The sequence below is a fragment of the Schistocerca piceifrons genome, chromosome 2 (genome assembly GCF_021461385.2).
Source record: "Schistocerca piceifrons isolate TAMUIC-IGC-003096 chromosome 2, iqSchPice1.1, whole genome shotgun sequence".
Taxonomy (NCBI): Eukaryota; Metazoa; Arthropoda; class Insecta; order Orthoptera; family Acrididae; genus Schistocerca; species Schistocerca piceifrons.
Window position 1 is genome coordinate 16,574,165 of NC_060139.1, and position 72,089 is coordinate 16,646,253.

Consider the following 72,089-nt stretch of genomic DNA (forward strand, 5'->3'; position numbering starts at 1 on the left):
AACCGATTTCTCATACACAAACATCTGTTGACCGGCGTTGCCTGGTGAAAAGTTGTTGTGATTCCTCGTGTAAGGAGGAGAAATGCGTACCATCACGTTTCCGACTTTGATAAAGGTCAGATTGTAGCCTATCGTGATTGCGGTTTATCGTATCGCGAGACTGCTGCTCGCGTTGGTCGAGATCCAATGACTGTTAGCAGAATATGGAGTCGGTGGGTTCAGGAGGGTAATACGGAACGCCGTGCTGGATCCCAACGGCCTCGTATCACTAGCAGTCGAGATGACAGGCATCTTATCCGCATGGCTGTAACGGATCGTGCAGCCACGTCTCGATCCCTGAGTCAACAGATGGGGACGTTTGCAAGACAACAACCATCTGCAGGAACAGTTCGATGACGTTTGCAGCAGCATGGACTATCACCTCGGAGACCATGGCTACGGTTACCCTTGACGTTGCATCACAGACAGGAGCGCCTGCGATGGTGTACTCAACGACGAACCTGGGTGCACGAATGGCAAAACGTCAAATTTCGGATGAATCCAGGTTCTGTTTACAGCATCATGATGGTCGTATCCGTGTTTGGCGACATCGCGGTGAACGCACATTGGAAGCGTGTATTCGTCATCGCCATACTGCGTATCACCCGGCGTGATGGTATGGGATGCCATTGGTTACGCGTTTCGGTCACCTCTTGTCCACATTGAACAGTGGACGTTACATTTCAGATGTGTTACCACCCGTGGCTCTACCCTTCATTCGATCCCTGCAAAACCCTACATTTCAGCAGGATAATGCACGACCTCATGTTGCAGGTACTGTACGGGCCTTTATGGATACAGAAAATGTTCGACAGCTGCCCTGGCCAGCACATTCTCCAGATCTCTCACCAGTTGAAAACGTCTGGTCAATGGCGACCGAGCAACTGGCTCGTCACAATACGCCAGTCACTACTCTCGATGAACTGTGGTATCGTGTTGAAGCTGCATGGGCAGCTGTACCTGTACACGCCATCCAAGCTCTGTTTGACTCAATGCCCAGGCGTATCAAGGCCGTTATTACGGCCAGAGGTGGTTGTTCTGGGTACTGATTTCTCAGGATCTATGCACCCAAATTACGTGAAAATGTAATCACATGTCAGTTCTCGCATATATTTGTCCAATGAATACCCGTTTATCATCTGCATTTCTTCTTGGTGTAGCAATTTTAATGGTCAGTAGTGTAGAAATGGTTAACTAGCCTGGTGAAAATAAATCGCTGCTTTTGTAAAATTTTCAGCGGAATTCTTTGTAGGTACTAGCCAAAGGAGAAGGGCTCCAATTATTATTTCCAAACCTTGTGATCATAGGCTTCAGTTTAGAAAGGCACTTCCCCTCCAGGGCTTGGCACTTCCCCTACAGCGACTGCACGTAACGCTCACCACTACATCCCTCCCCTGCGTGCCCTGTCGACTGCACATCTTCCGGCCTCATTATTCTGCGCGGACTCTACCACCACCTACAGAGGCTGCCAGACGAGCGGTACTCACGAACTCGTCGAACGAGTGTTCTCTAGATCACTTCTGTCATGAACGAGTTAACTTTTCATAGGAGTCTCCAATGGTCTTATCCTGGCTCCTCCTTCTTCAAAAGCTAGTTTTATTTAGTTCTACTTTTAGTCGTTCGGGATGGTTACTCCCACTTACTGTACGGTTCTACCTGTTTACAGCGGATATGTCGCCAATAGCGCAACCGACCAGAAGTGAGACTCTCAACTTACTATGTGTAACATTTTATGCTCATTTACGTTCAGTGTCTACTGCCAGTCCCTGCATGACGCATCCATACTCTGTAGGTTTTCCTGTATTTTGCTTCAGCCTTCTCGTGTTGCAAATTTCCTACATACAATAGCAGCATCTGCTAACAGCTTCACAGACAATCTGGTTTTCTTCCCTCGGATCACTTAAACATTTTGTGAAGAAAAGCGCTATCATAAAGTCTCTTGGAGTGCTCTTGAAGGTGCATTACATTCCATTAAGTTCAATTTATAGCTCTTTGAGGATGTAGGCTGTAAATGAAGAACTTCGCACAGCAGAGAAAGTTGGCACAGATCATATCAAACCAGTCATAAGATTTATGACACAAAACCAAAAAAAGAAGAGAAAGATAAAAATAAATCCACTTCATGCATTAATGAGTTGGAGCATTACACATATAAAATATTTAATTCGCTTTAACATTAATGACGGTGCACCACATCCATAACAAACAAAAACTGAAATATATCTAAATTAATTGCTTTTTCCAACAAGTGTATAATTTTAGGGCTATCTGAAAGAAAACGATTTTTACGGAAATTGAACTCGCACACTTCACTACAGTTGGTGTATTAATATTACGGCATTTGTCTCTTTGCATGACACACATTCTCTCACGCACTTATTTCGATTATTATGTCATCTCAAGTATCAGGTCATACGCTACATTAAAAACGAACCACCATCTCCTCAGTGGCAAGATAGCTTTATGAATACAGGTAGCTACAAAAGGGATCACGGATGGTTCACCTTGATACGATTTCAAGAATTGAAAACATACACAACTTCCCGTAGCTGCTGTTAAAAATCCTGTGAACCAGTTCTGCATACACTTAAAATTATTTAATTTTTGTTTCCTTTCATACAAGTAAGATCCTATTGGGTACCGGCTGTGTCAATACGAAACATCTTGTAGCGGTCGTCTTCAGGGTTCAGCAATTCTGAACAGAACCTCTGCAAAGATGATCTAAACGTTGGTTTTACAGTATTTCCGAATGTCGCGGCTTAATATCCACGTCATAAATTCAGACTGATACTGTCCATAGAAGCCGAAATCGTATATATTCCATTCGGTTAGACGAGAATCGTTTGGCTCAGGCGTTCCACGGACACCTTGCCAAACTTAATCACGTCAGACAGGTGTATATACATGGTATATATTCTACCTGGCGTGCAGGTGATTACATTACATGTACTCGCTCACCTTTTCAAACGTGCTTGAAATACTCAGCATCCAGCAGCTCCTAAAACTATTTGATGCATCCGCCGTTCTATCAATTGGCGCCATTCTTTCTGTCGAATGCACGGTAACAGTCGTTCTGACGACTAAGAAACTTTCTTTGTGTGTCTTTCTTTGTTTTAACTGTAGCTCTAACACATGTTCGTTTTCCTCTCAACAAATTTTTCCTACCCTAATTCAATAAAAAATTGTATTCATATAGTAAAATCAATACATGTGACGGAATAAATAAAAGAACATTATGTTTTAGATTTTACAAAAATTTAAACTTTGTGAATAAGAGTATCATACTATAGTCAATCAATAAGTCACATTTTTCCCCCAAATCTTGACGATCCATACCCTCAGAGTGAGGTAAGGAAAGGAAATTTAATATGAAAAATATATAGATACGTCATTCACTGTACACTCAAAAATATCGCGATTGATCTATTCAGTGTCTCTCGAGAGCTTAGCATCTCGAATTGTCGATGTAATTGACAACTAGATGTTGCTTATACTTGGTAAGGCAAACGGATCACATCGTATCAGCTCGCCGTTGGATTACGTCATGACGAAACAGAGAATACGAAATCAGATAGTGGATTGTAAAGCGTACCCAGGAACAGATATATATTCAGATCACAATTTGGCGATAATGAAGGAAAGGCTGAATTTTAATACAGTCGTCCGGAAGAACCAGCGTGGCGAGATGTGGAATACTGAACTACTGCGGAATGAATTACTCTAAGGCTGAACGTAGAGCGATAACAAATAACACAGTGGACATTTCAATTGAAGAGGAATGGACACCTCTACGAAAACGGCAAGTTGGACGCACAAATACAGGTACAACGACGGTAACTGCAAAGAAACCTTGCGTGACGGAAGTACTTCGATTGATTGACGAACGAAAGAACTACAAAAAATACTCAGCAATACACATACAAATACAACACTATAAGTCAAGAAGTGTAGAGAAGCTAAAGCGATTGGCTACAGAGAAAAGTCCAGGAAGCAGCGCGTTAGCGCTCTCGGCTAACCTGGTGGGTTAAACCAGTTGCAATATAGAATGAAATTATAAACAAAGGCAACAGTTTTAAGAGGGCAAGAGGAATTCCACTGCTAAGCACAGAAGAAAAAGTGAATAGGTGGAGAGAATGTGCTGAAGTCCTCTATGAAGGGGTGAAACAATCTCATGACATGATAGAAGAAGAAATTTGCGGTGGAGGGGGGGGGGGGAGATGGAAGACGTAGGTAATCGGGTGTCAGGGTTTAACAGAGCTTTGGAAGACTTAAGATCAGATAAGGTGCAAGGCATTGATAAATTTCCTTCCGAATTTCTAATAGCATTTAGGAGACTGGCACCCAAACGACTTCTCAAGCTGGTATGCTAAATCTGCTGCAGGAAAACTATCAGACCTACGGGAAAATATCAACAACACCATCTCGAAGGCTTCAGGGGCCGATAAGCGCGGAAACCATCGTATAATCAACTTAGTATATACATTGAAAATTGTAATGAGAATAGTAAACAGAAATCTGAGGATCTTGTAGATGACGATCGGTTTGGCTGTAGGAAAGGTAAAAACACCTCAAACTCTGTTCTGACATTGCACTTGACAGTGGAAGCAAAATTTAAGAAAAATCGGGACATTTTTATAGGATTTTTTGACAATTTAAAATGGTGCTAGATGTACAAAATTCTTGTAAAAATAGATAAAAGCTACAGAGAAAGAAGTCTAATATACAATATGCACAAGAACCAAGGGGAAACAATAAGAACGGAAGACCACGAATGAAACGCTAGGATTACAAAGGAAGTAAGGCAGGGAGGCATTCTTTGGCTATTCTTTTTCTTCGAAAAAATAATGACAGAAATAAAAGACAGATTGAGGACTGCGATTCAAATTCAAGGTGACCGGATGTCAATAACAAAATTCGTTAATGAAATTGTGTCCTTAGTGAAAATGAGGAAGAATCATAAGAATTGTTGAATGAAATGTATAATCTAATAAATCTGGACTACAACTAAACCGTAGAAAGGCAACAGTACTGGGAAGTAATAGAAATCATATTAATGATAAACCAACATCAGACTTGATGACCATGCAGTAAACGAAGTTCAGCAATTCTGCTTTCTGGGAAGCAAAATAACGCATGACGGACGAAGTAAAGAGGCAATAGAAAGCAGATTAGGATAAAAGAAGAGAGAATTCTTGGACAGCGGACAGCTAGTACTATCAAACGTTGGACTTGATTTAAGGGTGAAATTTCTGAGAATGTGCTTAAGGGCAGAGAACTGTATGTAAGTGAATCAGACTATGAGAAAAGCGGAGGAGTAGAGAAGCGAAATGTTCGAATTGCTCTACTATAGGAGGATGTTGGAAATTAACTGGACTGATAAGACAGGGAACGAAGTATTTCTTCGCAGAATCGTCGAGGGGAAGAACTTGTGGAAGACATTGACAAGAAAAAAGGATAAGCTGGAGGGCACGTGTTACATCAAGGAATAACCTACATGGCACCAAATGGGGCTGTAGAGACTGAGATTCCCCATTTTAGAGGTTGGCATATATTCAACAAATAATTGAGGGTGATGGATGCAAGAGCTATTCTGAGATGAAGGGGTTGGAGCAGAAGATGAAATGGGGGACCGCATCAAACCAGTCACAAGACTCTCTCTTTTTCCAGGCATTTATCCCGACTGGCAGGGTATGCTGTAATGGTTAACCGGATTTGGCGTGTTAATTTTAAGAGGTGGTCAGATGCCCTTCCTGTCGCTACCCCGTACCGCCTGGGACGAAATGTGTGTACCCCAACTGTCTGCATCTAGTGTAATCCATGGAAGAGTGCGAATGTGTTTCAGATGTCTGCGAATCGTTTAATGGAGGCGGAACCTGGGGTCCAGCCCGGTATTCACGTAGTGGGATGTGGAAAACCGCCTAAAAACCACATCCAGGCTGGCCGGCACACCAGCCTGCGTTGTTAGTGCACCAGGCGGATTCGACCCGGGTCGGGCGCGCCTACCCGAGTCCAGGAAGTAGCGCGTTAGCGCTCTCGGCTACCCTGGCGGGTTAAACCAGTTACAAGACTGATGACCCAAAACTAAGAAAGAGAAAGACGTAGACCACTCGTTGAAAAGAAAGTACAGCGTATTTAGCATAGAAGCTCATTAAGAGTGAACAAATATAAACGTGAGGAAGACTAGTAGAAAGTGTAATAACGATGTAGTTAACATCAAAACTGGGAAAGCAACGATAGTCGAAGAAAGCATAATTACAAACGATGACCGAAAACAGATGGATACACGTGAACAAACTTTAAAGAAAGAGCTTTACGAACATTAATTCTTTTTACGTAAACGAGAAAGTAGGTCTGTAAAGTGTTCAGGCGGAGAACGTCATTGTATGGAAGTGAAACTTAACCATCAGAACCAAATTCTCCCACCCCCTGCTTAACTGTCATAGTACTTGCAGTGGATCCTGATGCAGTTTGGAATTCCTGTGTGGTGGTCTGGACAGATGTCTGCCTATTACGCATTACGACCAACTATCGGCGGTCTCTGTCAGTCAACAGACGAGGTCGGCCTGTACGCTTTTATACTGTACGTCTCACTTCACGATTTCACTTCACTGTCACACCGGAAACAGTGGACCCAGGGATGTTTAGGAGTGTGGAAATCTCGCGTACGGACGTATGACACAAGTGACAGCCAATCACCTGTCCACGTTCGAAGTACGTGAGTTCCGCGGAGCGCCCCATTCTGCTGTCTCACGATGTCTAATGGCTACTGATATCGCTGATATGGAGTAGCTGGCAGTAGGTGCTCAGCACAATGCACCTAATATGAAAGACGTATGTTTTTAGGGGTGTCGTGATACTTTTGATCACATAGTGTAATATGTGTTGAAGAAATAAGTGTCTAATTCACAAACTCCTCCCAGGTTCCATTTGCCATCACCACAGTGCACTGGAAGTTTATAACCAGTCGTACTAAATTACAAGCTAGGATCTCGCACAAACTGACAATGAGGTGGTGTCTATCTGCCCAAATGTCTATTTTTAAATGTGTAAGATTTCTATGTATAGAATACTGTGCAATACACATGGTACCCCATAATGTCACTGAACCAGTATGTCATGAGAAATGGGGTGATGATTGCTTGTGGATTCATTATCATGCGAATCAAGTATATTGTTGTAGATTTGTTTTGCAGCTCAGAGGCGTTCACAACAGTCATTTTGGATGTTTCTAGGGGATGTAAATATATGAAGCGAGCGCATCGTGTTTGTGATTTACATATAAATCAACCACAATATTATTGCACCTAAGAGTGAGGACGCTTCGATCGCCCCGTGTGATTACCAGTGCGACTGAAACCAATCAGAATGTGTTCCGCTGTTCTAAGTACAAGACAACTTGGTCTTGAAGTTATTCGGATTACCGTAATGTATATGAATGTCGAAAAATGTATATGGGTTTTGTTTTCCATAACCGCGTGTTTCCGATAATATTTGTTCCCCAGTGGTGAAACTGTGTTCGATGGCGACAGGGAATCTGTGCGCAATGCTCCTTCGTCTACGACTTCTTTTGTGAGCACGAAATTGAATTTTGCCGTCTTCCCTGGCCACCACAATCATCAGACCTCAATATTATTGAGCCTTTGGAGAGAAAGGGGGGGGGGGGGGGGGAAGGAAGGCACAGGAGGCCAGGTGAAGTAACATCGTTACCTTGGTTAGTATTATTTGACCACCATATTACTGTACTCGGTTTCGCCATCGTCATTACCGAAAGCACATGGTGACGTTACAGTAAACAAGTGCACCGGTGACTAACGAAAACAGATTGCAGTGTGAATGATATCAAGACAGTTGTGCATACACTATCCAGCGTTTCAGCATATCCTCGTGAAATATCACAAAAAAGACGATAAGCCGACCGAAGCGTCCTCACTCGCAGGTGCAACAATATTGTAGGCGTCTAACACCATTGTGTAAAGTGTGCAGACAATATTCGCTGCGGAGTGTCGGTATTTCCGTAGAGCACAATTTGTTACGCGGGAAAGTCTACACGGCAGGCGGCAGCTGCAGGCCGGGAGCAACGCGCGGTTTATTTCAAGCCGGTCTGCGGTCTGCGGTTGCGAGGCTCCTGCCACAGAGATATCAGGCCCCAGGGGCTGCGCGCATGTGCATGCAAATGACAGCAGAGTATCGCAGTCAATGGTCTCCATGTGGTGTCCAGTGACTGCAGCCACCAGAAGCGCGAGATTGTTTATCGTGCATACAGCAGACGAACGAGACTCGTAATACAATTTCTATCGTTATGAACAACACATCGTTTGCCCACTGAACTATGTCAGCTGTCCGCCTCGGTAGCTGCGGGGTCAGTGCAGCAGATAGCTTACCGGGTTAGATTCTCGGCAGGGTAGGAAATTTTCTCCTCTCTTGGACTGAGTGTTGCATCAAGCTTATTTTCTCATCACCGTAACTGACATGGAAAGCGCCTGCATGGCGTCACACGACAAGAACCTATGAACCTTCGTCTCAGGGTACTGCTTCCCCGTCATGAATAATCAGAATTGTAGAACGACATTGTCGTATCGTCTTTCCACTGTCGAGATGGAAGTATCGACATGAACCGAAAGCTATCAAAAATTACATCTGTTAATCTTTCCATGCCGTGGTCACCTAATTTAACATTATTAGGGTGGCAGAGGCTTGGCTCTGATCACTATGGGACTTAACTTCTAAGGTCATCAGTCCCCTAGAACTTAGAACTATTTAAACCTAACTAACCTAGGGACATCACACACACCCATGCTGGAGGCAGGATTCGAACCTGCGACCGTAGCGGTCGCGCGGTTCCAGACTGAAGCGCCTAGAACCGCTCGGCCACTTCGGCCGGCGGCAGAGGCTTCTGCGAATATTAAATTGTTTAGTAGAAACTAATGAACTTTGACAACGTACATCAGTTACAAAGGAAATGACGCTGTTTCAGAGACTTTATTGATCTCATACAGATATGATTTTATGTATATAGGCCTAGAGTAGAACCGAGGTCTAACTCGGTTCTCCTGCTTACTAAGCAGTTATGTTATTTCATTTGTATAAGCACCAGCACCTGGGTTTCAGGTTGGATCCCCTATTTACGTTCAACGCTGAGGTGCTATTCCAGAACATGGAGAGCCTCGGCAATTCTGTTCATGTGTGAGGAGGAACTTAAAGTAGTCTGGAGCAGCAGTGAGAATTTGGATCGAGGAGGGAGGCGTGCCAAGGCAAATCGTGCAGTTGTAGGGAGCGGTGTGCTGAGGTGGCTTAGTATGTAGGGTACCTGCGTAGTAAGCAGGAGACCCTGGTTCAGTTTCCGACTAATTTTTCACTCACCGCTTGAGTCTGTACACATAAAATTAATTACGAAGGGTTTTCATTTTTGCCGGCTGCTGTGGCCGAGCGGTTAAGTTCTAGGGGACTGATGACCTCAGATGTTAAGTCCCATAGTGCTCAGAGCCATTTCAACCATTTGAGCCATTTCATTTTTCCATAATAGCATTACTTTCTTAAAGTTTTGAAAGGTTTTGTAATTTTTCAAACATACTGCTCACACTGTAAAAAATAAGAGAAGTTGGTAATATATTTATATTGTCCTAACTTTAATTGTAATGTACAGTTCACTTACGTGTAATATATGGAGCAAACAGTGTTCGTTCAGCGTCTTCTTCATTACTGAAACACTTTTTACACTTTAGGACAATGTGTTCTAAGCACAAAAGTTTACTGCAGACATGGAACCCACGTTTAGTTTTCCTATGTTTGAATCTGAGGCATATCATGCACCTCCCTTCTGATGATGCTTTTTAAGGGGCATCCTCAGCTGAAAGCTTAGATGGAAATTCCTCGCAGCAGAGAAATTGCCTACGTCGAATGCTTCTCACTTGTTAATGGTTGAAAACTATTAATAAGAGAACCCAGCGCCTTACAGCTGAATGCACTTCGTGCCTCGAACTATGAGGTGGTGGCAGAATGCAGGCGTCTAAAGGCCTGAGTAGTCAGACAGCAAGTGGAGTTTGGGAGCCCAGTGACCGCAGTGGCGAAAGCGTCATCAGAGCAGCGTCGGCTGATACAGGCTGAGCGTCACACCTGTACCGACTATGGCTCGTCAGCAGATCTTGTGGCGGCGACTGGTACACGGCGGCCATCACATGAGAGCCCCGCCATGTTGACGATCTGCTCGTCGCCCCTGGGGATTTAAATACTATTGGAGATGATCACGTGGAAGAAGATATTCTACCGCATTCCTCTCTGTCGAACCCTCTGGCTAACATGGGTGCTTCCCGAAGCGTGCGCTAGTTGCTTTCGGGCGCGAACGGCGCGGAACTCGGCTTAAAATCGTCCCAATGATAGACGAAGCTGATGCCGACGAATACGATTTTCGCTAGCGGTGGATGGGTAGTAGAGAGAATACATGGGAAAAAATGTTCAACATTTCATCAGTTAGAGAGTTATTAACCTTAGATTTTGGTCTAATTCTGAATAATTATAAATGTGTGCTTGGGGTCTGAAACCAGTTGTTGGATAACAAAGTTTAACAGCGCAAATGAGTCTGTATATTACATTCTTTTACGATCCAGTATTCGTTGTTAACACGATTTTTTAACCCCACTGGTGGTGTATTTTCATCTGTATATCTTCAGATACCTCGACGTTGTTCAAATCACAGTCTGTATAAAAATTTACAATAAGAGATTGTAGCGCGCTTCTTCTTGGAAAAGCACATTGTTCGGTAAAATTCGTCATGCCCTCATTGGAACCACATCATTACTGTTTCTCTCTGCAGCCTGTAGTACTGTAAATGGAAACGCTTCCCAACGAACTGGAAGCCAAGTATTGCTGCTTTTCTTCTTCTGGTTGTACTCATAGCTGCGACAGAAATCAGAGTTACGGTATACCACCAAAAACTACTGAAAGCTTTATTTTACTGCGAATATAAGTGCAACTTGTGAGGTTTCATATGCAGCTATGCAGCTGTCGTTTCAGATCAAGCCACATTGTTCTTTGGGGCAGTTGAAGTTCCTGAACTGCCCGTCTTGTGGGTACCCGCGAGTTCCGCTTGAAGCCATCTCGGATTTGTTCGACATTTTCATCAGACGTGCGTAGCCGAACACTTCTCCGCTTTGCATATGCTGCCACCTTCCAACAATTTTGTATGCCAGTCATAAATGTGCCCCTACAGTGGCGGCGTGTTTCTGAATTTACGGCGGAATGCACGTTGCATTTAAACAATGGGTTGACTTGGCAAGTTCCAATATACAAAATAATTTCTCTTAAGTTGTCGCCATTTTGGTGCAAACAAACAACAGCACTGCTGCGCCAAAAACTGTGAACCTTCTATATTTTGTGCGTTATAAAGAACTGAAATCTGTTCTTTATTTTTGCATCGCGCTGCACATTAAGTTTTATTTATACTAGAAAACAAAATGAAGTAAAAGCAATGAAGTATGTAGATATTATTCACAATTATTGTCACATGTGTAGTTAAACAATGAAAATGCGTTATATTGTTTAGTGACAGAGGAATATGCCTACAGTTCCATTTTGTGTGGTTTAAGAGTAGACTCTAAAGATGTGGAATGATTGTCCAACTGCAGCTGTGTACTGATGCAATGCTGATTATTTATTCGCCTGCTTTGCTGGGCGGTAACGTGCTCGCCTCCCATTCAACCAGACCTGGGTTCGATTCCCGGCCGATTTGGAGGTTTACTCCGCTCGGGGAGCGGGTGTTGTGTTGTCCTCATCATCATTTCATCCTCATCGCCGGCGCGCAAGTCGCTCAATGTGGCGTCGACTGAAATAAGACTTGCACTGGGCGACCGAACTTCCATGGACGAGGCCTCCCGTCCTACGATGCCATACGCTCATTTCCATTTCCATTCGACGAAGTGGATGGAAAACAGCCGAATTGCTTTCAAGATCAACAAGCTTAATCTATTCAACGTGGTAGCCTTTGGCATGTGGGAGTCTTATATGTCTAAATGGGTATGACACATGACAGCACTAATTTTTAAGTAACTTTGTATAACCATAGGATTATCTGGCACTTAGGTGTTGCCCCAGGGACGAAGGACTCTGGATGTGCAATCCAAGGAGGTTCTTATCATTGGGTATTGTCTGGAAAACTTCTGAAACTCAGTGGTTGTCTATGCATCTTAAAATAACAGGAATCTCACTGCAGGCAGCTCATGCGAATGTGACATAGAACATATGGTGAAACATCTCGCCAGCTTTTAGAAAACGGACTCCCTCATGTGCAGAGGTCGAAACATTGACGGGAGCACTAAGCATGGAGAAATTATGAGTACAATGTTATGTAACCGTGATTTCCTTATCTTTGTTCTGATTTTTCCGTTTTTCATGTTGCACAAAACTTTTTCTAATGCATGTTTATTTTTGTATACGTGTTTGTACATTTGACAAATAACGTCGTATGGAAATGGGAAGAGGTGATCTCAGTACATTTTTTAACAATGAAACGTCCTACTCTCGAGCAGCTGAACACTTTGCAAGTACCTGAATTTAACGAAACAGCTCTGCGCTTGTAGCGAATGTAGAAGGTATCTACTCCTTCCAGGCACTATATGACGCCAAAGTGATTATAGCACTCTTTTCTGTTGGGCAACAGACACTTTAGGGAAACATAGCATTACTTGGAAACTATTTTGACACTACGAAGTTGCCACAGAAAAACATCAACAACAGGAAATGAGACAGCAAAAATTTGGATCAGTGTTAATGGAAATATTCGATAAATTGGATTAAGCGACACATCGCTGGCTGATTGGGTAACATATAAACCATAAATCATATTATTAGAAGGTCGATCCCCTGTCGATAGGGCGATATGCATCTCGGTTGAAACATCACGTCAAATAGTTTTTCTCCCTGTAATTTATTGATTACTTAGTTAAAAGATCGGAGGAAAACAAGGCCATTCCACATACAGCAGGTTCATTCTTGGGATAGCGCCGTAGCCTTGACTGTAATGTTATTAATGAAAACATCTTTTTTTGTTTGTTCCGTGTGATGCCTAAGTGCTGTGTGTATTGTTTGGATGACTTCTATGCAGACCACTATTTTGAATGAAAGAAATTCCTTACTCACAAAAATGTGTATGAACAAATACACATTTCGTAAATTTTCGCGCAGTTTTGTCAGTTACTGTTTTGGAAATTTCGTTCTATCTCACTTTTGACTCACTACTTCGCCGTGCTAATTTTATAGTTTGGCGGCTTACTTAGTAGTATAACATCTCTTGTATCATATTTAGTCCTTTGTCAAAGTTTACAAATAAGGTACAACAACAAAACTGTGACGTACTGCTATTTCTTCACTGTGTACGAGAAGAAGCAAAATGTTTCAAGGATATATGTAGGCGGCAGAGAAAGGCTGTCACTCTGCAGTATTTACGATCCACTTCCATGAAAGGAATGAAGGCTGGATATTGCCAGTGTTTATGGTTCTCATAGCTCAGTCTAGTTTATGAAGCGGTTGATTATTCAAGCTTAGCTCACGGAGTAAGTTTATCATCAACCTTCGGACTTGGTAATTTTCAGTCAGAAACAGTCTACATTTTTAACATAATACAAAGACAAGAAATATTTTCATTTTCTACTCTAATTATCTGTGCTTCGGACAAAAGTAACGACACAGCTCGAATAGAAGACCTGTTTAAGGATGGTAAAGATTTCATTCAGTTTTTTTCCAACACTACTGAATATTTCTTCATAGGTAAATTTATTTGAAAATAAATTTTTTCCAGAATTATCACTGCATTTTGGCATTCAGCAGGAAGCTGTACAACATGGCATTTCAGAAAGAAATTGTGCTGTGTAATGATGACTGTTTACGTAACGTACACCCGATATGTCGATCCTGATAAATAGACTGCACCCAACAACGTTTGTCTGAAGCACCGAAATTCGTTTGTCATTTTCCGTTCACACATCTACAAGTCTAGATTCACAACAGTCGTCGGTGAGAACGTTAAAAACTTCTATTAGTTGCCAAAATCTCTGGTTTAATGATACCCTGTCCAAAAGAATTAGGGGAACACGTGAACCAACGTTCGGTACGTTAAATCTGTTTTGATACAGGTGATAACTGTCGTGCTATTGCAGGGTTTAAGATCTTTGCTTTCAATGTATGGAACAATTAAAGTCATTTGGCATCTATTCGCTGAACCGTGCATTCCAGGGTCCGGTGACCCCTCAGAAAGAAGTGAGTACCTGTGTGCCAGGATTTTTCAGTGAGGTACAGTTGTCGTTTTTGGACATTGTATTCAACCAAGCACATCCAATGAGATATCTTAGTGGAATGTGAGTTGCAAGGGCGGTCTGTTTGATCCGAAGAGGATGGCCTTTCCGTCGTATCGCTGCAGGTGCAAATTTCTCTCCATTTGTTATCCACAGGTTGTGGACACGCTGCAGGAAGACAGATCAGTACACAAGGCTAGTTGGACAAGGTCGTCAACGCATCACAGGCCTACGTGAAGACCGATATCCGGCCATATCTGCGTAGCGGCGTCGCACGGATACCGCCAGAGCACTGCAACGTGTTAACCGCTCAATGTCATTCAATACGATCACGACGACACCCCACGATCGACGTTAACACTCGTGGTGTCACTCGCCTTCATACATGGCAGTGGACGTTTGAAAATTCGTGACGCTAGCTCAATGGTCGTCAATTGATTTAAATGTCATTCCCGGCTGACTCTTAATTAAATTACTGCCACGGGGGTGAGAAGAAAGAACACATCCTGGTGGTACCAGCATTATGCGTATTTAGATGTTCGATTAATCTGAATGGTTTGCAATGTTCCAGCGATTCTATTCGAACTCTATGCTGATGTACCGACAAGGACTATTTTCGTAGATAAACATGGAAGTACTTAATGCATGTTCAGTTTCTCAATATAGTTCGTCGCACTCTCACATTATACATCCGCTGTGAGAAGAATTTCGTGCATTTCCATTTTTTGTGTCGCACAATATTGGTTGGCTAAATATTATGAGGATACGTTGCATACAACTTTCACAGATATTGTTTATTGTGGTGTCACCGCCAGACACCACACTTGCTAGGTGGTAGCTTAAATCGGCCGCGGTCCATTTAGTACATGTCGGACCCGCGTGTCGCCACTGTGTGATCGCAGACCGAGCGCCACCACAAGGCAGGTCTCGAGATACGATATAGCACTCGGCCCAGTTGTACGACGACTTTGCTAGCGACTACACTGACGAAGCCTTTCTCTCATTTGCCGAGAGACAGTTAGAATAGCCTTCAGCTAAGTCCATGGCTACGACCTAGCAAGGCGCCATTAACCGTATCTGAAGAGAGTCTTATTTGTATTATCAACAGCGATGTACCACAACATGGAATAAAGTTAAGTATTTGAGGAGCTGCATACTTTTCTTATTAGCTTTCACTACTTATCCTGTTCCAGAATTCACGCCAGTCGGCGCGTGTGTACGCGTGCCTTTCTTTCGGCTACCCGTCACTGTGGACTGGCTGCCTTGTCAGTCCATTACATTTATCATATAGTCAAGACTACGTAATGAAGCCAAAATCTTGGATAAAATTGAAATGTAGTTTGTTTATTAACACTTCTCTTTTCACTAATTAAATATGAAATATGAATCGGGATTGGAGGTGATGATCCTATCCTTCTTTTTTAGTATTTTAGGTCCCGGTTAATTAATATCTGGTAGTTAATAAGCGAACTATTTTTTATGCTGGCGCGTTGTTTGTATCAGTTACCCCCGCAACCGTCCAAGGATAAGATTCTATTAATGTTCCGCGCACACGCGTTTCACCATTTTATAAAATGCAGAATTACGTACACTATGGCTTTCCGTTGCGCACAACTTTCGTGGGTTCCACAACCATAATAGTTTCCCAAGAGTATTTTTCCCAGCTAACACAAAGTTCGAATTATGTTGTCGGATTAATTTTCACTTCACCCGACAATAAACGTCTCTGATCACTTCGTCACACGTAATGTATTTTAAACGTGCTTGAAGAGTCTTTAAATAATCTCCTTAACGAATTTCGCAGTCGCGTACCACTCTTTCATCGACTAGCCCGATCGCGATAACTGAAGGTAGAGAGTTCATAATGCGTTACATGTTCTTTTATAGGTATTAAAAAACAAACGAGCCCCTATATCTTTCTGTCCCGCTTGGTCTTTGCTACTTTGCGTTTTATTACCTTTCATTACTTTTCATTATATTGCTTCTTAGTAATACTGTGAAGTTATTAAAGTTTCGTATTACTTTCCCCTTTTTAATTCTTCCCCGATTTTAATTAATATGATGACACGCCTGCCCGCAAAGTACCGTTATAAACGCTATCCCAGAGGGGTCAGTGGAACCGCTGTGTGCGATCAGTCTGTAATGAACAGATTACGAGAAAGGACCGTACGACGTAGACGTCCTGTTCGAGTACCTAGCTTGATACAATATCTTGCAGTTCGCTTTCAGTTCAGCCGCTCCCATGTCATCTGGCAACTTAATTACTGGCGAAATGTGTTATTCTCAGACAGATATCCCCTGATGCAAAGTGATGACCGTGTTCGTGTATAGTGAACCATGGTGAACGGTATCTGCTGAAAGCAGTCCAGGAAATCTACAGATTTCCAAGGTTCTGTGATGTGGGCGGGCTTCAGTGCTGGCAGCCATACGGATCTTGTCGTTGTCCATGGTCACCTTACCGCCATGAAGTCCATCGAACAGATTCTGTTGGACCGTGTGGTGGATCCATCATACTGTGGTGGCCCTGAATTCCTTCTAACAGTGGTCTTATGTGGCTGGCATCTCCAGGGATGTCGTGTGGAGCCTGGAAATTGATGTAATGGATGACTGACAGCGAGTCCCGACCTAAATCCCATCGTCCAATATGTGGGACAGATGGACAGACGTGCTCGTGTTCATCTGGTTTCACTACAGATTCTCAAACAACTCTCATGGGCTCTCACTGAACAATGGGAGCGGATACCACAGGATGAAATCCGTAGACTTATACAGAGCATGACACGTGGCTGTCAAGCAGCGATAAACGCTCACGGAGGGCATACAGGTTATTGAGGCTCTCGGAGTCCAGTGAAAGGTACAAAAGTGCTTAGTTACAAAATAGCTACAATAACTAATATTTAAAATGTTATAAAATTCTTGTAAAGCAACATTTTGAAGAAAAATATGGCGGAATATTTGGTTTTGTTAGAAGAATAAATCGTAGAAACTGGAACAACTATGAAGTCTGAATGAAAAGGTTTTGTGTATCATCGAGACCCTGGCATTTCTTGCATGCACAAAATGTAGTGCATGTTCGTGCCGTACGTGTGGAACAAATTACGTACTGATTATGGCCTAGTCTTTTGCTTCCACAGTTTTCTGTCAAACAACAACATTAAGAAGTAAAAACAAAACAATACAGGGTGCCAGAAAATTCATTCTGGAAACATCCCCCAGGCTATGGCTAAGCCATGTCTCCGCAATATCCTTTCTTTCAGGAGTGCTAGTTCTGCAAGGTTCGCAGGAGAGCTTCTGTAAAGTTTGGAAGGTAGGAGACGAGATACTGGCAGAAGTAAAGCTGTGAGTACCGGGCGTGAATCGTGCTTCGGCAGCTCAGTTGGTAGAGCACTTGCCCGCGAAAGGCAAAAGTCCCGAGTTCGAGTCTCAGTCGGGCACACAGTTTTAATCTGCCAGGAAGTTTAATACAGGGTGGCCCAGATTAAAGTAGCTCGTGAACATATAAAGAAAATGCAGTGAAATTCCAGAAACGAAGAGCTAAAATGGACTTACCATTTATTTACAATGAAAAACACAGTGGAAGTTCACGGCTGATTATTATTTATTTCTAATTTCAGCTACCTAGGCACTTTTTTATTTTATGTTTAATGTAACATAATACAACGCATTTTGAACATGTTCTGCTCAGCTTCAGGCATTTATACATACATACAGAAAAATTTAACTTAAAAATAAACAGTCTTAAACTAGATTAATCTAGAACTCTTTGTCGATTGCTTTTTCTGCAGCGGTTGGTGTAGCATTTGGGGGTCGGGGGGTGGGGGGAGGAGGGGGACAGTGTATGGCTAGAAATCGTAATCAGTGGTGTCTTCTGTGGTTGACTATGTATATCACAGCCTGTATAGGATGCAGATAGATTTGCATCAGTTATGTGTTACGTAAATGGTGTGAAAGGCATTTATATGACAGTTGATCACTTACGATTTCATCATCTTGCTGCTTCACTTGCATCACTGGTGTAATGGTGGAAAATAATTCAGGGCTGATGTTACCTTTCAGGTCTTCCAGTTCCTATATTGCGTGCGGATTTGTTTCATAGACACTACTCTTCAAGTGTCCCCACAGGAAAACATCACAAGTTGTTCCATCCTGCTAATGTGGTGATAGTAAATATTTGTTGACAGTTCGTTCCTCAGTGAAGGCATCATGGACTCATTTCAGGGAAACTTCAGATGTGTGGTATGTTGCCCCATCTTGCTGGAACAAGCAGTAGTCCTTCATATTCACTGATCTGAGAACAAAATGTATCAAAATTTCCGTATATGCAACTTGCTGGGGGTAGTGTTAAAAATATCGATCCAATGAAGCTCGTTCTTCTTACACCACACAAAACGCCGATTTTTTGATCATGAAGTGGTTGCTAACACTCAATCTTAGGTTCTTTGTTGCCTAGTACCTCGTGTTCTGTGAATTCACATGACCGGAAAGGTGAAACCATGCTTCATCACTCATGCCGTAATGGAAAGGGTCTAAAAAACCATCACTGATGTTGTTCAAAAGCCACTTGCAGTAATCTACACGTTTCTGTCATCTTCTCGTATCTGCTGCACAATCGTCACACGATATGGCTTCAAATTAAGTCTTCTCAATATCTGCTGGGAACTCCTCCTATTAACGTTCCCCTGTTGGGCCAATATACTCGTAGACTTCTTTGCACTCTGAATAATTCTTCGGCGAATGTCTGCAATAGCTTCTGGTGAGCGAACTGGAGAAATTCTGTCGTTTTACATTTTGCGCTGATCCGTATCTGCGCCACTTTTTATGCAGTCTCTGTATTGCTGGCAGTGCTCTGTCCGGATACTTGACCCCGAAAATTTCGCGAGTTTCCTTAATAACACCTGTTTTCACATCAGCTTCCACGACTTCAATTCTTTTTTCTGTCGAGAAAGTCGTTCTGCAGACCGCAAAGAGAAACGTCTAACTTCAATGATAAATTAAATTGAAATACTGGCACAATAATGCTAACAATCAGTCATAGCATAAAACTGCACATTGTTGTAAGTGTCTAGCTCAGAAGTTGAAATGTTACATTCGCATTCAAAGGGGAGCCGGACTACTTTTAAATGCACTACCTTGTACATTAGTGTTGCAATCAAAAGGTCAGAAATGGTAAATATGGTGTCGTCCGAAGAAAGAGGTCCCAAGGCAAAGTTGGTACCTCGTCAGAAATTAAGCACAGTTGTTGCCAGACACAAATGCTGCCAGCCGCAACGACGAATGAAACGCTTCGACGTAGACACGCCCTCAATGGTTCCTAATGCCACCGCTGTTGAAGACCTACGTCAGAACGGAAGCTGCTCAGCGCTAATCTGCAGCCATCACTGAAGACAACAGCATCGTCTCGCTATAGTCAGCAGTGCGAGAGTTCTATTACACAGAAAAATATAGTAACGATTACATTCAATTGTACATTCATCTACATCTACATGGATACACTGCAAGTCACATTTAAGTTCCCGACAGATGGTTCATCGAACCGCCTTCACAATTATTATTCCAATCTCGTATAGCGCGATGGAAGAATGAACGCCTATATCTTTCCGTACGAGCTCTGATTTCCCTCATTTTATCGTGGTGATCGTTCTTCCCTATGCAGGTCGGTGTCCACAAAATATTTTCGCATTCGGAGGAAAAAGTTGGTGATTGGAATTTCGTGAGAAGATTCCGTCACAACGAAAAACTCCTTTCTTTTAATGATGTACAGCCCAAATCCTGTATCATTTCTGTGACACTCTCTCCCACATTTCGCGATAATACAAAACGTGCTGCCTTCCTTTGAACTTTTTCGATGTACTCCGTCAGTCCTACCTCGTAAGGATCCCACACCGCGCAGCAGTATTCTAAAAGAGAACGGACAAGTGTAGTGTAGGCAGTCTCCTTAGTAGGTCTGTTGCATTTTATAAGTGTCCTGCCAATAAAACTCAGCCTTTGGTTAGCCTTCCTCACAACATTTTCTATGTGTTCCTTCCAATTTAAGTTGTTCGTAATTGTAATACCTAGGTATTTAGTTGAATTTACGACTCTTAGATTAGACATTTATCGTGTAATCGAAGTTTAATGAGTTCCTTTTAGCACTCATGTGGATGACCTCACACTTTTCGTTATTTAGGGTGAAGTGCCACTTTTCACACCATTCAGATATCTTTTCTAAATCTTTTTGCAGTTTGTTTTGATATTCTGATGACTTTATTAGTCGATAAACGACAGAGTCATCTGCAAACAACCTAAGACTGCTGCTCAGATTTTCTCCAAAATCGTTTATACAGATAAGGAGCAGCAAAGGGCTTATAACACTACCTTGGGGAACTCCAGAAATCACTTCTGTTTTACTCGATGACTTTCCGTTAATTACTACGAACTGTGACCTCTGTAACAGGAAATCACAAATCCAGTCGCATAACTGAGACGATATTCCACAAGCACGTAATTTCACTAGGAACCGATTATATGGTACGATATCAAAAGCCTTCAGGAAATCCAGAAATACGGAATCTATCTCAAATCCATTGTCAATAGCACTCAGCACTTCACGTGAATAAAGAGCTAGTTGTGTTTCACAGGAGCGGTGTTTTCTAAACCCATGTTGACTGTGTGTCAATAGACCGTTTTCTTCGAGGTAATTCATAATGTTCGAACACAACATATGTTCCAAAATCCTCTTGCATATCGACGTTAACTATATGGGCCTGTAATTTATTGGATTAATCCTACTACCTTTCTTGAATATTAGTGTGACCTGTGCAACTTTCCAGTCTTTGGGTACGGATCTTTCGTCGAGCGAACGGTTGCATATGATTGTTAAGTATGGAGCTAATGCTTCAGCATACTCCGAAAGGAACGTAATTGGTATACAGTATGGACTAGAAGACTTGCTTTTATTAAGTGATTTAAGTTGCTTCACTACTCCGAGGATATTTACTTCTACGTTACTCATACTGACAGCTGTTCTCGATTCGAATTCTGGAAAACATTGAGAGAAGAGACTATTTATTAGCTTATACTATATCAAGTTATCAGTGACGGTAACAAACAGGCATAACATTCCTGTGGCCACAGATAGTTTCATAGTTAAGTACTTCAACTTTTTCATGTTATGAGAAAGCGATCAAATATTTTGTGTCTGCAGTAGTATCCAGTCGGCCTCCTCCACCGTGCCGACGAGTATCATTTCGTCTGGCGCAGTAGTAAAGTCATACCATCAATTGATGCAGTAAATGAGCTGGAGTCAGTAAACAGAGTAGAATGCTCCAAATTTTTGGGTGTACGTATTGATGGAAACTCGAACTGGAATAAGCATATTAATAAGCTTCTCAAACAATTAAGTTCAGCTACTTTTGCTCTTCGTACGATTGCTAATCTTGGAAAAATATTTTACATGTTTCCACTCAATAATGTCATACAGAATAATTTTCTGGGGTAACTTCTCACTTAGAAAGAAAGTGTTGATTGCACAAAAGAGAGCAGCAAGAACCAAATATGGTGTTGACCCGCGCTCGTCAATGTGGGAGCAGAAGACATTCTGTTTGTCCGAATTAGCATTCGACCGACGAGGCATCAGCATTTGAATGTTGTGCAGTGGCCTTAAACCACACGGTTTTATTGTAAGCACTCAGCCCCGAATAAGGCAGCCAAGTGCTGGTGATCTGTAATAAGAGATAATCTCGCCCAAAAACGGTAGAAACGAAATCTTTTAAAGGCAAATACTGTCGCCAATGATTGGTTTTCGATCTGCGTGTAGTTTGGTTGTGCAGTAGACAACGTCTTGGACGCATCAGCTGTTGACTGTTTGGAGCCGTCCTCATTCCTGTGCACCAGAACTGCTCTGATGCCATAGGCAAGTGCATTGGCTGCCACAACCAATGGACGTCCGGGAGAAAAAGGTGTGATACAAGGGGCGGATTTCAGCATGGTTTTATTTGGTTAGAAGCCCGACAACAGGGAAGGGTCCATTTTTAGGGCACTCCTTTCTTATGCAAATGACGGGGGTTGCAAAACGTGGGCTGCCTGGGTGAGAAACTTCGAGTAATAGTTAAATCTGCATTTCAATAGGTTCTTCGAGCGGGGAAGAGAATCGATGGCGGCGACGTTTAGAACCGCCGGCCCGATTCCGTCTTTCATGTGCCCACACCCCAAATTACTTCCAGCTGAAAATATTCGACACTTTTTCGAACAACAACTCAGACCGGCGTCCTGCAGAGTGGTAAAGATGGTGCGGAGATTTTGCAAATGCTCCTAACGAGAGGGTCCAGTGACAATGAGATCAGATTATTCACACCAGCTGGAGTGCGCTGCATCAGTTGTGCGAGATACCTCTGTAAAACGACAAGGCAACGACAAATGGCAGTTCCTTGTGGTTATATAGTCCAAAGGGCGTGTCCTGAGATTCTTTACCTTCAAAGGTAACTGAGGGTAAGCATCAGGAAGGTCGATTTTTGAGTAGTATTACCCACCAGTAAGTTTGGTAAGGAGTCTCCTGTAAGGATTATATGATAAGTTTCAACCAGTGACTGAATTTTGATGATAACATTTAAATTCGAAAATAATAGAAGAGAATCATTGGACTTCATGAATATGAAGGGAAGATGGGGGGGGGGGGGGGGGGGGGAGGTGGAGGGCGGGTGTCCATGCGCTAGATTTCATAGGTAAGATAACTACTGTGGTAATCTGGAGATGATCCAGCTTCTGCCTCACAGCAGTATATAAGGCCACTGGAATGGGACTGTACAAGAAATCAAGTCACTCGAAGAATCCTCACATCCCACATCTGGGCAACTACGATCACAAACATAGATTGAATCAGAAGCGCCCAAAGACACTCCTTGGAGACTAACCATCAATGGTAACTTTGTAACCACGCAAACGACACAATGATGCGAGCCCCTGCACATCAGCCACTGACTAGCTTGCTAGCTGAGCCTCTGCCACGAGAACTGGCAATCGCAGGGAAGCCATACACGTCTATTACGTGTCAAAGGTCAAGCGCTCAGAGAGCTTACGTAACATGCTGTTGCATACTCTATGTCGAAAGATTCGAGATGTACGCGCCCCGGTTCTCAGCTACGCTACAGAATTCAGGGCTACGCTACAATTCAATTTATTTGTGAAAATACAATGTACAATCTCCTACAAATTTAACATATTCACAAGTACCTTTACCTTTAATCCATATAAAAACAGTTTCATTAACAGCGCTTGACCTTTGACACGTAATAGACGTAAATTATCTGTTAATGAAACTGTTTTTATATCACACTGCCAGTTCCTTCGGGGACCATCGAACTGACAAACCTACAACGACACGGCTGTGTTACAGGAGCAGCAGCAGCAGCAGCTGGCCCAGGAGACATCGTCGGCCCAGCAGCAGCAGCGCTCGACAGAACTGATCATTCCATGACTATCTGCCATTGCTTCTATGGTACTGATGCATGATACCCAACCGCTAACATAACCTTACCTTGCACGATCTGTCGCAGATAGCAAGAAACCGCTACTGCCCTTACTACCCAACCTGACACTGTCGCAGACGTTTTTTCCCTTAGCACTTGCCTTGGTACTTTTTTCCCTCTGCCCTTCAAACAGCTCTTCTTTCAAGTTTGATTCTGTCGAGAATTTTCGACCACTCCTACCACCCAGATGTGCCCTTATTAATGGGTAACCCTACCCAGACGTACGGATAACATCGCAGTTCCTCGCTCCTGCGACCTCCTCGATTCTAAATACTAACATTGCAGTGGTGACAGTAGACCTTTTGAGTTGGTCACCATGCTTGTGCGAGCGGAGGGGCTCACACCTATAAAAAAGCCTGTCACAGTAAGAACGAGGCGTGACGTCAGGTCAAAGAGTGCTGTGTGCTTGAAAACCCATGGCGCACCCCAGATGCGGCTTAAATAGCGATGTAAAGGCCGAGCAAAGCTCGCCCATTTCGTGAAAAGAGACTGCCCAGTTCCTGGAAAGAGACTGAAGTGGGTACCACCCTGACTTCGTCGGAGATGGGACATCCAGAGTAAAGGGATCGAGGCCAAAAATGTTAGTAGCCGATGGGTGGTGGGCAACGAACAGCGTAATGGACCGTGGAACATGTTTGTAGGACGGTGTGAACAAGAACTACCCGTGAAGGGGGATAGAACTACCCCTGTACTCTACCAAATGCCGTCAGGGAGGAGAATAAGGACGGCACAACTTGGGCGCGCCCAGTCGTGCATACATTGCCAGAGTGTTCAGAGTCGGTGGTCCCGATTCCACCTGCAAACTGACATCCTTGTCATAAATGCTAAATATGAGAAGCAACTTCCGCATGAAAGGGTCGTCCCGTGCAACTAGAGATTCCTAGGAATGCACAGTGTCCTGATCTATCGGGCAGGACGAGAGCGGGTCGTACGGCTTCGATGCACCTATCGTAAAACTTTGCTACAAAGAGCGCAGGACCGCCATCGATCTGGCCAGTCCGCTCGTTAGTAAGTGCACGAGCACTGTGGGCACGAGGGAAGCGGCCCTCGTGAACTGCGACGAGGCCTGACCGGAGGCTCAGATGCCGTAGAGACGTCAGACACGGACGAATCACGGCCATGCTGCCCGGGAGCTGTACCGCGCCCGTGGCACGAGAGTGGTGCCCGCGGAGGTGCGTTGACTGTCGCAACTCGTGACCTCGCCAATAGTCGTTCATTAGCCGCCCATGCAATTTCGAACGGGTGTGCCATGCGTGAAATGTCATCCAAAGAATAGTTATTTAATCCATTAAATTTTGAGCACGCAGTCGCTCATATGCTGCTTTTTCAACTGATCTTTCGGCCACCCGCGGCCTTATACAGGGTGGTCCATTGATCGTGACCGGGCCAAATATCTCACGAAATAAGCTCAAACGAAAAAACTAAAAAGAACGAAACTCGTTTAGCTTGAAGGGGAAAACCAGATGGCGCTATGGTTGGCCCGCTAGATGGCGCTGCCACAGGTCAAACAGATATCAACTGCGCTTTTTTAAAATAAGAACCCCCTTTTTTATTCCATATTCGTGTAGTACGTAAAGAAATATGAATGTTTTAGTTGGACCACTTTTGTCACTTCCTGATAGATGGCGCTGTAATAGTCACAAACGTTTAAGTACGTGGTATCACGTAAGATTCCGCCAGTGAGGACGGTATTTGCTTCGTGACACACTACCCGTGTTAAAATGGACCGTTTGCCAATTGCGGAAAAGGTTCAAATGGTTCAAATGGCTCTGAGCATTATGGAACTTAACTTCTGAGGTCATCAGTCCCTTAGAACTTAGAACTACTTAAACCTAACTACCCTAAGGACATCACACACATCCATGCCCGAGGCAGGATTCGAACCTGCGACCGTAGCGGTCGCGCGGTTCCAGACTGTAGCACCTAGAACCGCTCGGCTTCCCTGGCCAGCTGCGAAAAAGGTCGATATCGTGTTGATGTATGGCTATTGGGATCAAAATTCCCAACGAGCGTGTACTATGTATGCTGCTCGGTATCCTGGACGACATCATACAGCTGTCCGGACAGTTCGCCGGATAGTTACGTTATTTAAGGAAACAGGAAGTTTTCAGCTACGTGTGAAACGTCACCCACAACCTGCAACAAATGATGATGCCCAAGTAGGTGTTTTAGCTTCTGTCGCAGCTAATCCGCACATCAGTAGCAGACAAATTGTGCGAGAATCGGGAATCTCAAAAACGTCGGTGTTGAGAATACTACAGCAACATCGATTGCACCCGTGCCATATTTATATGCACCAGGAATTGCATGGCGACGACTTTGAAAGTCGTGTACAGCTTGCCATTGGGCACAAGAGAAGTTACGAGACGGTGACAGATTTTTTGCACCCGTTCTATTTAGCGACGAAGCGTCATTCACGAACAACGGTAACGTAAACCGGAATAATATGCACTGTTGGACAACGGAAAATCCACGATGGCTACCACATGTGGAACGTCAGTGACCTTGTCGGGTTAATGTATGGTGCGGCATTATGGGAGGAGGGATAATTGGCCCCCATTTTATCGATGGCAATCTAAATGCTGCAATGTATGCTGGTTTACTGCGTTATGTTTTACCGGTGTTACTACAAGATGTTTCACTGAATGACAGAATGGCGATGTACTTCCAACATGATGGATGTGCGGCACATAGCTCGCGTGCGGTTGAAGCGGTATTGAATAGCATATTTCATGACAGGTGGATTGGTCGTCGAAGCACCATACCATGGCCCACACATTCACCGGATCCGACGTCCCCGGATTTCTTTCTATGGGGAAAGTTGAAGGATATTTGCTATCGAGACCCACAGACAACGCCTGACAACTTGCGTCAGTGCATTGTCAATGCATGTGCCAACATTACGGGGGGGCGAACTACTCGCAGTTGAGAGGAATGTCGTTACACGTATTGCCAAATGCATTGAGGTTGACGGACATGACTTTGAGCATTTATTGCATTAATGTGGTATTTACAGGTAATCACGCTATAACAGCATGCGTTCTCAGAAATGATTAATTCACAAAGGTACATGTATCACATTGGAACAACCGAAATAAAATATTCAAACGTACCTACCTTCCGTATTTTAATTTAAAAAACCTTCCTCGTACCAACTGTTGCTCTAAAATTGTGAGCGATGTGTTTGTGACTACTACAGCGCCATCTATCACGAAGCGAAACAAGTGGTCCAACTAAAACATTCATATTTCTTTACGTACTACACGAATATGTAATAAAAAATGGGGGTTCCTATTTTAAAAAACGCAGGTGATATCCGTTTGACCTATGGCAGCGCCATCCAGCGGGCCAACCATAGCGCCATCTTTGATGTGTCGACAGAAGTGCCGACACAGTGTTATTTTGAGGGGGCCGATAGGCACGCTATCTAACGCAGACGGGCGTGAAGTCTGGAATATACTTAACTTTATTCACTCCTTGTGATACATCTCTCTTGACTATACAAATGAGACTCGTAAGATACATGCACTGTTACAATTGGCGCCTTGCTAGGTCGTAGCCATGGACTTAACAGAAGGCTATTCTAACTGACTCTCGGCAAATGAGAGGAAGGCTTCGTCCGTATTGTCACTAGCAATGTCGTCCGTACAACTGGGGCGAGTGCTCTATCGTATCTCGAGACCTGCCTTGTGGTGGCGCTAGGTCTGCGATCTCACAGTGGCGACACGCGGGTCCGACATGTACTAATTGGACCGCGGCCGATTTAAGCTACCACCTAGCAAGTGTGGTGTCTGGCGGTGACACCACAATCTTGTTTCCCCCTTCCAGCTGGACAAGTTTCGTTCTTTGTAATTTTTTCGTTTGACGCTTATTTCGTGAGATATTTGGCCCGGTCGCGATCAATGGACCAACCACCGCAATGGTACTCTTCATGCGGGTCACTGACGCTGGTCGACGGCGAAGGTGTACACTTAGACACGCCCCATCTTCGGTGAAAGCGTTCAGACATTCGATTCGCTTATCGGTGTCTATTTCGCTGCGGTAGCACCTTGACGACTTCTCTGCAATTTAATTAAGACAAAAACATCACAGTCTTATTTGTATTCCTGTCATATTATTTTCATTTTCATGGTGAATCTTATGAGCAGATTGATGGAGTTATTATGGGAAGCCCCTTCTCCCCTCTAGTAGCTAATTTATTTATGGAAGACTTCGAGAACAAGGCATTTGTCTCGGCAAATGTCAAATGGACGATCGTATGGAGGTACGTGGCATACACACTTGTATTTTGGCATCACGGGAAGGATGAATTACTTTGTTTCCCTGAGCATCTGAATTCTGTCCACGGTAGTAATAAATTTGCTATGGAAGTACAAATAGATAGCTGTCTCCCTTTTTCCGACGATCTCGATCATCGTAATAGAACATGCTGTGTATCATAAATCAGTGCATTCTATTTACATGCATGCCAGTAGCTGCAACCACCCTTAACAAACCGTCGATGTTAGTGCGTAGGGGAGAATGTATATCCGATGATGATAACTTGCAAGAAGAGCCTGTACGATTCAAGACCATTTTTAAGACGAACGGATATTCCCAACAACGAACTGGCAGAATCCTAAATCTGTGAATTCTAGAACGCAAATATGTGATCTGGAAGAAAAAAGTAATACCTTCAGATGAAAGGCAGTGTGTTTGTTCTTTTCTCGAAGATAAGCGTCATTATCGACAGACACCGTGTTAAGGCGGTCAACCGGCCTCCTACGAAGATTGAAACCTTACTCGATTTTGTGAAGGATGATTTATTGCAACGTGAGGTGGGCTGTGTCAGATTCCTCGCGGAAATTGTGATAAATGATATACAGGTCAGAAAATAAGCATCGTTCGTGAGAGGTTTGTAGAGCACCGAAGGTACACACGTTTACTACAGCCAGCCATGTCAGCTGTGGGAGAACATTGTATAAATATCGGTCATTCGGTGAACTACAGTGATGTTTAAATTTTAAGATCCACCTCATCCTTTTGGGATTCTATTTTCAAAGAAGCCATAGAAGACAGATTACCCGACAACTTAATAAGTACAGATAATGATTTTAATTTGAATGAAGCATGGAATCCGGCGCCGGCCGAAGTGGCCGTGCGGTTAAAGGCGCTGCAGTCTGGAACCGCAAGACCGCTACGGTCGCAGGTTCGAATCCTGCCTCCGGCATGGATGTTTGTGATGTCCTTAGGTTAGTTAGGTTTAACTCGTTCTAAGTTCTAGGTTGCTAATGACCTCAGCAGTTGAGTCCCGTAGTGCTCAGAGCCATTTGAACCATGGAATCCGGCTCTTGGTGTAATTAAATTGCAGAGAAGTCGTCAAAGCGTTACCGCCGCCGAATATACATTGATAAGCGAATCGGATATGTGAACGCCTTCACCACAAGTGGCACGCTTCTAAGTGTACCTCTTCGCCGTCGATCAGCATCTGTGATCCGCATGCCCAGTATCGCCGTGGTGGAGTATGTAACGTAGCGTTTGGCGCCTTGTCGTCTTTATCTCCTTTACACTGCTGATATGCTTAAGCCACCACCACCAGCCTACCTCCTTCAGTATGCTTATGACACCGCTTTCCTCGTCCTCTAGTCTACACTCCAGAAATCACAACGATCCTTCAAAACTCACATCAGTCAGTATACCTCTTGGTGTAAGCAAAGGCTTCCCAAAATCAACTCCCCCAGGCGGTAATTGTATGACGAACCACCCACAGCTCACTTTCTGACAGTCTTTTTATTATGCTTATATGCGACACGACATCTCCGCTATACATGAGTAGCAACCATCCTTTTCATAATACTGTTACTCTTTTCTGTGGGAGAGATGGCCGATACATTCAGCTATTTAACAAAAACTGAATGTGTGAATCAGGCTATTGCTTTTGCATTATTGGAACTTCATAAAATTACGTAAAAAGCCGTTCAAAGCTACATTTTATATACAGCGTTGTCAGAAACAAATGGCTCTGAGCACTATGGGACTTAACTTCTGAGGTCATCAGCCCCCTAGAACTTAGAACTACTTAAACCTAACTAACCTAAGGACATCACACACATCCATGCCCGAGGCAGGATTCGAACCTGCGACCGCAGACTGTAGTGCCTAGAACCGCTCGGCCACCCCGGCCGGCTTGTCAGAAACAATATGGAAAACCTGTAACGGAGTTGCAGGGAGGTTGTGCTGTGAAATAACTGTTAAGAAAACAGTTTGATACGTTGCACCGTTCCTAAGTTAATTAGTATTGAAGTCAGCCAATCAGGCCTTTGCGAGTGCAAATGCAAGCGGCCCCCAGAGACGATATCGTCAAATATGTTCTTCGTTTGGGTTCCTAAAACAGAAAATGACAGAGACACAAAGATTTCGTTAGGGGTCGCACCCGAGCCAAAGGTTGAGCAGTATGTAACGCCGGAAATGCATATCCTCCTATTTCCATCTATTGTACTATAATTTGTTTTCTTTATTTTTGCTACCTGAATATATGATATTTCTGTGTCTTTACAAATTGTAATTGTTTTACTATTTGTATGTATATATTTATGCATTTATGTCGATGTATAATTGGTTTGTTGTGTAAAGATTATTTGTATTTTTACGCTGGGTCTTGCCTAGGGAAAACTGCTATCGAACGATTACATCGATAGGTCGTGTGAAGAATCAAAGTGTGTAGGATCTTTGGTAGTGTTAACTCTGCCGCGTGGAGCGCGGGCAGAGCAGAGAGAGTCTGGCTGGAGTAGCGAGTGGAGCAGGTGTGTTGTGTGACGCTCCCGCGAGTTGCCGCGCTTTCGGGGTTTGGCAGCATGTAATTGCGCTCGACTCGCGATGATAGTTTCTGACATGGTGTCGCGGACGGGAAGCATTAGCTGGCGCACATCAAGAGCCCGTTTCGCCTGGTGACCGTGTCGAGAAGAAGGCGCGCCAACATCCAGCTTCTGCAACAGCGACGGCCGACAATGAGTGACTGTCGCCACCTCCTCGATCGACGGCTTCAAACCTTCAATCAACCAACAAGGAAGACTAAAAGCACGTAAAGTTTCAGAACTGTATGGCAGACCTCAGCTTTTCAAATTGTTCCATTTGCCTCGCAAAATTACAGCAACTTAGCATGAACCTTTGTTGCTCATTGTCCCAATTGCATTGCCAAGCAGGGTCCCTTCCTTTTCCGAAATGAGCCCGAGGGTCGTTGAAATTCAAATGCCAGCATCATTCGATTTCACTGCTTTAATTTCAAAGTTCAGCTGGCTACAATATTTAGATTGCACAAGCACAAATTAAGAGTGCGAGTTTTGTTACCGTATTTTAGTTACCTGTGACTGCAGCTCAGCTTGGTACGTACTAAATTTTACTATTGTTAATTGTTCAGAATCATTTAATTCAAGTTCAAAGTTAATTCTCTTATTTCTAAATTGCGTAGGTTCAAGTAGCTTTTGAAATGATTGTTGAGGTAGTCCAAGACTAACCTTATTTTACTGAATGTCGATGTGCTTCAGAAAGAAAGCTCACTATTATCTTCAGCCACTAAATTAACTATTAATTCTTTTGCTAAATTAATTCAGAGTGTAGCGAAATTTATTACTTCTGACAAACTTTCAGTTTTCACACTACACGTGTCAACCTTCAGTTGCCACGCTTCTAGTGCTAATTATATGTGTAATTACCTTTCTTTTTCAGTTACTATAGTAATTGTCCTTAGGACTGGCGACCATAATTTCCCCCAAATCTCAAATATCTAATTACCGCTAGTTAATTGTTAACGTAACGGCCGCACATTTACTTTCTTCATTAACTTTACCCCTTTTCAAAATTAATTTCCACCAGTTTCACTTGCATTTTTCCTTCCATTTAGATGTAACCCTTTCCTCCCTCTTTACCGACAGGTTAACTTCGGTGACGATTGCTTTTCCCAAATTTCCATTAGGTACACGCGGTTTAATTTTTCACTGTCATTAAGGTCGATAAGTGAGGGGGAGGTTACACGTGGCGACCGTGACAGGACAATCTTCAGATTTGAGGTTGTTCTGGACACGAATTTTGCATTGTGCAAATCTCGTAACAAAGTACTGGTTACGAAATGGTCGATACGTCGGCGAGAATATTAGTGTGAGGAATCCTAATTAGATTTGAGATTTGGCATTTATATTGAAAAATATTAAAATGAGTGAAGGCAACAATTGCCAAAATTTGGTAGACTTGGATAAGGAACAATCGGTCGAACAGTGGGGAACGCGCACCGCGGTACCCATTGTTCAGGGACAGGCGGCTAGCATGAAAGACGCGACCGCCGAAACGCAACAAAGAGCAGAAATGGAATTCCACACTTTAGAAAATGTTTCAGAGTCGGAAGTGAAAATCAAATGCGAATCCCTTGATGACGAATACGGGGGGGACAATTAAAGAGGAAGCCGCTACGGAAGTAAAACCGGTAGTTTCCGGGAATTTAACTGATTTATTGAATGTTTTGATTAACGAAATCAAGAGTCAATCGGCCAAGCAAGAAGCTCAGGCTGCCAAGCAAGTAGCTCAGTCTGAAAAAATTGAACTAATGCTAGACAATCAGAACAAAGCTATTAATGTTGTTAACAACAATGTTGAAGTTGTTAACACAAAAGTTGATAAAATCAAAGACGATATTGTCGTGATTAATACCGAAATCGGTAATCTTAAACAGGAAATGATAGGCGTTCAGGCGGAAATTGCGAGCATAAATACTCGTTTTGATTCCGAAATTAGCAGAATCGAGAAAAGTGTAGGAGACGCAGTTGCTCCGATCATCGAGAATAAGGTGACGGAACAAATTCAATTAGTGAGAAAAGAGGATCAACAGAAGGTGGAAACTTTAAAGGCTTTAGTATCCGAAGTAGATACCAAAGTGACGAAGCAGGCTAATACCTGCGAAGAGAAAAAGAGGGAAGTGGAAACGCTTGCGACAACCACTTGCCAAGTGATTACGAGGGTGTCGGAATTAGAAAGGAAACTTGACGAAAAACGGAGCTATGTGTCAATCTGTGCACATAGTTCGGAGTTGTTGACGAAAGAGGAGCGGTTCGACCTCTTGAAAAAAGGCGGTATACACCCGACGGATTTCATTAAAAATTGTGAAAGAGTTTTACCCAGATCATGGACTAATGAGAGAAAAATTAATGCGATTATTGATGTGTTGGCTGGTGATGCCAAGCGTTGGGGCTTAAACCTCAACATTACGAACCTGACTTTTGACGAATTTAAAAATTTGTTTCTGGCTGAATACTCGTCAGAGCAAAAACAGCAAAGTGTCTGGCGCGAATTTGTCGTATCGAGGCCTTTCGATGCGAATTCGCGCGGTTCGATGAAGGAGTTTTCTGAGGGCTGGATCCGCAAGTTGGAATATTTGCGTGACCGCCGCTCGGAATCCGAAATAGTCTGGGAACTCTACAAGAAGCTTCCAGATGATACAAAACGATACGTAGGAAGCAATTACAGGACAATCAATGATTTCCTGGAAAGAGTGGAGGACGAGGACAATTGGCGCAATAATCGCGACAGTGGCAGAGGCCGTGGTAACAACAACGGGTACCACAGCAACCACAACAACGATAACCACGGGAATAATGCATACCGCAACCATGGCAGCAATAACAATAATGGTTCGGACCGTAATAACAATCGGTACAATGCAAATAATAACAGGAATGACGGAAACCAGTATCATACTAACGTGATACGGGCTTCACAGAATAGTAATAACGCCAGAGGGTGTGATCAGCCGCCTCAGCAGCATCCGGGGAGCGTATCTGCTGGGACGAGACAGGGAAACCATTAGCCGCGCCAGTGAGGGGCCGACCAGGCGTGGAGAAATTTTGGCGGCCCAATAACAGGAGAAAACCCAGGTGTCGTCGTTATGAAAATTCCGTGTGGAATAATCAACGGCGGGAGAGTGTGCCAGTGTTAGGAGAAAGGAGTGCGCCCACAAGTAGTAGATCAACTGTATACACGGCAGTAGAAAATACATTCACTGTCAGTGAGAACAATTTAAGTAGTGTTCCGGAAATCGATTATAAAGGGGCAGCTGTAATACACACAGCGGAACTGGAGATTGAGTTTAAGAATGATTCGCAATTGTTGAGAGAAGATCAGATGTCGGATAACACGTCCGTCATTGAGCGAGGGGATGCAGAGAGGGATGAGGTCTGGTTAAGGCAGTTCGGTCGCTTATACGACGAACTAGGAGATTATAGGGGCCTGTACGGGGGAAGTGTTTATGGGGAGCGCGGGCAGGATTTGCCGCGTCTCCTCCCGCAGGAAGGTGGTGTTTGTGAAGTGATAGAAAGTTCTGGCCCTAACCGGCAGACTTTACCAGAAATAGTTGATGTTAATGGGCAGCACGAGTCAGATTCGTCGTGTTTCGTCCCGCAAGAGTTGGATGTTGAAGTAGTAACGGAGAGTTCTGGCCCTAACCGGCAGACTTTACCGAAAGTTATAGTGGTAGAAGTACCCGACCCATCCGACGCAAACCTCCAGTTTAAACGTTGCGAGAGTATTAAGGAGAAAGATTACGAAAATTTTAGTGATAGCCGGACACGATTGGTAGAAAAGCACATAGATTACAGCGTGCATGAGGTTAGAGCTGACATTATACAGTCAGACGATAACAGTGTGGGTTGCGCAGATCTAGAGGAAGTAATTGCAGATACTACTGGGCATATTTCTCCAGGTAGATTGGCAGATGAGATCAATCTGACTAAAGAGGAATCAACGAAGGTGACAATTAGTGAATTGGTAGCAAAGCAACACTCGCTAGTTGACGAGTTACAGGGAAAGGTTTCGGTATTGGAGGCGAAGCTACAGACTAAGCCTCAGGACAGACGTGTTGAAATTAAAACTGTATGTGAACAGAGGCTGAAAAAGCCGCCAGATAAACCGGATTTAGGATCAAAGCAGGATGGTTTTTTCTGGAATGACCTGGATATAGACGAGGATTTACTGTGGGTAAATAAAGAAACCGTCGAGGATAAGTGTAGACAGATAGTGGTGTCTGTTAATATGCACGAACTACAACTAAACGTGTTGATTGACACCGGTGCAGAATTGAGTGCTGTATCTGGGAAAATATTTGAGTTACTGAAAGACAGACCTGGCATCGTAGCTATGCCAGTAACAGGAGTGAAAATTATCGGTGCTACTGGGAAGGCCAGTAAACCGGTCACAAAACAGATTTTTGTCAACTTCGAGATATGTGGGGCACGATTTGAGCAAGAGTTTGTCGTCGTGCCAGACTTAACTACGGATGTAATTATCGGGTGAGATTGGCTATTAAAGTACCGTGCAGTGATTAATTGCGAAAGCAAAACTTTGGCATGTACGTCACAAGATAAAACAATAGTAGTTAGTTTTGACGAGGCAGGAGACGGTGTGCATAGGCAATACCAGCCTATACACATTGTTAACTGGCCGGATGCTATTGACGTAGGTATGAATTTGAACTACTGTAATGTGAGGAATCTCGGCATTGACAATAGTGTAGAAAGTGAATTGGAAAGTATTGTGGACGGTGTGTCAAACGTAACATACGAACAAAGACGAGGCCTGTATGAAGTAATAATGAAGAATAAGAGTATGTTTTCAGACAAACCGGGACTTGTGGAAGGATATAAATGCAAGTTGCATGTGATTCCGCACGAACCATTCTTCGTGAGACCGTATGCTATACCGCTGTCCAAAAAGGAAGCAGTGCAACGGGAGATAGATAAGATGATCGAATGGGGAGTGATTGAAAGAAGTACGAGTCCATATAATAACGGTTTGGTCATTGTAGCAAAACGGGATGGTAGTGTGCGTATTGTGATTGACGCACGCACGTTGAATAGGGTCGTTCAACGCGAAACAGACAGGCCAGAGAGTATGGAGGAGATTTTGCAACGTTTTCATGACGTTAAGTTCATGACTAGCCTCGATCTGACGGCTAGTTACTGGCAAATAGAACTCGAAGAAGAATCTAGGCCATACACCGCCTTCTTGTTTGCGGGCAGGTGTTATCAGTATAGAGTACTGCCGTTTGTACTTAATATGTCTGTGTCCGTATTCATCAGGGCCCTAGATAAAGTGCTAGGACCGGCTTTGAGTTCAAGATTAACTGTATATGTTGACGACCTATTGTTGGCCAATGCCACTTGGCATGACCATTGTGACCTGTTAGATGAAGTTTTTAGAGCATTGCGCCGTGACGGAATGACTCTAAAGCTAAAGAAATGCGAATTTGTGAAGCAGGAACTGAAATTTTTAGGGCATGTAATTACCACTGCTGGTATTACGAAAGACCCAGAGAAACTAGAGGCAATAAGGAATTGTCCTCCACCCAAGTCTAGGAAACAGTTAAAAAGTTTTCTGGGGCTCACAGGATTTTACCGTAAATTTGTAAAAGGACAAGTGTTTAATGATGAAAATTTGAATAACCTCTTACGCAAAAATGTTCCGTTTGTGTGGACTGACGGGTGTCAGACCGCTTTCGAGAGATTAAAAGACGAGTTGTTAAGATCTAACATACTATTTCATCCTGATTTATCGCTACCCTTCCATCTGGGAACGGATTCGTCGAATTACGGGGTGGGGGTAGAACTGTTCCAAGAAGTTGGTAAAGGAGAGGATAAGGAACACCGGACGATAGCGTTCGCGAGTCGACCTTTATCAAAAAGTGAGCGAAACTACACGATTTCTGAGAAAGAGTGTCTCGCTATCGTGTGGGGATTCAAGAAGTTCAAGGGTTACCTATGGGACCGTAAGGTGATTGTTCATACGGACCATAAGGCGCTCACTTATCTGAAGGATTGTAAACTACTTCACGAAAGACTGACTAGGTGGTCGTTGTATTTACAGCAATTTAACTATGACATCTGTTACGTAAAAGGGACCGACAATTGCGTAGCGGATGCGCTGTCGCGGTTGCCCGAGTCTAATCAAGGTCTATTGAAAGATGAGGCAGATGGAGTGGTCAAATTGTACTATTTTAAAGAAGTTGAGGGACGTAAATTAATAATGAACATCTGTAAGAATTTACGTCGTCATCAGAACGAGGATGGTTGTTTAAATATGGTGAAAACCCGATATGATGAAAAAAGTCCAGAAGGAGAGAAATTAAGGAAGTATTACAAGATATACGATCATATCTTGTACATACGTAAGGGTGAAGATAGTAATATTTGGCGGGTATGCTGGCCCACCAAATACGTCACGGAAATAATAGACTACTACCATTTGGCGTATGGTCTCTGTGGACCAAAGAAATGTACGGAAAAGCTGAGTGAAGTAGTGCATTTTAACAACATGTTAAAACGAGTTACTGACAGAGTGAAAACTTGCGATTTATGTCAGAAGGTGAAGGTTACCAACTGTACGAGTCGTGGTCCTATGCAAAGTATAAGGCCTAACGACACCTTTGAGTTACTGTGCGTGGACTTGTACGGACCTTTGCCCAAGTCATCAGGAAACTTTGCCTACATTTTAGTAGTGCTAGAAGCTTTTTCCAAGTTCATCAAACTATACCCGATTAGGAAAGCTACAGCCAAAGCGGTCTATAGCAAGCTTGTGAACGATTATTTTGTTCACATTGGTAAGCCCAAGGCGATTCTATCAGACAATGGGGCACAATTTACTTCTAAGTTGTGGAATGAAGGCATGGAAAGTAATGGGGTCGAGGTGATACATATTTCAGCTTATTGCCCGGCTGGGAATCCCGCTGAGAGGTATACGCGCGAGCTAGGCCGACTGTGCCGTACCTATTGCCATCACAACCATAGGGCATGGGGCAAATATGTAGCAGTATTTGAGAGAATTATGAACACCTTGAGACATGAATCTACGGGATTTTCTCCAGAGGAAATCCTGTTGGATGACAGAAGTAAAAGTTTAGTGGAAGAGGTAATCAAATTCCCTCCACGGATTGACATTAGTATTGGTGTGAAAAAAGATCGTTTGCGAGAAGTAATGAAGCTAAAACCTGATGCTCGCATACGTCGTCATGACGCTAAAGCGCGTTTTGCTAAGTTTGCAATCGGAGACTTAGTACTTGTAAAAGCTCATGAGAAATCGAGCGAGATAGACAATGAAATCTCTAAATTTAAGTTTGTTTATAATGGACCATATAAAGTCATTGGTATACCTCACACAAATGCTTATTGCTTAGAGTATCCAAGCTCTGGAAAGCTATTAGGTATACGAAACATTGTAGACCTGAAATTGTACCAACCAAGGATTGATTAATACCACAGAATGGGTAATTTGTACAGTATGTAAAATAGAGTATAAGATTTAACGATTTGCTAGATTGCCATGCTTTTGACTGACCAAGGTCATTAAAGAAGTTGTAATTAATAATTAATTAATTTTGATTAATCAATTTAATTTTAATCAATTTAATCATGATCTAATCAACTGAAAAATCCAAGCTGCTAGTTTAAGTTTTCAGCTGAGTCACAGTAGATTAAGGAATGTAAATATTATTTTGTAAATAGCTGTAAGATTCCATAAATGTGTGATTTACTAGTCATTGCCGATGTACTTAAACGCTGTTTTAAGTTTCAGGCTAGTACATGCGTGTGATGATGGACAGTGTTGAGTTATCCACTGTGATAGTCTTTATGGACTCCTTGCGATTACTCGGGAGTGAGTTTTACCGAAAGAATTCAGTGAAACGGACGTACTGGAAATGCCGTTACAAGGGCGAGAGAGATCAAGCGTGCCGCACAGGCGGGCGCAACAATACTGGCAAGGCAGAGCCGCTGTCGGCTCTTGTGTCGTTGTCTGCTCTTGTGCCACAGTCGGCATTCTTTGTACTTGCGAGTACGGAATGTGGAGTTGCTTTTCTTCCCGGACAGCTGAAGTGAAGGACCTCTGCTGTCAATATTTATGTTTTTTTCGATCTGCTGTATATTATTTTCTTGTTTAGCGTTAATTGGACATGACGAGAAAATTAATTATGAAAAGGTTACATAAAAATGTGTATTCTATGTAATTAATCATTAATTTGCATATTTTGATATACCTGTTTTTTATGACCATGTACTCTGATTAATTTTGCAAATAGTATTCCATTTCTTATAGTGTTACGAATTTTAATGATTTTGGAATAGCTAAACCATTTTCTATGTTTCCTATGAATTTTGATATGTTGTCAACCTGTTTTATTTTGTACAAGATGACAGAGTGGAATAAGATTAGGAGTGTCTCCACTCAATTATTATTGTCTAAAAATTGGTTTATGGTTAATGAGACGAATGCTAAATTTTTTTTTATGTTTTGAGCATATGCATTTCCGCTGTTTCTTTTTTGGGACATTTTCTGAGTCTGTTTACGTTACACGAACATCCTCAGACAATGTGGGGCACGTGTAACGCCGGAAATGCATATCCTCCTATTTCCATCTATTGTACTATAATTTGTTTTCCTTATTTTTGCTACCTGAATATATGATATTTCTGTGTCTTTACAAATTGTAATTGTTTTACTATTTGTATGTATATATTTATGCATTTATGTCGATGTATAATTGGTTTGTTGTGTAAAGATTATTTGTATTTTTACGCTGGGTCTTGCCTAGGGAAAACTGCTATCGAACGATTACATCGATAGGTCGTGTGAAGAATCAAAGTGTGTAGGATCTTTGGTAGTGTTAACTCTGCCGCGTGGAGCGCGGGCAGAGCAGAGAGAGTCTGGCTGGAGTAGCGAGTGGAGCAGGTGTGTTGTGTGACGCTCCCGCGAGTTGCCGCGCTTTCGGGGTTTGGCAGCATGTAATTGCGCTCGACTCGCGATGATAGTTTCTGACATGGTGTCGCGGACGGGAAGCATTAGCTGGCGCACATCAAGAGCCCGTTTCGCCTGGTGACCGTGTCGAGAAGAAGGCGCGCCAACATCCAGCTTCTGCAACAGCGACGGCCGACAATGAGTGACTGTCGCCACCTCCTCGATCGACGGCTTCAAACCTTCAATCAACCAACAAGGAAGACTAAAAGCACGTAAAGTTTCAGAACTGTATGGCAGACCTCAGCTTTTCAAATTGTTCCATTTGCCTCGCAAAATTACAGCAACTTAGCATGAACCTTTGTTGCTCATTGTCCCAATTGCATTGCCAAGCAGGGTCCCTTCCTTTTCCGAAATGAGCCCGAGGGTCGTTGAAATTCAAATGCCAGCATCATTCGATTTCACTGCTTTAATTTCAAAGTTCAGCTGGCTACAATATTTAGATTGCACAAGCACAAATTAAGAGTGCGAGTTTTGTTACCGTATTTTAGTTACCTGTGACTGCAGCTCAGCTTGGTACGTACTAAATTTTACTATTGTTAATTGTTCAGAATCATTTAATTCAAGTTCAAAGTTAATTCTCTTATTTCTAAATTGCGTAGGTTCAAGTAGCTTTTGAAATGATTGTTGAGGTAGTCCAAGACTAACCTTATTTTACTGAATGTCGATGTGCTTCAGAAAGAAAGCTCACTATTATCTTCAGTCACTAAATTAACTATTAATTCTTTTGCTAAATTAATTCAGAGTGTAGCGAAATTTATTACTTCTGACAAACTTTCAGTTTTCACACTACACGTGTCAACCTTCAGTTGCCACGCTTCTAGTGCTAATTATATGTGTAATTACCTTTCTTTTTCAGTTACTATAGTAATTGTCCTTAGGACTGGCGACCATAATTTCCCCCAAATCTCAAATATCTAATTACCGCTAGTTAATTGTTAACGTAACGGCCGCACATTTACTTTCTTCATTAACTTTACCCCTTTTCAAAATTAATTTCCACCAGTTTCACTTGCATTTTTCCTTCCATTTAGATGTAACCCTTTCCTCCCTCTTTACCGACAGGTTAACTTCGGTGACGATTGCTTTTCCCAAATTTCCATTAGGTACACGCGGTTTAATTTTTCACTGTCATTAAGGTCGATAAGTGAGGGGGAGGTTACAAGTATCGTTCGCTATCGTCTACACTATGAGAACAACTGACTCCAGCTATATCCGACGGGCTGCTTGAATCTGCACACGCAACGGTCTCATTGGCTAAACTCAATGCTAATGAATTCGGAAACGGTGCAACGTATCGATTTTTTTCTTAACAATTATTTCTCAGCAAAACATGCCCTGAAACACCGTCACAAGCTCTGCAGACTATTTCTGACCACTCTGTATAGCATGTGGGAAACAGATATTTGCATTCGAGTGCCGAAAAATCAATTTCAGTCTGACTGGTGTTCTTTTCAGTTGAGAGTTTTAGGTCCACTTTACATTTTGACCTTAACTGACGTGTGGAAAGAGACTATAGAATTATCGTGGATTAACCTTGCGTCGTAGAAGTTCCTGGTTCGCCTGTGTGACAAGTAGTATCTACTGTATACTCGGACTACGCTCTAGCGAGTGTGTATGCTACGGTGGCCTTCGGACCAGTGCGAGCCCTGGTTTCTGCCAGACACAAGATTTACAGCGGCGTGTGGGCGGGCGGGGCCTGTGAATCCTTACAAACAGCCTCTGAGATCAGCGGCGGTAACAAGCGCTGCAGGTAATTTTGGGCATCCATCAGCGCGAGATTGGAACTGCGCCGGAACATCTGCTCCCCCCTGCGTCTTTCTGCTGCGCCTGCAGTCCGGACCTCCCAGCAGTCCCAGATACAGGTGCCGCGCGATTTGTTCCTGCCCCCTGCTCGGAAAACGTTGTGGCAGTCCTTGCAGGGTCGCCGTTTTCTGTGAAACTCAGAAAAACCTGAAAAGGAGAATATTGTCGTTTGTAATTTTTTACGGGCGATCCATGGAGAAATCGCAATGAATGAAGTACTACGAGTGAATGGTTAAAAATAAGTAAAAAAAATAATGTCGTTCCACATTTTGTTGAAGAGAACACCATAACATATTCTAGGGCTCACATGCAAATGAAATGATAGAAATAAACCGGGATTAATCACGCAAATATCAAAAACAGAGGTTAGGCGTTGATAAACTATGTTTAACGGTCCTAGAGGATGATTTTAGGGTCTTAAATTGAGAAAACGAAACATAAAAACGTGTTAAAGGACCCTTTATCAACCCCCTTTATCTTTTTCTTGATGCTGTACTGTTTCCTTCTTGCGCAGAGAGGTCAAGCAAATACTGAAAAAAGTTAGTACACCTCGTTTCCAAGTAGGACCGATAATCAGTTTCAGTAAGACTAAAATAATGTCAAGTACATCAAATATCAGGTCCATCAATGGTCGATGCATCAGGTAAGCTCTTTTCAGAATTCCAGATATAGGAAAAGACTGGGAACTCTACTCTATTGTATTTGAATAGATGACTTTCCGAAACAAGCAGAAATAAAATGTATGTGTGTTGCTCATGGAAACCAAAGTCTTGCAGCAGTGTGAGAGATGTGTAAACTAGCAGTAGACATGAAATATCTGTTGACCTTAAAAGTAAGCGAAAGGAACACTTTTGTATCGGATTTTCACTTCCGACAGTGATAACGAATTTACTGGCAGTAACTACATTTGCCGCATGGAATTTTGTGTAAACCGTAAAGTCGATAACACAAATTTCTTATTACGCGGATTGTTACCACGCTAATGAAATACGATGACGGTGTTTCAGTGCTTCATTGTATAAGTAATCCAAAACATAATTCAATAATCGTTCGGTAAGTGACGTGTAGCAAAAATTACTTTATTAACCCATAAAATTGACAAGAATAACGAAAATGTAACGTCTCCACTTTATGATCAAATCATAATTAATGACTTGTGTCCTTAACTCGCCCTCAAAATCTTTTTTTCCAGTTAGTAATAGCTACACTAAGCGGATATGTGTTTACTGGTCCGGGAAGTCAACAGAAGATATAGACCTATGTTGTGAAGGAATTTTAACTATTTCAAATGGCAGAAGATAGCAAAAAATTCACACTTATTTTCAGAATGCCAGAAGTAATAGTTGACATTTAAATTTTTTAGAGGACCTTCACCTTCAACAATAATGCAACATCATTTTGCCGCCATTGCAGCAGCATTTTCGTCTTCATCCTCTGAAGAATAAGTATGGTTTTGGAACACCTCGAAGAAAACGATCTACTGAGAAATAGCCAATACGGATTCAGAAAATATCGTTCTTGCGAGAAACAACTAGCTCTTTGTTCTCACGAGGTAATGAGTGCTATAGAAAGATTTCTAGAAGGCTTTTGAAATCTCTCAAGCGATTTCTAATCAAATTGTATGACTGTGGATCATCACATCGTGCGACTGCATTCGTGATTTCCTGCCAGAAAGGTAACCTACGGAAAGCCATCAAATGAAACAACAGTAATATCTGGCATTCCCTAAGGAAGTGTTATAGGCCCTTTGGTGTTCCTGATCTACATAAACGACATAGGAGATAATCTGCGCAGCCCTCTTAGATTCTATGCAGATGGTGCTGTCATTTACCGTCTTGTAAAGTCATAAGATGATCAAAATAAATTGCAAAATGATTTAGACATCTGTACGGTACAATAAGTGGCAGTTGACTCTAAGTAATGAAAAGTATGAAGTCATTCGCATTAGCACTAAAAGAATTCCACTAAATTTCTGTTGCACGACAGATCACACAACTCTAAGGGCTGTAAATTCAGCTAAATACTTACGCATTGCGATTATGAACAACTTAAATTGGAACGATGACATAGATAATATTGTGAGGAAAGGAAAGGAAAGACTGCGGTTTGTTGGCAAAACACTCAGAAACTGCAACAGATGTACTAGAGACTGCCTACAGCATTCCTGTCTGCCCTCTTCTGGAGTACTGCTGTCTGGTAGGGAATTCTCATTATATGGGACTGACGAAGGGCACCGAAGAAATCCAAATAAGGAGAGCTCGTTTTGTATTATTGCGAAATATAGAGTCCCACGGTTATGATATGCGAATTTCGATGGCAATAATTAAAACAAAGGCGTTTTTCGTTGCGGTTGGATCTTCCTATGAAATATCAATCACTAACTTTCTCCTGCGATTGTGAAAATATTTTGTTGACGTCCATGTACATAGGGAGAAATGATCGTGATAATAAAGTTACAGAACTTAGAGCTCGCAAGGAAAGATTTAAGGGCTCTTTTTTCCCAGGCGCCCTTCGAATGTGTGAGGCGAAACTAGCGCTCTATCATTGTAAGAGGAACAGAAATAAGTGAGTGTACCAGGGCTTCCTACCGTTTGCTACTGGGCGCCACGTCATCGTAACGCGCCTGTGTTTAACGTACAAAGGATTGCACTGTAGTCAAATCAAAGATTAAAATAACTTTTCCAAACTTCGTCAGTGTATGTTTAAGTACATTAATGTTAACATCGTAAACTCTCACAATGATCAAGTGAATACGTTAGGCCAAATATACGGAATTAAGAAAAAAGTAAGTGGAGCTAAATAATAAAACTAGAGAGCTAAAACTTTTCACAATTAAAAGTTACAAATATCGTCTTGCTGAGAGCAATATTTTGATAAAAATCGGAATTTTTACGTAAAATGGAAACCGCTAAATATTATAAACTCGAAAATTTATATGTAGCGTCAGTGTCATGCAGAAACGTTAAATATTTGACACCAATAATCTACCTATATTAGTTTTCAAGTTATTTATTAAAAACCAATTGCAACTAAAAGTCCTTATTTATGGTAGATTAAATATCATTTGTATCTGTAATAGAAAGTTCTAATTACAGCACTCGATTTCATTCATGAAATAATTCAGCAATACCTAGTTTCAAGACTGTATTGTAAATACATTCGCCATGCAGATCTCTGGGCGGGGACACTCAAGAGGACGTCGTTATCAGGAGAAAGAAAACTGACATTCTACGGATCGGAGCGTGGAATGTCAGATCCCTTAACCGGGCAGGTAGGTTAGAAAATTTAAAAAGGGAAATGGATAGGTTAAAGTTAGATATAGTGGGAATTAGTGAAGTTCGGTGGCAGGAGGAACAAGACTTTTGGTCAGGTGAATACAGGGTTATAAATATAAAATGAAATAGGGGTAATGCAGCAGTAGGTTCAATAATGAATAAAAAAATAGGAGTGCGGGTAAGCTACTGCAAACAGTATAGTGAACGCCTTACTGTGGCCAAGATAGACACGAAGCCCACGCCTACTACAGCGTCAAGCTGTATGAAAGTAAGAGATATGTAAATAGCGTGGATTTTGTCAGGTCTTTAAATTATTCGTGTATTCTATGACATAAGCGCCGCACGTGCCCGCTTCACATTTCTGCTAGCTATCGGATTTACGTTGGTGGGCGTATTTTTGTTTGACGCTTCTGTCGGATGAGTAAAGTTCAAAACTGTAACCTCATCAAATAAAAAGTGAAATATTTCGCAGTCATCACAAACGAACCTTTAATAATTAAGTTAAGGCTGCGAACCCGTCATACATAAAATTAACAAAGTATATGTACTGAAAAATGTTAATATTATCCGAAGCTTTCCATTCTCAAAAATGCAAAGGTGGTCAAGAAAGCATTAATGTATGACATGCTGGTCCTCAAACGAACTTATGAGAATTTATCATACTGAAAGGACTTGTTACAATTTCTACAGCATAATGGTCGATTCAGTTACCACCTTATCTGTTTCCTGTAACTTCACGTTATACACAATGGCCTCGGAACGTCAGCTTCTTAAAATAGTAGATATGGAGTTAAAAAGCTACAACCTTGCCTTACACCCTTCTTAACAGGAACTGTTTTTTCTTGAACCTTCGCTTTTATTTCTATATCTATGGTTTTGATCATTTCGCAGGCTTTTTCATTATCCCTGGGCTTCATCCCGTATCATTTTATAATTGTGAGCATCTTATTCCACCTTACATTGTCGGATGCTTTGTCTAGGGCTACAAATTCTACCAAGATGTCCTCATTTTTCTTCATCTCGTGAAAGCCTACATAGTGTTGTAGAAACGTGTGTAGGTAAATGGATAGAATTTATTCGTTAATTCTGTATTGAGAAGCAGGAAGGGCAACACTGTGCTTTCTTTTTTTTTCAATTCGAGTGCAGTGTAAAGGAAACACTAGCAAAAACTTTCATATATTTGCTAACATCCTCTTTCTTCGAGGTGGAATATAAATATACATGGGACGAAGTTGTCTTGGTGCCACTGTTATATCTAAACACTCCACATCTTCTCCCAGGGCGATTTTAGAAGCCTCTGTCTCCCAGGCTCCACAGACTGTAATCTTCTTGTAAAAAATGAAACAGGAAAGACAGCCATAAATATGTAGAAATATCTTTAAGGCTAAATACTTATTTGAAGAAAGAAAGCACCCAAATAACAGACTAACGTTTTTCCTGTCATTTGCAGATTGTTTAGCTCTGAATATTTCATTGATGGATAATTAACGGATTCCAAAAACAGCATTCCAAAACAAATTTGATAAAATTCAAGTATATTTTATATAAACAAAGAAAATTATCAATATGTTAACTCTTTTAGAAATAAATCTTCACGAATTGTGATAAAATGGATATTAAAATAATAAAATGTAGCTCATCATAGTGTAATATATTAAGTTATTTATACCATTACACTTTTGCTGGGGATCTTTCGTGATACTGACCGAAACATGCTGTTTTCAAGTCACTCATCTAAACAAAGATATAAAATATTACCAAGGAATCACGGCTCGATCTTACTGACAGCATTTTAGAGACGATACTGTTCACTGTATTTTTAAACACTTGCTACAGAAAAACATTCATTGTTGTGTCTGGTGTATACATCACGTATCGCTTGCCTTAGCGGCGATGTTACCGTACAGAGTGGTCTAATCTTTCCGGCGGCATTCCATTCTAACGGGCACAACAGTGAAACTAAAATTCCCACATTCAGTATCTTTCTACGCTGTAATTTCTTGTCAGATCTGCAGAAGAGTTATGTGTCTTAAATTTCTCTCATACATATTTGATACACTGGCGCAGAAAGTACTATTTTTTAAAATTACGAATTACCACTGTATTTTTTTATAATATGATATTCAAATGATCCACGGTGGCTTATGCAGACAGAATTTTCGTATTGGAACCACGTGTGCACCCTAATAGCAAAATAAAATCTTTTATTCTTTAAGTAACTTTGTTGGATGTAGCGTCTTAATTCCTCTGCACACCACGTACATTGACAAAAAATTTTTGTTAGAAATGTACTATATAGTCACCTTGCAAATCATGTAAATTGAGTAGTTTTTAAGTTTCACGTGCTGTAGCTGTCCAAGTCTGATCAATATGTAAAATGTCTGTCACAAAATTTCGTCCTGCACATAATTCGGGGATTGAATGGACGTTAAAAATTGGCAATCTGGCAACACTGTTATCACGTGTAAGGTAACTATATCTGTCAGGACATAACACTCGGTGCACATAACATTTGATGCAGTGGACAGCGTTCTGGGTTACCATGCAGGAGGTTGGGGGTTGGGTGCTGGTTAAAGGCTTAATGGTTTGGAACATGAATGTGAAGTTCAACATGGAAGACACCAAAATATATATAATGGTTGCGTGGGTTATGCCTGTCATGCAGCACGAAGTAGCATACTTGAGCAGCAGGCTCATGACCATGTCTGCTTCCAAAGACATGTAGTAAACATGTCTAATAACCTGAGATGTACAGGGTGATTAAAAAAGAATACCACAACTTTAGGAATTTAAAACTCTGCAACGACAAAAGGCAGAGCTAAGCACTATCTGTCGGCGAATTAAGGGAGCTATAAAGTTTCATTTAGTTGTACATTTGTTCGCTTGAGGCGCTGTTGACTAGGCGTCAGCGTCAGTTGATGCTAAGATGGCGACCGCTCAACAGAAAGCTTTTTGTGTTATTGAGTACGGCAGAAGTGAATCGACGACAGTTGTTCAGAGTGCATTTCGAACGAAGTATGGTGTTAAACATCCTGATAGGTGGTGTATTAAACGTTGGAATAAATAGTTTACAGAGAATGGGTGTTTGTCCAAAGGGAAAAGTTCTGGACGGCCGAGAACGAGTGATGAATATGTAGCACGCATCCTGCAAGCATTTGTTCGCAGCCCAGGAAAATCGACTCGCAGAGCTAGCAGAGAGCTGCAAATTCCACAATCAACTGTGTGGAGAGTCCTACGAAAAAGGTTAGTTATGAAACCTGAACGTCAACTACCCGAGGCGATGGATCGGCCGCCAGGCAGCCCGTGACAGAGCACTTCATCACTGGCCTCCAAGAAGCCCTGATCTTACACCCTGCGATTTTTTCTTATGGGGGTATGTTAAGGATATGGTGTTTCGGCCACCTTTCCCAGCCACCATTGATGATTTGAAACGAGAAATAACAGCTGCTATCCAAACTGTTACGCCTGATATGCTACAGAGAGTGTGGAACGAGTTGGAGTATCGGGTTGATATTGCTCGTGTGTCTGGAGGGGGCCATATTGAACATCTCTGAACTTGTTTTTGAGTGAAAAAAAAACCTTTTTAAATACTCTTTGTAATGATGTATAACAGAAGGCTATATTATGTTTCTTTCATTAAATACACATTTTTAAAGTAGTGGTATTCTTTTTGAATCACCCTGTATTATCGGGGGAAAGCTGTATACTATCAAAGTGGGAGCAGGGTGAAAAGAAATCATACACAGATTGTTTTTCCATACAACTTAAAAGTAATTTTACATCATTATAAGCAGACACAACACTATGTCGATGGAGAGCAGGACACCCGTAAAATTCCATGCCTTGAATAGCAGCTAACTTGAAGATTAGACACATCCGTGTTATCTTCTCCTCCCCTTAGACGTAGATGACGATATCCGTGCTTAAATAATTGAAGTGACATCACATATCTTTATAGTGTATACCAAGCACATCCCAGTGAATTCCATGGTAGAAATGTGCTAACTGCTTTGCACTCCTCCATATTTTAGTACACTTCACATGCTTGAAAGGTCTTGGCGATGCAATGTTTGCTGATAATGTCTGTAGTATACTGGCATCTTCTGTATCTTCTCTATGAATGCAACAACTTTACATACGAACGGTCTACACTCATAATAACTTACGTAGAGGACAAGGGGTTATTTTTAGGAAATACGGTGCGAAATTGTGATTTTGTGTGTTTCAGTGCGCGATGCGACAGCCTCACGGCGGACGGAGGCCGGCCAACACATTATGCAGGTGACACAGTTTTGCAACGAGCATCGGTATGTGTGTACGTGCGCAGCAGCCATCAGAGCGCAGCATTAGCAGAATTACGCAGGCGCGGGCCGCTTGTGACGCGGTTGCGTTAGCCAACTCATCGAGAACCTTCTAATAAACACGGCGCCTCGTAACCGGCGGATTCAGCAGCGGCCTGCACTATTTAAGGGCATCAGAGGTGAGCGTCGGCATTCGGTTCGGCCGATTGGGCGTTTGGTCGCTGTCACGTCGTCGTCATCAGTGACGCTGTCCCCGAGGACTGGCCGGCGGGGGGCGTACCCGCTGCTGCACCGGCGACTCCCGGCGTCGTCACGAGCCGCCACGTCTGCAGGAGGGAGGCACACTGGGCCGCGCTTCGTGCCGCTAACCTGCTACCGCCTGCGCAGCTGCTGAACAAGCACGGCGTCGCGTTCCCTGGACTGCGTGCATCAGCTCGTCTCCACCACGACACGAGCGGTGGGGCTGAGCTACCGGAAAATGTATTGGGAGAACCAACAATAAAGAGTAAGACTGCCATAAACAGCCACCTTCTTCTACAAAGCCATGCCCTACAACCCCGACCACATCACCTGCTCCAGTCATCCTATTACAAGTGGTGTCAGTCAGGTAACCCGCGCATCACACACTCCTGTTAAAATGGGTGACAGTAGTGGTCTTCTCCCTGGATTTGGAGGAAATTGTGGCTGGTAATCGACGAGGATATGTGGCACCTGAGAAGGGCAACAATGGATCAGCAACACCATCAACATGACAAGTAAGTGCCAATTTTTCGTTTGGTGGTTTGTCTGAACCTGTAGCATAGTCCGTATTCCCTTCCTGTTCTTCTTACTGGGCTTACTGTAGTCTTGATTCGGTAACTGGTAGTGATGGAGCAGCCACCTCAGCTGAGGTGGCTATTCAGCAGCTAATTGAGTGAGTGTTGGAATTAGAGATAGAGTTTGCTCGGTCTAAAGAAGCGAGCAAGGAACGTTTTCCTGTTAATGCAGTAATTCTTGACACTAACGCAGCGTCTTTGGTCACCCCTTCCTCGGGAGAAGCTGGGGACGATGTTATGATTTTTTTGAGAACATTAGCACGGCCGCTGAATTGGGAAATTGGGGTGCAGAAACACTTTTGCATGTGGCTAAGCTGAAAGTAACTAGGGATGTGAGAGCGCACGTTACATGCCATGAAGAATTAAGGGATGCTCAGACATTTGAAATATTCAAAAAAGGGTTGCTGTAAAGGTATCGGAGGAAAAATACATCTAGATATTCTCGGGAACAATTGAATAGAATGTATCAGAGGAATGGCGAATCAATACAAGCTTTTGTACATCGAATTCGAAAAATTAATGTTAATACCTATGAGCTAACGTATTCCGATAGGGTTAATGAAGCTATTCTGCAGGAAGCTGAGTAGAGGGCACTAGACGCATTTTTGCGGGGAATACAACCCGAAACCTCCCACAAGATTAGGATGGAATTCCCTAAGACTCTCAATGAGGCAGTAGGAATCGCTGTGGCATTAGACGAAGTTGAAATGGCTCTGAGCACTATGGGACTTAACATCTGAGGTCATCAGTCCCCTAGAACCTAACTAACCTAAGGACATCACACACATCCATGCCCTAGGCTGGTTTCGAACCTGCGACCATAGCAGTCGCGCGGTTCCGGACTGAAGTGCCAAGAACCGCTTGGCCACCGTGAGAGGAAGTTGAAGCACTAACAAAGACGCGGGACAGGAAAACAGTATTTAATGCAGAAATAAAATGTTTCAGATGTGGTCGGATGGGACACATTAGCCACGATTGCAAGGAAGTGCAGTGCAGGAAATACAGACGTTGGGGTCATATAGAGCTTAATTGCAATGGGTCGTGGCAGAAACATGATAGGAAACCGCAAGGTAGGCCTCACCCCTCCCCCCCCCTTCTCAGTTAAACGGGGCAGGGGGTGGTGTGTCCACTGTGCAACACCTGTGGTAAGGATTAATGCTACTGCAAAATCAGTGCAGACTTTTTTCTGATCAGCTTGGTGAGGGGCAGACCGTCCAAATTTTTATTGCATACCGGGTCTCAGGTAGCTGTGGCGAGTAGAAATCTACTCTGTAAAGTAGAATTAAAACCACCACGCTGGGCGTTAAGTGGCGTGGGTGGGGGACAGGTGAAGTTACTCGGATCAGCCATGTTAAACATCCGAGTGGAAATGAGGAACCTCCAGGTGAAGGTAGAAGTTCTTCCAGCTGTTGGCAGCAGCTATGATGCCGTACTCGGATTGGATTTCCTGGTTGTGCATCACGCAAAAGTTAACCTGGAACGGAGTACAGTAGAACTGGACTGAATATAATTTCGACTAGGTTCTGCGGTCGAAAAACCATTACTGTTGCAAGGAACCGCCCAGACGTCGGGTGGGCCACTTAAACTGCGTACAAGTTCCCTTAGGGTTAACTCGCAGGATAATATACTGAAGGGTACAGGGAAAATAATCTGATCAGGTGTTGGAGGTAGTGTGCCGGTAAATTCGTTGTGTGTCGTTGAACCTTTGTCTGAGAATGAGCCGCTGGATAAAATGAAGTGTTTTACGCGCCGTGGAGTGTCCTTCGTGCGGGAGATAGAAGGGAAAAGGTTGTGCCAGTCGGCGTTGAGAATTTTGGCCTTGAAGAGGTGCAGTTAGCATGGGGTACCGTAATAGCGAATCTGGAGATAACAGGGGAAGATGAACTGGATAAGGATTTCGCAGCAGATTTGACAATGCCGGGACAGTCTGTCAGCTGATCCGCACTGAGGAGTAAAGTAGCACATTTAGAAGGGCAAGACAGTGAAGTCATGGAGAACCTTTTGACGGAATATAAAGAGTTATTTAATTCTCATGGTCCACTGCCCGCTACACCGTTAGTTCAGCTTTACATCGCCACTGGGAATGAAGCCCCGATGTATAAACGTCCATATCGTGTTCCAAAATGTTTGCAGCCTGTCATTGAAGAATTTATTAATCAACAGCTTAGGGATGGGGTAATAGAAACCAGTAGTAGTCCCTGGTCCGCTCCTGTCGTAATAGTGGGTAAAAATCAGCTGATGGGGGCAAGGCATATCGTTTTTGTTGTGATTATCGTTTCCTGAATCAAAAAACTGTATCGGATACATACCCAATGCCTAATATTACTGAAACTCTGGATAATTTGGGTCAGTGTCGGTACTTCACGACCTTGGATCTTCGAAACGGGTACCACCTCTTGGAGGTCGCCCTGGAAGACCGACTGAAGACAGCTTTTTCAACACCTACAGGTCATTTTCAATAACGGCGAATGCCTTTCGGACTCAAAAATGCTCTGGCAACCTTCCAACAGTTACTAGATAGCGTGTTACGAGGGCTGAAACCTAATCAGTGTATGGTATATTTGGTCGACATAATTGGTTTCTCAAAGGACGTGCAAGAACATGTGCGCCATTTGTGCGAAGTTTTCGATCGTCTGAAAGCAGTGCGGTTAACTCTTCATATGGAAAAATGTCATTTTTTGTTGCAAGAAGTCCGTTATTTAGGGTCATATTATAGGACAGAAGGGTGTCCGCACGGATCCAAAACTTGTAGAGGCGGTAATAAATTTTCCAACACCTACAAAAGTAACAGAGTTGCAGTCTTGTTTAGGTCTTGCCAATTTTAACAGGAGGTATATTCCAGAACTTGCAGAAACTGCAAGGCCCCTCACGCAGTTGTTGAAGAAGGGAGCAAAATTTCACTGGTCAGCAGAATGTGAAGAGGCTTTTCAAAAATTAAAAAAATTGTTAACATCTAGTCCTGTTTTGGCTTTTCCAGATTTTAGTGAACAGTTTATATTATCTTGTGACTCTAGCAAATTTGCTTTGGGTATTGTATTATCGCAGGAAACATATGGGCAGGGACTTCCGATAGCATATGTTTCCAGACAGCTAAACAATGCAGAAAAAATTACTCAACAACTGAGAAGGAGTTATTGGCATTAATTTTTGGCATAACATATTTCCGGTGTTCTTTGTATGGACGACATTTCAAGGTGGTTACTGGCCAGGCAGCACTTGAGTGGTTGTTAGGGCTTAAAGACCCAACGAGTAGATTAACTAAGTGGGCTTTGCGTCTTAGTGAGTACGATTTCGAAGTGATTCATCGACCGGGTAAATCTCACAGAAACGCGGATGGTCTGAGTCGTAAAGCATGCGCCAGGGAATGCACAGGAATAAATGAGAACGAATGGAAGGAGGCACAAACCGCCGTCACAGATTGTCAACGATTCACCTCGCAGCGACAGCTCGTCGTTGAAAACGGGATATTGTACTGTAAAACCATGTACGGTCCATGCATAGTCGTACCAGAAAAATTTCGAAGTGAAATTTTAAGGCAAGCGTACAATTCAATGTTTTCTGGTCATTCGGGTTGAACATCAACGGAAAGGAGGGTAGCACAGAGTTATTGGTGGTCAATGCGTAGGCAAGATGTCGATCAGTATGTAAAGAATAGCATTCCGTGTGCTCAACGGGCGGAATTGAGTTATCAGAAAATTGTGTTACAACGACTACCGGAAGCAGATAGACCTCTCCAGTTACTTGGCGTAGACGTCTTAGGACCGTTCGTGCAAACACCAGCGGGTAATCGCTATGTTTTAACAATAATAGACCATTTTTCGCGCTTTGTGTCTATGACAGCTATTCCGGACCAGCGAGCCGAAACAGTGGCTCACGTCATGGTACATCAATGGATATTGAAATTCGGAACACCTGAAACTGTAATTACAGGTCAAGGGTCAAACTTTATGTCCGATTTAATGAAACAGTTATGCAAGTTGTTGCAGGCTAATGGTCAGACCGAGAGAGTTCATTGTACAATAGCTAAGGTGTTAAATTATTATGTAAATTGGCTACACAACAATTGGGATACCCTATTGGCGTTTGTAACCGTGGCGTATAACTCAAAAGATCATAAAAGTACAGGATTGTCTCCGTATGAAGTACTTTTCAGTCGGAAGATGCCATCTCCGTTAGAGTTGCTCAAGACCCCACCAGGAACCAATATTTTGGCTGTTAAGGATTTATCCACAAAGTGGAAAACAATATGGCGGCAGGTGAAAAAATGAACACTAAAGCGTTAGAGAGACAGGACAAAGTTCACAATAGAAAGGCGGCTTTACCCAAATATCATGTACGACAATGGGTGATGATGACTAATCCGCATGTGCCAAAAGGCAAAACGAAAATATTTGTATCCTATTATCAAGGACCTTTCCAGGTGATCGAGATGACATAGGCGGTGACTGTGCAATTACAGCTTCCAACTCGCCCTACTGTTGTGCATGTGAGCCGAATTAGGCCTTTGAATGGGAATTTTGAGGAACTTACTTCTTTTTCTGCAGTAACTTCTAGTGGAGAGAAAGATGAATCTAAGAAAAAGAATAAGGAAGGGGTAGATAAACAAGAGAACCAAGTTAACTGTGGAAGCGATCAGACATGCTATTATGCTCTTAGGCCACACGTAAAAAGGAAGAGCTAATGTGAGCTGTTTTTCTTTTGTGACATTCTGGTAAGACCAGCAGTTCCAGTGTCACGGGTTGCACTGAAGAGAGAAGAGGGAAGGTGTGCACTACCTCTCAGCATAGTTATTCTGTTTTTCTGTTGAAACTTAGCTGAAGCCTTGGAGGTACATCCTATATCAAATGGTGTTCTGTTCTCACAACAAGGGGACGTAATTATGTCCGGACATCAATGGACCTTAAGGGTGAACTGTAATACTTTGGCAGTTGAAGACGAAATCTGTAAATTAGGGGATACATTTAATGAACTTCATTCCACGGTGGCTAATCAGTCAAGGTTTAATGACACACAGGGGGAATATCAGCTACTACGATCAGCTTTTGCACGCAATGTGCGGGCACCTAACCCTGGTACTGTTACCTTCCGAACAACTTCGGGAAGGATTACGGAAAGTTCAATCGGAACTGCCCACATCCCTGGAGCTACTGACGACATTAACAGACGAACACTTATCTCTGTACTACAAAAGGCCACTGTTACCAGTACACGGATGGGTACCCTGCTGAGAATTCATATCATGATACCACTAACATGTAAGGATTGTAAATTGGAATGTAACGCCTTGCATACATATCCAGTGAAGTGGGAAATTTTGCAGAAATTCGTACAATTAACGGTACGGGAAATGCTATTAGTGGCATGTAACAGACAAGCTCATGCGTTCCTCACCGTACAAGACTTGCTGCGTTGTCGAACAGGTCCAGTTACCATCTGCCCCGCGATATTGTTACACACTGTTCCCAAATCTTGTGAGTATTCTCTATTCTGCTGTCAAGAACCAGTCGCGGAGTGCCCTAAGGAAATTATAGAAGGCACAGTGCAGTTCCTTCAGCAAGCGGGTCCACATTGGGTATTTTCAGTAATGGAAAACAGAGTCCTTATATGCGTTTGTTACGAGCAGGGTAAGCAAGGGAGTACGCAAAGAATAGAATTGTAGGGGCAGGGACTGTTAATTAACGGCGCACAGTGTGACATTCCAGGGCCAACTTTCCGTTTACCAGCCATGATTACTGGAGCTACAATCATGAACATAACATGCACATTGATCTATGTAACCGACCAACCGGTGCAATTCGTCACGAAAGAAAATCTCACTCTTTCGAATAGCGCATTAGACCCGACTTTGCTCGCCTCTTTGGACCGGATGCTAGCAGCTCAGGATGGACGTATAACTATGGAACATCTTTTTCAACGAGTGCATGAGTACCGTGTTGAGCATAAGCAATGCTTACTAGTTATTGGATCATCAACCACCGCCACCTGTATTTTTATCTTTGTCGTAGGATTAGTGTACTATCGGCTCAAGAGGAAGGTAGCCCAAATCCCGCCCCTTCCAATCTTTAACCTAAGGGTCCAGACAAAATCACTGAACAGTTGTGAGGCACTGCAGCAGAACACTGAGTAATGTTAATGGACAAAGATTACACTGAGGATAGAAGTGAATGAACACAGTGGAAATAGTGAATCAAACGCATTTTGTGGTGTTTGTGAAGTGAACTGTAGTTGTTTTGACTTTTTGGTTGAATTAGGGGACGAATTATTTTCGTACGAGGGAGGAATTGTAGAGGACAAGGGGTTATTTTTAGGAAATATGGTGCGAAATTGTGATTTAGTGTATTTCAATGCCTGATGCGATAGCCTCACGGCAAACGGCAGACGAAGGCCGGCCAGCACGTTATGCAGGTGACACAGTTTTGCAACGAGCATCGGTATGTGAGTACGTGCGCAGCAGCCATCAGAACGCAGCATTAGCAGAATTACGCAGGCGCGGGCCGCGTGTGGCGCGGTTGCGTTAGCCAACTCATCGAGAACCTTGTAATAAACACGCCGCCTCGTAACCGGCGGATTCAGCAGCGGTCTGCACTATTTAAGGGCATCAGAGGTGAGCGTCGGCATTCGGTTCGGCCGATTGGGCGTTCGGTCGCTGTCACGTCGTCGTCATCAGTGACGCTGTCCCCGATGACTGGCCGGCGGGGGGCGTTACCCGCTGCTGCACCGGCGACTCCCGCCGTCGTCACGAGCGCAGCGTCTGCAGGAGGCAGGCGCGCTGGGTCGGGCCTCCTGCCGCTAACCTCCTACCGCCTGCGCGGCTGCTGAACAAGCACGGCGTCGCGTTCCCCGGACTGCGTGCATCAGCTCGTCTCCACCACGACCCGAGCGGTGGGGCTGAGCTACCGGAAAATATATTGGGAGAACCAACAATAAAGAGGAAGAGTGCTAAAAACAGCCACCTCCTTCTACCCAGCCATGCCCTACAACCCCGACCATGTCACCCGCTCCGGTCATCCTATTACACTGAAAACGTGAGCGTCTGCGATGATTTTCACACCTTGAGATGCCATTTTGAAATGCTGTGGGTCTGGCTCATCATCTGTTCATTTATACACCTCATTGCACACCAGTTAGTGGGCAATAGTTAATCACAAGGTCATGGAGAACTGGAGAATATGCTGCAGTGTGTTCTGCGAAATTTGACAAAGATTAAAATTCAATTCGCACATCTGTAGGTCCAGAATTAACTATCTCAATGTGTTTTGAGCAGTCTATTATGATGGTTGGCACCAGCTCCTTGAAATTTTGAATTTCAGCAGTCTGAATAGGCATCCCTCCTCATCATAGTATGAAGCACGGAACCTCCATACATGTTATGTGTTAGGCTGTACACATTTTCATTCAACTGCAGGTGTAAATTATCATATGGGTAGAATTTGGAGTTCAGGTAGACACTGGCATCATACACCTGTAATTGTCAAATTTAGTGGAATGATCTTCTATTGGTCTGAAATGAAAGTGCGATGAACTTGGGCATCTCCAATTGAGCAGAGGTTTTAATATACCACATTTGTCTGCTTGTAGTCGGTAGCACGGAAACTCGAAAACCTCCAACAAACGTAAAGATAACGATAGAAATACACTGGCATTCAGAACATTTAAGAGTTTCAAATGCTCCTCATCTGGCAGGGTGATGTGTTACATTTTCCATACAATTTTGTTGATGGTGATGTCGTTCTCTTCTCGTGTTGCTTTAATATTTGAATTGTTCTCCATTCTGTACCATAATAAGCTCCTGTTCAACATTCAGAACAATTAGCCATATGGTTTCAAAGTATTTCATAAGCGGTTTTAGAGGTATACTTTTACGCTTCTACCGTTATAATCACTGGCTCATCTATGAACAATGCAACATTTTGTAAATCGCCCAGTTCTGAGGAAAAAGCAAAACCATACGTTTTAAGAGTCGATGCTGTGCCATTATTGCGTGTACACCCAATATTGCCCGTTAAGTTAATAACGTATCTCATGGAACAGGACCACTAAAGCGTTATGTGTAAGGTTCGACGTATAAGGTTTATCACAAGAAGTATTCCCGGTGTATAATATGCTCATCATATTCCACCAAGCTAGTTATATTGAACGATGTCATAACGAAGGTTCAGACCTACCGATTTAAGGTACTCGAAGTTCGCATATGTCACCTTGCTATTCTGTTGTGAAGTGCCATGCTTTGCGTTGTGTATGGTTTAATACCTTACACTCATCCTATCTTTGTTGACAATACGAGGACGCTGGGAAGCTGCTGTGAGTTCCAGCTGAAGGTCACCGCCGCCGCTTCTGGTGCAGCAAGACAAAGTCGCTGCCGCCGCTTCCGGTCTTCCAGCAAGGCGGAGTATTTGTTTTCAACGAGATATTGTTATTGGTCCACTACAGGTCCTTGCTGCTTCAGTGTTGCCGCAGCTTCCAGGTCTCTGTACGTTCGAGGTCACTGCAGGTTCCGCTTCAGATGTAGTCACTTGATGATTACCTCGCCTTGATAGTTGATGAGCTCCAAATAGTCCAATGTCTGAACTGTGGCTGGAAGGTAAATGGCGTTGGTAGGAATCTCAGCAAACTTATAACCAGTCCCAGTTGGCAAGAATCTGTAAAGAAACTTCCTGGCAGATTAAAACTGTGTGCCGGACCGAGACACGAACTCGGGACCTTTGCCTTTCGCGGGCAAGTGCTCTACCAACTGAGCTACACAAGCACGACTCACGCCCCGTCATCACAGCTTCACTTCTGCCAGTACCTCGCCACCTACCTTCCAAACTTTACAGAAGCTCTCCTGCGAACCCGACAGAACTAGCACTCCTGAAAGAAAGGATATTGCGAAGACACGGCTTAGCCACAGCCTGGAGGATGTTTCCAAAATGTTTGGAAGGTAGGAGGCCAGGTACTGGCAGAAGTGAAACTGTGAGGACGGGGCGTAAGTCGACCGTGGGTAGCTCAGTTGGTAGAGCACTTGCCCGCGAAAGGCAAGGGTCCCGAGTTCGAGTCTCGATCCGGCACACGGTTTTAATCTGCCAGGAAGTTTCATACCAGCGCACACTCCGCTGCAGAGTGAAAATCTCATTCTGGAAACATCCCCCAGGGTGTGGCTAAGCCATGTCTCCGCAATATCCTTTCTTTCAGGAGTGCTAGTTCTGCAGGGTTCGCAGGAGAGCTTCTGTAAAGTTTGGAAGGTAGGAGGCGAGGTACTGGCAGAAGTGAAGCTGTGATGACGGCCGTGAGTCGTGCTTGTGTAGTTCAGTTGGTAGAGCACTTGCCCGCGAAAGGCAAAGGTCCCGAGTTCGAGTCTCGGTCCGGCACACGGTTTTAATCTGCCAGGAAGTCTCATATCAATCAAGAATCTGTAAATTTTTTGAATCAAACTATTGTTGAGATAGAAGTTTGCTTCAGTGTTACACTCGATGTGGATTGTGTTGATAGGAAATATATCCACTGACTGCTCAGATCTGCAAAATTTGTTAGAGACCTTCTTCAGAACCTGCCCTTTTGTGAAACACAGCATCCATCGTATTCAAGTCAGTCGCTGCATACCATGTCTTTATTTCAGATTTAAGTGTATTGATGTTTTAACATAGCAAAACACCTTTTCCAGACCCTTTAAAAACATCGCTTACATCATCAGTATCGTATGCAGTGCGTTCTATTTCCTCAATTTCTTTTCTACCATTGATTTCCACCCACATCAAGTTTATTGTTAGCCTCTGTGACATTCGAAATTCTGTTGTATGTCTCCAGTTCAATCAGCGCAGTACTCCACTCCCCATTGCTTAAATCAATCAGGGAAAGTAATTCGTACGTAACAGTGACTATCTTTTTTCTAAAGTCAGAGTATGCGATGTTGCATCTCAACCTCAGCTGATGAGTGGATGCTAAATGCACCTCCTTATATATCATTCTTCATAAACGTTAGAAGGAACATGATGCACAGATGTCCACACAAGTCTTCTGTCGGCGAAATACCGATGTAAATCTTTTGGTGGCTGCAGGTCTCCAACCAAGTTAAAACAGTTGACACTATTTGTATTTTTCATAACATACACTATCCAGTGGGTTCTTGATCCCCCAGAAACATCTAAATTCCCAACTCCACATTCTCTTGATTTCGAAATAGTTTTCGGTAATGTATCCCACGTAAACATACCATGGAATCTTGTAATGCTGAACTTTTCCGTAACAAATTTGAACTGATTCGTATTTGTAAGCAGTCTACCCAGTAGGACAGCTAACATGGTTTTTTTTTATTTCTGGAGAGTCCTCGTCCTTTCTTGTATGGTTTCAGGTACAGTCCTTTTCTGATGAATGCTACTTACATCATGCACTTATGTCTTGTTGCTTCCTCTAGCTGCTCTGGGAGTTCTGTGCGTTCTTCACTGTTCCACCTGCCAGTGAACCCATCGTTGAGAAATTTGTGAGGATAGGAATGAAAAAGGGGATAATTCCGCTTCATATCTTGGGTACTGGCAGAACTCAGGGTGCTTAAACCGGTCCTTTATGCTTCAGGGCACTTTTAGCTGCATACATCAATGTCAGGATACAATTTCTTGAGCACTGCTGCCCTGGCTTCTTCTTCTTCCATGCACGATGGGCAGTATTCTCAACTTGTTGAAATTGACACCTAAGCACAACTTACGGGGAGACGGAAGGCAATTTTTATCCCTATGCTGCCACTGCTGTTTTACCCTTTGAATAGGTACACCTTTCAAAAGAACTATAAGTGATAAAAGAATGAATTTTTTACTGCATATATATAACATATGTGCCTCAATTTACAAGTAAAATAGCATAATACCTGTCATTTTTTTGAAAAAAAATCATTCTTTCACTAGTAAAATTTAACTTTTTTTGTACATTAATTATTTTAAAACAGTTTCAGAGTGTTTGGTAGTTTTCAATTTACTTGCAATAACTTATTACCATCTGCAGTACAAACTGACCAAATTTCATGTTTCTAACCCCCTTAGTTTATCAAATAATGGTACCTGAAAGTAAAAGAAAATGTAGTTTTGAGAAAAATCCATTTAAAGTTTAATATGTCAATTCTGGTATAGTTATTGATGAGAATTACTTACCACTAATATTTTCCTGCACCGTACTGAGCATCATCTGAATCATACAGATCTTCTTTTCTTCTTTTGGTCCCTCTTCTTTTCTGTCTGGCTTCTTCTGTGCATTTTAAATTATTGGCAATATCTGCTTTGCAGATTCTCTCTTTATCTATTTGCACCAAGTATTTTTGCAGTATTTCCACTGGATTGTATCCCAAATAATTCCAAAACATCCAGTTTTCTAATTACATCATCACTGAAGCATAAAATAGCATCATAAACAACAAATTTGAGGGTTGTAAGCTGAATAAACACAGTTTTCGGTAATGGTTCAAAATGACAGAATTTAGACATTCATTTAAATTTTTGGTTTTCCCGTGAAGACATTTCTTCAACAAGGTATCTTTACAAAGGTATCTAAATATGGGTTTAATTTCATTCATTACTGATGCAGGTAAAGAATGTTTGTGGTCATATCTGGCACTTCTCCTGTACTTGCACCAAGTGTCAGGATCATACGGGCAAAGACTGAGCGCTGAGTTTTCCGCTTACGGAAAAAGATAGCCCATGCAGATCTTTTCATGTCTTCTAAATTCCCTACATTTCTTCTTATGGCCAAGCCATAATAATTCCGTAATCTATCTATTTCAACATTTGTCAGGCGACCTTTACCACCTATCTTCTTACCATTTTCCAATACTATTTTTGACTTTTCTTTCAATAATATACTCAACCTGGACCCAATTCTCTTCTGGACATACCCAATGCACTCTAATTTAGAAACTGTGACATTGGGACCATAGGTTTGTTGAAAGGAAATGGCTCTGAGCACTATGGGACTTAACTGCTGAGGTCATCAGTCCCCTAGACTTAGAACTACTTAAACATAACTAACCTAAGGACATCACATACATCCATGCCCGAGGCAGGATTCGAACCTGCGACCGTAGCGGTCGTGCGGTTCTCGACTGTAGCGCCTAGAACCGCCCAGCCACTCCAGCCGGCATAGGTTTGTTCTGCACACACCCAGTCATAAGCCTTGCTGTCACTGTCCCCGAAATACTGTGTGTATCTGACACCTCTGTTTCTCACAGAACGATTAAAAATCCTGAGAACTCCAGCTGCTTCCATCCCACCACTTGGACCAGTATAATTCATCTGACAGTTATGTTCATGATCTTTCTCAGTTCCACTGCCACAAGTTTTACAGTACTTGCTTAGAATCTCTACATCAGTTACCTTGCCAGTATCAAATGACGTAGCTGTCACACCATTTAATGAAGTGCGCCCACGTTTATGCCAGCTGCCATCAAAACATGCACAAATATTACCACTTTCACTGTCATCACTTTCCTTGAGTGCTTCTTCACCTGCTTCCTTCATTGAGATTTTACTAACTTCAGCAACAGCAGTACCAATAACATTATTGTAAGTCATAAATTTTGCAGGAGGATTTGGAACGTCAAGCAATGCACATAAGAGTTTGCCTGCCTCCATCTCTTTACCAATAGATCTGAGACCATAAACTAGCCTTTTGTTGTCCTCATATGAATTATTATTTGCCATTTTTGATTTCATTGTTGTAGCAACTGCACCACATTTTGTACAATTCAATGTCAGGTTTGACACAATCCCTTTACGAAGACGCTGATTCTCACCCAAAGATGCGTCACCACCACATATTCTGCATGCAGTATTTTTGGAAATGAAATCACAGAGCATGCTAAGGTTCACCATAATATTTGCAAATGAATGTTCATCTCCACAAGCTGACTGGTGGGAAATGCCTTGAAGACACTGGAGTTTCTTTCTTGATGTGCTGATTTTCTTTATGTCTAACATTCTTGGGTCCTTTGACCCACTAACCTCATTTATCTTTACGTATTTATTTCCTCTGAATTTTAATTTAGGCGAGAATTTCTTTATCTGTGGCATTTTTATGAAAATACGCGGAACCAAAGAAAATACAAATCAACGCGTACTTCACCCACAACAAACTTCACTAAGTACGACCATTAACGCTCGAAAACAATAACAAACACGATCGGAGAAACGAGTATCGATAGTAGATACAGGGTAAGAAACATTGAAGCGATAAAACAACAGAACCATAAAATAATATACAAGGAGTAAAAGAATGCTGTGCATTATCTCTGCAGGGCGCAAAAAGGAAGGCATGGCATTTAAATGCCAGATTTCACAGAGCGTCAGGAAAACAATCATATCTCACAAAAAAATTGTCGTACTTATATAAACTAAAAACTGTTTCACGCAGGAAAGACCAGGCATTTCAAATATGCTAATATCTAAAATCGAATTTTTGAAGCCCACTTGCTTTCCGTCTCCCCTTAATGTTACGATGTGTGGTTTATAACAACTAAAAATGCTGCAAGCCACTGTTGTATATCACTATCGTTTCTGGCACAAATTTCCTTGGTTTATCAGCTAAAATTCGATCTTCAGCATGTCGTCCTGGGAGAACTTTATGTTTTTCAAATTCAATGTCGTGTTCCAGACACGCCACGTCAAGCAGATTAATTCCTTATCACCATGAACAAAACGTTTTTGAAGCTTTGTACCGGGTGCACAGTAACTATACCCTGGAATGTGCAATTTGACAGAAGGTTTGTCGGGAATATCACCACCTCGTATAATGTATCTCCTGCTGTGCAAGTTGTGCTACTGTGCTGGCCGCTCTGTACACCCCATGGCATAACAGATGGTCAGCGTCAATACAGTTGTGTTGTGTTGCAGGAAAACCAAACCATTTAACTGATGCTCTACTCCCTCAAATCTTATGACGTGGTGTGTGACAAACACATGTGGTTCTGAGCTCTTCTGCATTTCCTCTGTGTAAACGCATCCTGAAATTTCAGTGCTACTGCTGTCCTTTAAGATGTAAGTTCTGGTAACTGGTCTTTGCACTTTGAAAACTGTGAATATCTCACTTGACCAGTTAGGAAGGTTTGACTTCTCATGTGCTGGTTTTTATTTTGAGATATGTCCCAAGTCAACTACATTATACTTTTATTTCTGTGCACTCATCATGTAAATACGATAGCGTACAGTATCCATGAGTCCATTATCATGAACACAGATTGGTCACATTTTTATTATGCTATGTTTAGTTCGATTATACCATTTTATTATTTCTGGAAGGACATTCATCCATTTGTATGAACCACGAAGATTGAAATATATCCACGTTTGAGATTTTGTTGTTCTTTTGGGACATTTCACGATAATAGACTTCTGATGGGTGAATGTTGAGTAGCGATGTATTCTATACTGCTGCATCATGATCTTGAAATATGTATTGTAAAACTCTCCACCGTGATTGGATTGGAGATTTTCCCGTCATTGATCTGTCCAAGTCTTCAACAAATGCTGAAACACCTCTGCAACATCTCTCCTCACCTTTTTATTAAGAGACAACGTCTCGCAAAATTGGAGTCTGTATCTGAAACCAGTAAAATATACCTGAATTCTTTACTCGTATGTAAATGTTCCTGCTTATCTACAAGATTGGCCTGCCATAATTCATCCAAACCTTTAATCATAACTGGCCTCTGAGGGTACATTCTGCATGCTGGTTGGTGCACTTCTCATACTACTGTCTCCATACTTATTCAATTATACCTCTAAGCTCAGAGATTATTGAAAAACCTCATTCGAATGAGCAGTATTACCGGCAACTGACGCAATGAGCAGTCGCAATCAGTCCGTTAACTCGTGGGGACCGTTGTAGTATATACAATGAGGGGGTTGCTTGCTGACTTTATTATGCTGGATGTCAATAACATCACAAATGCTATATTGAGCATCTGATATAGGTTTTATAATAGTTCTGTATTTTGCACTACATTGGTTTTCCACTTTCCTATGTACATCAGTCAATTGCAGTATTTTCCCATACATCTCCAGATCATTGGGTGAATAATTTGCAGTTTTTGTGGGATTTAGGAAATTGAGGTTCATTAGACCAGTTGTTCATTGAAAGTTCCTGTCACCTACTTGTATTCTTTTTCTTTTAAACTTACTGTGTGCCGAATATGTATGATTTTTCACCACTAATACCGAATAGTTTGTCTATCCTAGCATAGCTGTGATGGTTAATGAAGTCAGCAATGCATCAGTCATTGTATAATTTCGCTGAGAGTTAATTGAGAGACTAAGTAAGCTGCTTAAAGGTTTCTCTCATTGCCTGCTCTTGATCGAGATGTCCAAACCTTAGCAGTCCTGTCTTTCCTCAAACAGCCTTCTATGCTTCGATGACCTTATGCTTAGTCGACATCTTTTTATATACTAAGTGGACTCCTTTGCAGGGTACACGTTATATGCATTCCATCTAATTCTATCAACGTTTACAGTTTAAGTCATGTACATTTGTTTCATATCCATCAACCTTTACAGCTAAGTCATCTACTTTCTTTCTCAGAATGGTAAGGGAGTATTAGTCTAGTTCCTGAAAGCCAAGCATCTATGTTGTTGGCCATTCTCAGAAGGGTCTGGGAATATGTCTATAGCTCCACGTTCGAGTGGTTGAAATTTTCCATCTATCTATAGGTGCCTTCTCCGTCTATGCACACCTATCTTCTCAGGATGAGTGCCTAACATACATCTGAACTTGTCCATGGCGTGATGTAAACTAAAGTACTCATCACTTTTTTCATAACTACATATAAAGAAACTTCTGAAAGTTCCATTATACCTACCATCATTCAGTTTTCTTGAGTTATCAGCAACGACAAACTGCACTGTGTGTGATTCCAGCAATCTACCCATATCTTTACAAAATCATTCAGTGACATGTCAGTTCCTACACGCACCTGGTAAATGTGATTTAAATCCCAATTGTCCTGTTTTAAAGCCGTAATGAAATTTACATTATCCTGAGAAAACTGTTTCAGGATTCTGGAATATGTTTGACTCAAATAAAATACGTCAACACCCATATGATGACCAGAACAGAAACATCACTGAATTTGATCCTGGTTTTGCACAGTGACATCATCAAATACAACTACTGTGTCTAGCTTTACTCTTTCCGGCGCAGGAATTTGACTGCTTTGACTGAATGTTGTGTATGTTACACCATCTGCAACCTGCAGCATCTATTTGCAGTAGCTGGTATTTGGACTGAAACAGCGTTTTAGAAAACACACATACATGCTCAAAATGGGCACCATCCAGGTTTGTTCACAGCGACATGAGAATATTTGTCTTGCTCATTCTTACTCTTACACTGGTCTCCTTCCATACCATCACAGGACCAGTAACTTACAACGAAGTCCCGATGTTTCACCCACTCCACCATGATACCGTCTACATCAGGGTTTGGTTTGCAATGGTTTTTTATAGAAATATATATGTCACCAATTGAACAGCAGTGCTCACAGAGTATATGTACATATGAAAGTATGCCTATCGTTCAGTTTAACACTGAAGACGTTGACTGTGGTGACGAAGTTATTCAGACAGTTTGGTATTCTAGATATTGGAGTTGAAATACTGGTATCAGTAACATTATTATGAGAGTTAAGCACAAGATGAAACATGGTTAGTGGTAATATACAGGGTGAGTCACTAACTATTGCCACTAGGAATAGCTCCGAAAGTATGGTAGGAACTGAAAGTTTGTGGGACAAAATTTGCATGGGATAACGGGGGCCATAATATGACGTTGGTTTTTTGTTGCTAGGTGGAGTCGCTTCAGAGATATGAAGGTCAACTTTTTTTTGGATGGGATGCTATAGTTTGGTACTTATTTTCTGATAGCGGCAATGGAGGCGAATCCAATGATGTGTGACAGTATGGTCTTTGAAGGTCAACGAATGCCACAAAGGCGGCATGAACGTCCATTTACAGAAGGGGTTCGAAGTGATGACCATTGGTATCAATGCAGTGTGGCAATCTTCTTTTCATAGATTGAGTGGTATTCCTTATCACTTTGGCACTTATTGAAGCACATGCTCTGACAACATATATTCAGGTGTAGTTGGAATTTCTTTATAAACACTGTCATTTAAGAATCCCCACAAGAAAAAATGAAGAGGCGTCAAGCCTGGCGAACGAGCCGGCCACGACACATCTCCTCCGTGTCCAATCCAACGATTTGAGAAATGTCTCTGCAAATCATTTCTAGCAATCAGCAAAAAATGAGGTGGACACCCATCCTCTTGATACCAAATTCCGTTCCTTGTCCCTAAAGGTATTTCTTCCCATAACAGACCCAATGTTTCTTGCAGGAATGTGTTGTACTTCCTACCATTAAGATTTCCTTCGATGAAATAGGGGCTTATAATTCTGTCCTCCAGAATCCCGCAGGATACATTCACGGAGCATGGTTTTTGGTGTTCAACTTGCCACAGCCAACATGGATTTTCAGTTGCCCAATAATGCACATTATGCAATTTAACATTTCCATGGTTCTTGAATGTAGCCTCGTCAGTAAACAAAATCAAATTAATAAATGTGGCATTCTCCTGAATCTGAAGTTGAGCCCATCGCCAGAATTCAGTGTGACTCATACAATCCGCACCAGTTATTTCTGGATAGAGACTGATTGGTAAGGATGATATTTATGGCGATGCAGAACACGAACAACACTATTCTGGCTCATGCCAGATTCCATTGTGATTTGACGCGAACTAAAACAAGGATCTCGAACCACAGGGGCAAGAGCACCAATTTCCGTTTCCTCGTTAGTAACCTTTCTTTGCCAGATATGTTTCCGATGCATTAAATATCCTGTTGTTCTCAATTTATCATACACATGTTTAAATGTACGACGTGTAGGATGAGTAAGCTGAGGATACCTTTCAGCGTATAAATCTCTAGCTCTCACAGAATTTCGTTGGCATTCTCCGTAAATGAGAAGCATACCGATTTGTTCTTTGAAGGAATACATCATTCAAATTCGCTTGATTCGACGATATTAGTCTTACCGTTCCTATTAGTGTTGTATTGCGAAACAGTCGAATGGTGTTTACACGTCAATGGCACATTAGATGGATACGCCGTATTCGGCGAATATTTACTATTTGCGCGATATACGAGAGAGAATTGTCAGAGCATGTGCTTCGATAAGTGCCGAAGTGATAAGGAGTACCACTCAACCCACGATAAGAAGATCGCAGCACTGCATTGATACCAAGGATCATCACTTCGAACCACCTTTTGTCAATGGATGTTCATGCCACCTTTGTGACCCCCGTTGACCTTCAAAGACCTTACTGTTACACATCATGGATTGGTCTCTAAAGCCGCTATCATAAAATAAGTACCAAACTATACCATGCCATTTAAAAAGAAACAAAGTTGACCTTCATATCTCTTACGTGACCCCACCTACTATGGCCCCCACTGTCCCATGTAACATTTGTCCCACAAACTTTTCAGCTACTATCATACTATCGGAGTTGTTCTAGGTAGCAATAGTTAGTGATTCACCCAGCGGTTAACAGCCATTCACTGGGTGCACTACAGCAAAAAAACTGGTTCTCTATTTATCTTCACACCCATACCAAATTTAGCTTATAAAGCTTTCTTTTACGCACAAAATTCAATGTGTATTCTCTTGAACTTATGGCAGTTTCTTTAGCTTTTCCTTTTGACAGCATATTGATGCAGTGTTCTAAATTGTCTGCATGCATTATATATAGATATAGTTCACACTGTCTTTATACACAGTTCGAGCACATGGCAGCCCATGATTCAGTCTTTTCGATATAAGTTATAGCATCATCCATAGATCGAACAAGTTTATAACAATGGAGTGTTGCAGACAAGTGGATTAACTTCCAGATCTCACTATGAGTTCCGTGCCATCGTACAGAAGCTCTTTTGATATCAGTATTGCCAACTGAACACTTGAGCTCCCATTAACGTCATTCATTAATCTGAAACTATTTTGTTTTATATTGCTTATGACATAACACCATTTTTCACATGTTTTTAGATAAACAAATACATTTGTATAGTGAACCCTCATTCGTTTCAACATTAATAACCCCTTCAAATGGCTCTGAGCACTATGGGACTTAACATCTGAGGTTCATCAGGCGTCTAGAACTTCGAACTACTTAAACCTTACTAACCTAAGGACATCACACACATCCATGCCCGAGGCAGGAATGGAACCTGCGACTATACCGGTCACGCGGTTCCAGACTGAAGCGTAACCCCTTCAGTCACTTGAATTACTGTAACGCCGGAAATGCATATCCTCCTATTTCCATCTATTGCACTGCAAATTTTTTTCCTTATTTTGTTACGTGAAGATATAACATTTCTGTCTCTTTGTATATTGTAATTGTTTTACTATTTGTATATATATGCATTTATGTCGATGTATAATTGGTTTGTTTTGTGAATATTATTTGTATTTAAACGCTGAGTCTGGCCTAGGGAAAACTATGCTATCGAACGAATACATCGATAGGTCGTGTGGAGAACGAAAGTGTTTAGGATCTTTGGTAGTGTTAACTCTGCCGCGTGGAGCGCGGGCCGAGCAGAAAGGAGTCTGGCTGGGGTGATGCAGTGGAGGAGGTGTGTTGTGTGAAGCTCCCGCGAGTTGCCGCGCTTTCGAGGTTTGGCAGCATGTAATTGCGCTCGACTTGCTATGATAGTTTCTGACATGGTGTGGCGGACGGGAAGCATTAGCTGGCGCACATCAAGAGCCCGTTTCGTCTGGTGACCGTGTCGAGAAGAAGGCGCGCCAACATCCAGCTTCTGCAACAGTGACGGCCGACAATGAGTGACTGTCGCCACCTCCTCGATCGACGGCTTCAAACCTTCAATCAACCAACAAGGAAGACTGGAAGCACGTAAAGTTTTAGAACTGTATGGCAGACCTCAGCTTTTCAAACTTTTAAAATTGTTGCATCACAAAATTACAGCAACTTAGCATGAACCTTTGTTGCTCATTGTCCCAATTGTACTACCAAGCAGGGTCCCTTCCTTTTCCGTAATGAACCCGAGTCTCGTTGAAATTGAAACGCCAGCATAGCTGGCTACAATATTTAGATTACACAAGCACAAATTAAGAGCAGGCTACAATATTTAGATTACACAAGCACAAATTAAGAGTGCAAGTTTTGTTAGCATATTTTAGCTTACCTGTGACTGCAGCTCAGCTTGATACGTACTAAATTTTACTATTGTTAATTGTTCAGAATCATTTAATTCAAGTTCGAAGTTAAATCTCTTATTTCTAAATTGCGTAGATTCAAGTTGCTTTTGAAATGATTGTTGAGGTAGTCCAAGACTAACCGTATGTAACTGAATTTCGATGTGCTTCAGAAAGAAAACTCACTATTAACTTCAGTCACTAAATTAACTTTCGATTTTCCGGTTTTATTAATTCTTTTGCTAAATTAAGTCAGAGTGTGGCGAAATTTATTACTTCTGACAAACTTTCAGTTTTCACACTACACGTGTCAACCTTCAGTTGCCACGCTTCTAGTGCTAATTATATGTGTAATAACCTTTCTTTTTCAGTTACTATAGTAATTGTCCATAGGACTGGCGACTGTAATTTCCCCCAAATCTCAAATATCTAATTATCGCTAGTTAATTGTTAACATAACGGCCGCACATTACTTTCTTTATTAACTTTACCCCTTTTCAAAATTAATTTCCACCAGTTTCATTGGCATTTTTCCTTTCATTTAGATGTAACCCTTTCCTCCCTCTTTACCGACAGATTAACTTCGGTGACGATTGCTTTTCCCAAATTTCCATTAGGTACACGCGGTTTAATTTTTCACTGTCATTAAGGTCGATTAGTGAGGGGGAGGTTACACGTGGCGACCTGGTGACACAACAATCTTCGGATTTGAGGTTGTTCTGGACACGAATTTTGCATTGTGCAAATCTCGTAAGAAAGTACTGGTTACGAAATGGTCGATGCGTCAGCGAGAATATTAGTGTGAGGAATCCTTATTAGATTTGAGATTTGGCATTTATTTGAAAATTATTAAAATGAGTGAAGGCAACTATTACCAAAATTTGGTAGACTTGAATACGGAACAATCCGTCGAACAGTGGGAAACGCGCTCTGCGGTACCCATTGTTCAGGGGCAGGCGGCTAGCATTAAAGACGCGACCGCCGAAACGCAAGAAAGAGCAGAAATGGAATTCCAAACTTTAGAAAATGTTTCGGAATCGGAAGTGAAAATCAAATCTGAACCCCTTGATGAGGAATACGGGGGGATAATTAAAGAGGAAGCCGCTACGGAAGTAAAACCGGTAGTTTCCGGGAATTTAGCTGATTTATTGAATGTTTTGACTAACGAAATCAAGGCTCAGTCTAGCAAGATAGAAACTCAATCGGCAGAAATTAAAGCTCAGGCTGCCAAGCAAGAAGCTCAGTCTGCCAAGCAAGAAGCTCAGTCTGAAAAAATTGACAGGAAACTAGACAATCAGAACAAAGCTATTAATGTTGTTAACAACAATGTTGGAGTTGTTAACGCAAATGTTGATAAAATCAAAGAAGATATTGTTCTGATTAATACCGAAATCGGTAATCTTAAACAGGAAATGATAGGCGTTCAGGAGGAAATTGCGATCATAAATACGCGTTTTAATTCCGAAATTAGCAGAATCGAAAAAAGTGTAGGAGAAGCAGTTGCTCTGATCATCGAGAATAAGGTGACGGAACAAATTCAATTAGTGAAAAAAGAGGATCAAAAGAATGTGGAAACTTTAAAGGCTTTAGTATCCGAAGTAGATACCAAAGTGACGAAGCAGGCTAATACCTGCGAAGAGAAAAAAAAGGAAGTAGAAACGCTTGCGACAACCACTTGCCAAGTAATTACGAGAGTGTCGGAATTAGAAAAGGACGAAAAACAGAGCTATGTGCCAATCTGTGCACATAGGTCGGAATTGTTGACGAAAGAGGAGCGGTTCGACCCCTTGAAAAAAGGCGGTATACACCCGACGGATTTCATTAAAAATTGTGAAAGAGTTTTACCCAGATCATGGACTAATGAGAGAAAAATTAACTTTTGACGAGTTTAATAATTTGTTTCTGGCTGAATACTGGTCAGAGCAAAAACAACAAAGTGTCTGTCGCGAATTTGTCGTATCGAGGCCTTTCGATGCGAATTCGCGCGGCTCGATGAAGGAGTTTTGTGAGGGCTGGATCCGCAAGTTGGAATATTTGCGGCTGG